Raw genomic sequence first — 69,382 nt, 5'->3', positions numbered from 1 at the left:
TCATCATAGGCCTTGTTCTTCCTCCTCCAAACATAGCGTTGATCCATGGGCCCAAACAGTTCTAATTTTGTTTCATCAGTCCACAGAACACTATCCCACAACTTTTGTGGTTTGTCCACATGGCTTTTGGCATACTGCAGTCGACTCTTCTTATTCTTTGGAGACAGCAAGGGGGTACGCCTGGGAGTTCTGGCACGGAGGCCTTCATTACGCAGTGTGCGTCTTATTGTCTGGGCTGAAACTTCTGTACCCACATCTGACAAATCTTTTCTCAGTTCCTCAGCAGTCACACGGGGACTTCTCTCCACTCTACGCTTCAGGTAGCGCACAGCAGTCGAAGTCAGCATCTTCTTTCTGCCACGACCAGGTAGCGTTTCAACAGTGCCCTTTGCCTTGAATTTGCGAATGATGCTTCCTAAGGTGTCTCTTGGTATGTTTAACATCTTTGCAATCTTCTTATAGCCATTGCCCTTCCTGTGAAGAGAAATCACCTCTTCTCTTGTCTTCCTGGACCATTCTCTTGCCTTCACCATGTTTGTAACCACACCAGTAAATGTCTAGAAGGAGCTGAGTATCACAGTCATTTTAAAGCTGCCTAATTGGTGCTTATTATGCTTGATTGCTGCTCGGTGACATCCACAGGTGTTTTCAATACCTGATGGAAAGCACCTGTATGAACCTCTGTTCTTCAGAGTGGTAGTCTTTAAGGGGTTGAATAATTGTGGCAATGAAGAAACCACATAAGAACCATTTACTACTGTATTACATAAACAATTGATGTCATTTTAGTTGCATTTGGGTAGTTACAACGTCCTTGTAGGATTTGATTCTGAATACAATTCCAAATGTACACTATAGTCCCTAAACCCCTTTACAGCATTGGGGGTTGAATAATTTTGGCCACAACTGTACATGACAGGGCTAGCTGCAGGGCTTCATTCTAAGGTAAGTGCTTCATTATGTGCTAGTATGCAATGCATTCTCACACATTATGCCATTGCCTTGCAGATTTTCTCTTCTTTCTTTGTTTTAAGACAGTGGTTTACTACCGCTTTAATGATTTATCTAATTTTTTTTGCAGTGTTTACCTCACATTTGATATTTTACTTTAATGAATTGACTCTTTTATTATCTCATGCAATATTTCTGAAAAATAGGTCATGTGACCTTCATATCGCATGCGTAACCTTTAGTGATGTTACCCCATGATGTTAGACAGAACTGAAAGAAAGTCAAAATACTTAAAGTGTCAGTACACTCTTTATTTTTACTTTTACCTACAGGTAAGCTTATAATAAATCTTACCTGTAGATATAATGAATGCAGTGCATGTTTAGGAGATATTGGCCTTTTTCAAGAACAGGCGCATGCACTCTGTGGAACGGCTCGTCCATGTTAAAACTGCTTTTCTACCCGACAGACAGAAACCAGCAGTCTCCTCTGCATGAAAGTATTTTTACATTTCCTGGAGTTACCTGCATTAAGGTAAAAATCCTTTTATGTGCAGCTCCCCCAAATACTTTCCTGAGCCCAATGCGGTGCTACTCTCTCTCTCCTGCCTGACTGGGCTCAGTGAGAACAGTGAAAAGCGAGCGGTGGGGGGGCGCTGAGCCATACTGTCTGTGTCAATAGATACAGACAGTATGGCTCGGGAGGGACCCTGCATGTGTGCTACCATAGGAGGTGGCTTTTTATGATGACACACAGAGACAAGGAGAAGCCCAGAGCACTGGCGGGGGACTGCAGAAGAAGAGGATTGAGTATGCTCTGTGCAATGATTTTGGTAAGTATAATATGTTTGTTATAAAAAAAACAAAAAAAACCCCAAAACCTTTACATTACAGTTAAACTAGGACAGTATATGTGATTTTTATCTTTGGTCACTAGATGGAGACATGCTAAGTAAAAAAGATAAGGGTGTTTATCTCTTAAATTGTTACAATTTAAAACAGTTGCATAAATATTATGAAAAATCTGAGCTAAAGCGGGGTGTCCAACCTTTCCACCTTTGTGGGCCTTATTGGAGGAAGAGGAATTATCTTTGGCAGCATTTGTTCTGGCAGGGTAGCCTATTCATTTGAATAGGGTGCTATGCCTGCGTATCAGGAAAAAGGGCCCTGCACCATTTTTGCACCGAAGGGGCTGTGTAATCGCATGGTGCTTGTCCATCCTACAATTTCCTGTTGTTTTTAGAGGTATTTTTAGATGTGTGGGGGTGCCATTAAGAATGACTGGCAGCTCTGCGTGTCTGGCATGGTTTTTGGTTGCAGGTGTGGGAACAGCTGTAATTCCTGCATCCACCCTCAGCAGTGTGAACCTAGCCTAAATTCATGGACAGTTTGTAAAATCCGTGCTTTTCACATCAGTCTGTGAATATCCACAGACTGCATGTCCCTAACAAATGTTCATGGACAGATGTAAAAATCACGGATTTTACAAACTGTCCTTGAATTTAATGGTGGTTGGCAACTGTGTGGGGAGGTAGATGGGAGGTTGTGGGCGAGGGGATTCGGGGGGAGAAACTGAAATCTGGGGGGTGCAGCCCACCTCAACACCCCCCAATACAGCCAAGTGGCATTTACTTGCCTGGCAATATAGAGAATCCCTGCTTCAGCTGTTACAAAGACGGCACCCCGGCTTCCTATCAGCTCATTCTTGCATTCTCTGCTATCCTATTTGGCTTCTATGGAATCCCTTGCAACCCTCCATACATGCTAGATGCTGTGGCTTTTCTTGCACAGGGTTCTTCCAGACATGCTCTAGGCCACATGCTGAACTCCTCCGGGCCGTATGCGACTTCGCAGACCGTGGGTTGAACACCCCTGTGCTAAAGGTTACAAATTCACAGAGGTCCAGCCAGTCAAATTTCCTTTCTGCAGAAGAATCTGTTTTTTCTGCCTTTCAGATCTTTCCCTTCATAGCCCTGCCCCCTCCCCTACTTTACATCACAGCTCCCTTTTACATCAGTGTCCACAGTTACCTTTCATAGCACAGTCCCCCCTTCACATCACATCTCCCCTTTCACATTGCAGTTCCCTTAACAACACAGTCCCCCTTACAATCACAACCCTCATTAAACCACAGTCCCCATCGCAATTACAGCTCTCTCCCTCTTCAAAGTCCAACCATAGGACAGAGCAGAGGGCAGGAGGCCTGGCAGGACTGCACAGAGGGCAGGAGCTGTCTAACTCTTCATGTGACAAGTCAGTAATTGGTTGCCAGGACTGCCTTGAGTCCTAGCATCCCATCAACCTCTTGTTAACCGCTTTCCTGCTGCCTTATAGCAGAAATACTGCTACAGGGCAGTAGGGGTGCATAAAATCATGTATATTTACATGATTTTGCATTTCCAGGTAGGCCCTACTCGGGCCGCCATTGGTGGCCTCACCTGTCGATCACCAGGTCCTGACTGGTGATTCCCCGCCGGCACCCGGCAGTCGCTGTATGTTACCAATACAGATCTCTCCCCTGTCAGCTCCTTTAAACATAGCAGAGCCATATAAAGCAATGTGCTTACAGTGTAAAGCACACACACACAGCACACAGTGAAACAGCTCACAGTTAACCCTTTGATCTCCCCAGATGTTAACCCCTTCCTGCCTAGTGTCAGAGCTTTTTATTAGCACTGATCACTGTATTGGTGTCACTAGGGATGACAGTGACAATTAGTAATTTCCCCCACAGTGTCAGAATGCCCGCCACAGTCCCACAGTCCCACTATAAGTCGCTGATCGCTGCCATTACTAGTATGAAAAAAAATCCAGTATATATACCGCCATTTGTAGATGCTATAACTTTGACGTAAACCAATTATTTTCAAGTATTGGGATTTTTTTTTTAGCAAAGACATGTAGCAGTATACATTTTTACCTAAATTTATGACGAAATTTGATTTTTAAAATTTTTTTTACTGGACATGTTTTATAGCAAAAAGTCAAAAATATTTTTTTTTCTCAAAATTGGCAGCCTTTTTTTTTATAACGCAAAAAATAAAAAACGCAGAGGCAATCAAATACCACCAAAGGGAAGCTCTATTTGTGGGGAAAAAGACATACATTTAATTTTGGCGCAGCGTTGCATGACTACGCAATTGTCAGTTAAAGTAATGCAAAAAATGGCCTTGTCAGGAAGGGGGGTAAATGTGAAAGTTGGGCAGCTCCCACCCTCTGTGCATTAATATCTATGTACAAAAGCAATGTACATCTTATACATGTAACTTACAGTACATTTCAGTATGAAAACATAATTAACAATCCTGAACCCAACAGAGTGCTGAGTGATATTAGTTATATTAGTTTTTTGCTCTCCCATGCAGCCTGGATTTCATGTTGAATGTGTGCTTGTCACTGTGAAAGATCAATTCACTGGCACATGGACATTTGCTTGAGGCACTAATCTGTTCTGAGGAAATAAAAGGCTGCCATTACTGCATTCCTTTTATAATAGTTTCATCTCTGGCTGTTGCTCTGATGCTTTAGCAGCAATGCTGTATAACTACTGACATACAGCTAATATAGAACTGACTTAAGGAGACAAACAAAAGACAGGACCCATTCTTCTCTTGAGTCACTTAGGCTTGTTTTTGTTGTCATGGTATAATTATAGGCTCAATAAAAATTAATTTTGGAAGCTATGTACTTCATCGAACTGTACATCAGCTATGATCTTCCTGCATTGCATAGTGAAGCATAACATCACGGGATCTAAAATAAGGCATGTTTAACTTAGTTACCATGTTTGACCACCTTTTTTCAGTCTTCAGTGATACTTTGACTGAACTCTGTCATGCAACACTGTGCCCAAATGAATTTTGTACAATTTTTTAGAGATAGAACTTTCTCTTGATTGTATTTAAAAATTGCTGTTTATTTTACACTATATAAAAAGGAGAAAAGAACAATATAGTTGAAAAAAACTGTTTCTCTTAGGGCCCATTCAGGCTTGCCTATGTAGCAAGTAATTGAATAAACCTCCCAGTAATGCTATTACTAGGCTGAAGCCAGATTTGTAGTGTGACTAACCACTAACAAGCTCACATTAGATTCGACATGTGCAAGTGAGCCACATGTGATTTCTGTCTCCTCTTTAAATACAGGTTAGCCACACTTGGTTTATGCTATCTTTGTTCATAGCAAGCAGCTTGCTATGGGGGCACTTGGCAGGGGGGAGGGGCAGGAGCACCCAGGGGGAACCGAGAAGAGGAGGGTCAGGGCTGCTCTACGCAAAGCCTTTGCACAGAGCAGGTAAGTATGACATATTTGTTATTTAAAAAAACAATCCTTTACAATCACTTTAAGCATAGAAGGGAGTTTTTCAAGACCCACGCATCTGAAATGTATCAATTTATGCACTCCTCAGCCACCTACTGGGCACCCTCCCCCAGGAATTTACCGAGACCACATAAATATTCAGGCTAGTGATGGGCTTGATGTTCGAGTCGAACTTAAGTTGCTGTTCGCCCGCCGCACCCCACAATGCACTGCATTCTCGCAGTGCATTGTGATTGGCCAAAGCAATTCACCTGACCACAGGTCAGGGGCAATACTTTGGTCGAACACAGCACAATGCACTGTGAGAGCCATGGCCAAAGTCACACCCCACACTAAGGCTGCTTACACAGCAGTCTTGTGTAGTGTGTTCCTGGAGTTTAGTGGAATAGTTACTGGTGTGTTAGTGTAGGGCAGTGTTGTGAAGAGCAGTGTAGTGGTGTCAGTGAAGTTGCAGTGTGTTTTACAGCACTTTTGTGTCACCGATGTTCCCATTTTTTTTTCTTTGTTATATTTTTTTTAAATATCTTTTTATTAATGCTATATATTTTTTTAATATATTTATTTTTTGTTTTTGAAGCATCAGGTTCTGTTGCTGCATTAGTGTTCCCCCTTCTGTGTTGCAGGTATTCCTCCTTCTGCACCAGCATTGGTTTCCTTTTTCTTTTTTTTGCTTTCTTAATTTTCTTTTTTTAATGTAATTTTATTTATTTATTTATTTATTTGGCTTTCTGAAGTTTTTTAAATTAATTTAAACTTTTCTTTTTTTTCCATAGCAGCAGCAAAAATATTTTGGGCATAATTGCTGTTCCCCCTTCTGCATTGCAGGTTTTCCTCCTTCTGTGTCAGTAGCGGTTTTGGCTTTCTGAATTTTTTTTTACCAGCAGCAGCATAAAAAAGTTCTCCATAATTGCTGTTTCTCCTTCTGATTCACAGGTGTTCTTCCTTCTGTATCACCAGTGTTTTTTTCGGCTATCTTAATTTTGTTTTATTTATTTTATTTTACATTTTTTTGCAGCTGTAAAAAAAATTCTCCATAATTGCTGTATCCCCTATTTTCTTTATTTAATGAAAAACAATAATAAAATGGTTTATAGTGCACCAACCACAAAAGTATTGCACCCAAAGGATCCTTGTCTACAGCTACTCCTTCTGTAGCCCTACCATCATGCATGGAGGAGTCACATGAATTATTCAAACATAGTGTCAGTCACATGCTGCTGGAGGATACGTAGCAATATCAATGCTCCAATGTTGGTTCCCAGGTTGAGGAAGGGAGTGACGTAAGCCTAGAGAGAGAGGGTGCCAATGACGAACAAGAAATTGGCAGTCATGGTCTCCCAGAAACAGAATACTGCCAGGTTGGCTCCAGTGATGAGGAGGAAGGGGTTGATGAGTTCCCTGACTGTACTTGGGTGCCTGAGAGAACAGAGGAGGAAAGTGAGGAGGAGGCACAACTCCAACGAGGAAAGATGTCCTCCAGGGGCAGGAGTAAGGGCAGCCACCCTATTGCATCACACGACAGAGCTCCACATGTGCAGGGCACTGCTGACTCCCTGTTGAGTTCCAAAAGTTCATTGGTGTTCACCAGCTGCTTGGGCACCACATGCTTGACAAGACATATGACGACCTGCCATGCAGCCCACTGACAACAGCACCTGAAAGGCCCACATCATAAAAAAGGGAAGACTTCTCCTTGCTCTCCATCTGCGATCTCTACCCCTACTATACCTCAATTCGTCCCAACAGCCTCCACTGAGAGGAATGATGGTATAGCAATGAGTGCCAGGTCCTTGTACCCAATCTGCTAGCAGTACACCACCTGTTGATTTCACCAGGCAAATTTTGCTACCCAGTTGCTGAACAGTAAAAAAAATACTGTCCCACCCATCCACATGCTCAGCGTCTAAATTCCATCTGGTGGACTCTGCCCCCTTCCATGAATTTGTAGAATGTGCTGCACCACAGTGGTAGGTCCCGAAAAGTAAGGAAATTCCAGCTCTGTACCATTATGTGGAAGGCAAAGTTTTGGCCTCATTGGACAGGGTGGTCAGCAGCAAGGTCCACATTACTGCTGACATGTGGTCCAGCAGGAATGGTCAGGGATGATACATTTCCTTCACGGTGCACTGGGTAACTCTGCTGGCAGCTGGGAAGGATGCAGGACAGGGTTCAGTGCTGTAGTTTGTTCCGCCACAATGCCTCCAAAAAGCTGGTGGTGATTCTGCCACATCTGTCTGCTCCACCCCCTCCTCTTCCTCTTCCTCTTCCTCTATGGCCTCTTCTGCTGAATTGCCTTCTGAACCAGCAGTGCTCCGTAAGTGTTCATGGGGCTACACAAGCAGTCAGGCTAAAATATGCCATGCTGTGCTTCAGCTGGTCTGTGTAGAAGACAGTAGCCACAAAAGGGCAGAGATTCTGTCAGCTCTGCAGGGGCAGGCTTACAGGTGGTTGACACCACGGCAGTTTGAGCCAGGAAGGGTTGCATGCGACAATGGCAACAACCTTCTCTCTGCCCTCCGACAGGGACACTTGACACATGTTCCATGCTTGGCACACGTCCTGCATTTGGTGGTGCAGCATTTCTTGAACAGGTACCCAGTCTTACAAGATTTTCTGAGGTAGGCCAGATAAGTTTGTGGCCATTTCTGGCAGTCATACACAGCCAGTGTTGTCATTCAATAGGAATTCAACCTGCCCACTAACCACCTCATTTGTGGCTTGCCCACCAGGTGGAACTCAACATTGGCAATGCTGCAGCAGCTGCACATGCAGCAGAGGGCCATCAATGAGTACCTGTGTGAGTATGGCACACGGAAAGGCTCAACAAAGCTTGGCTTCTTTTCGCCACTCCAGTGGCTGCTGATAAAGAATGCATGCAGTGTCATATCACCATTTGAGGAGGCCACAAGAATGGTGAGCCGCGACAATGCGTGCATCATTGATACTATCCCTCTAGTCTTCCTGCTGGAGCACACGCTGCATGGAATCATGGACACGGCAGTTGAGGCAGAACAGTGTGAGGAAAAGGAGGACTTCCTTTCCTCTTAAGGCCCCCTTTATGCAGACACCATTCCTGTAGGGTTGCAGAACACACAGAAGGAAGAGGAAGGGAAGGAGGATTGTGGCAGCATGGAAGTAGAGAATAACATACCGCAGTCTTCAAGGGATGGTTTTCAGTCCCCAGAAACCCCAGGAGTAGTACGCGGCTGGGAAGAGGTAGCTCCTGACAGTGTCATCCTTAGTGATCCAGATGACCTCCTCAAACTTACGCTACATGGGCTCTCTGATTCTGCAAAGCCTGTGAAAGGAACCAAGGATTCATGGTATCAAGGAGATGAATCATTACTGGTTGGCAACCCTTCTTGATCCACGTTAAAAGGGTGAAGTTACAGAGCTCATCCTACTTTCACAGAGGGAGCAGAGGATGAAACATCTTGAGGATGCCTTGAAGAAAAATTTTCAAGGCACTGGGAGGTTACCATTTCCTAGACAACGTGTTTCTAAGGCTTCATTCGGTCCAAAGAAGAGCAGTGTAGAAGGCAGCCGGCTGACCGATGCCTTTAAACAATTCTTCAGTCCTCAGCGCTCAAGGCTGTTAGGTTTCAGCACCCATCGGCAACATCTGCATCATATGGTGCAGGATTATCCAGGGGCAAGAGCAGACTTGGAGACGTCTCCAACTGAGGATCCACTGGGTTTTGCGGATGGATCACTGGCCAGAACTTGCTCAATATAGAATTAAGCTACTGGCCTGTCCTGCTTTCCGAACGGACATTCAGTGCTGCTGGAGGTTTTATGATGTATAAAAGAGTGCATCCGTCTACAGACTTTTTCCTGATTATGCTAGATTTGAACAATGTTTTTGGTTTAGGGCCCCACCAACACCCAAGACCCAATTTTTCTGCACCTGTTTGACAGGTGCATGTAATTCACATTTTTTACAATTTTTTACTATTTTTAAACACTTTCTAACAGCAGGGCCCTTTCTTGTGTCCACCAAGAGTAACTGTGAGGGGTTACAGTGTTCAGGCACCACCAACACCCAAGGCCCAATTTTTCTGCACCTGTTTGACAGTTGCATGTAATTTACATTTTTTTTAACATTTCTTTTCAAATGTTTCACAATTTTTAACAGCAGGGCTAATTCCTGCACCTGGCAGAAAGGGGGCGGCGAATGAGCCTGTGGCTTACCAGGCCACATGCCCTCATCATTGGGACGGTGTCCCCATGCCGATGGGGACAAGGGCCTCTTCCCCAAAACCCTGTCCCAGTGGTTGTGGGGGTCTGCGGGCAGAGAAACTCATTAGAATCAGGGTACCCCTTTAAGTAAGGGGTACCTTGATGCTGCCCCCCACTCTGTGAATGAGTAAGGGGTAACCCGACACCTGCCAACCCCTTTCCGCAGTATGACAGGTCTGACAGTTGCCAGTCACATGTAAACAATTGGGTGGAGCTAGCGGTGACATCACTGCCGATGGCAGTGATAGCTCCGCCCAATTGTTTACATCTGATTGGCAAATGTCAGATTGTGGTCAGCGCTCCACTAGTGCAAAAGGACTGGAGGGCGTAGTGTTTTTGTTTTTTAATGTCCTGACAAAGCTGGGTGCCGTGATTGACAATGGATTACAGAGATGGAACTATTTTTTTGGCTTTTTTTTTTCTTTTATAATAAAGGACTTGTCAAAAACTGTTATTTTGTTTTTTGTTCAATAAAGGAATTTTTCAAAAGTCTGGCGTCTTTACTTTTACTCAATTTAACCCTTTACTGAATAGTTTACCTCCTACTCATTCACAAGGGGGGACAGCATCAGGGTGCCCCCTTATTTAAAGGGGTACCCTGATGCTAATGAGCTCCCCTGTCTGCAGACCCCCACAACCGAGAGGCCCTTGTCCCCATTGACATGGTGTGAAGATTCTTGGGGACAAAGCAGCAGTCATGAGGTTTTCCAGAAGGAGAATGGATTTGAGAAGCCAAAATTCTCTCACCCAAAGGTGAAGTGAGACTATTGCAAATAGTGGCCAAAATGCAATCCAGAGGTATCACAGGAGAAGACACAGACTCCATTTTGGAAGAAGAGGAAAACTGCCGCGATAATGCATATTCTTCATACCGGGTAAGAATGAGACTATGTAATTGAAACTTGGAGATAAGCGTTTAGCCTCAGACAAGAATGTGAGATTCCTATGGTCAGTTAAAATGAGGACCGACATAGTAGTACCCTCGATGAGATGCCTCCATTCTTTAAGAGTTAAAATGATAGCTAATAATTCTTTGTCCCCAATTTCATAAATTGCATTCTGTGGGACAAATTCTGTGGGTTACCCTCCTTTCTAGTCATATCAGTCAGGAGTTTGACCAGAGAATAGAAATTACAAATACATTTCCGACAATAATTGGCGAAGCCAAGAAAACGTTGTGATGAAGCTGGTTTGGTGTTGAGGCTGATCAATATAGAGTATGAAGGCTCTATATGGCTGATATTTACTGAGTTGCTCTGAATATTTACCGGTGTTATCCAACTATCTGTTTATGAGGAAGTAATCGGCACTGGCAGGGGCGGACTGACAACTCATGGGGCCCCCGGGCAATAGGGGATCATGGGGCCCCTGTGTCCTTGCCCAAACTCAAAAAAGCCTATGAAAAAGGTACCAGGGGCATCTCATGGGGCCCCCTACTGACCCCGGGCCCTCCGGCAGTGCCCGAGTTTCCAAATGGTCAGTCCGCCCCTGGGCACTGGTTAGTTGTCAGGGCAGGAGCGGTGGAGTGGGCAGGTAGGCCTAATGGTAAGGTCATGCAGCGACTGACGACAGCCGCTACTCACAGACCAGAGTCCCTCAGGGCGCGGAGTCTAAGCCCCAGGCTGCCCTTCACCAGGGCCCTTGATGGTGGGGATGGACTTGACGCAGTCTGAGACCAGGTCGCGGCCCCTGAGTAACCCCAGCTGTGGTAACGCCGCCGCCAATGGCGTACAGCTAGGGAGAGCCACATGGAAAACGTATAGCATGGTCGGACAGGCCGGGTCGATAACAACGGAGCGAACAGTACAGGACGGTAGACAAGAATACTCAGGTCACGGGCCGGGTTCAGCAACGGGAGGTCAAGTAATGGGATAAAGCAGAGAATAGTCTTGTCCAAGCCGAGTCGGTTACCAGGAGAGCAACGAGAACAGAACAAGAGCTTGCTGCAAAGGAACATACAGGACACGAATGCAAAGAGCAACTGCAGACAGCAGGCTTAAATGTGATCAGCCACACCCTTCTGGAGGAGGAGCCGCAGAGGCCTGAAAGCATAAAGGCTCCCATCATGCTTTGCAGGAACTTAAGATGGATTCCAGCACATGGAGCAACACAATCTCTGAGGAAAGCTAGGACCTTGACATTAGTGCTACATCTAATTAACTACCACCTTATCTCTAAAAACCTCTGGTGCGGACTATTGTACCTTCTATCTACCCTTTAACATGGGATATGAGCCATTTTAAATCCACACATGCTTATTGGAGAACTATATAGAAGCTCTCATGTGAACATTTAGAGGGTGCTACCAATGAAACAATTATCTGGCCTCATGATATCGGTCCCCATACCTGCTTGGGTGTCCATCAATTCACCTATCCTGTTTGTAAATATATGAGAATATCATCAAAGTACACCACCACACATTGCTGCCGCATATCTTGGAGGACATTGCTAATAAATTCTTGGAAAACTGCAAGAGTGTTGCAGGGACCAAAGGGAATTACGAGCTATTCAAAGTTTCCGGTCCTAGTATTAAATGCAGTTTTCGATTCGTCGCCCTCTTTAATCCTCATGAGATTATATGCCCCTCTCAAATCGAGCTTAGTGAAGACCATTGCTCCCTCGAGCAAATAATTCCGCTATCAATGGGATCGGATAAGCATTTTTAATAGTAATCCAATTGAGACCCCTATAATCGATACAGGGTCTCAGTTCACCACTCTTCTTTTTTACAAAAAAAACAGTATCGGCAGAAGAAGAGGATTTCCGGATAAACCTCCGAGATAGTGAATCTGCAACATACTCCTCCATAGCCTTATCCTCCCAGACAGACAGAGGGTAAAACCAACCACGAGGAGTAATACCATCAGGTTGAAAATCAATTGTGCAGTCATAAGGACGATGTGATGGCCTGAACTTTGTGAAAGACATCACGATTTTCTGGTACTCCTATGGCAAAGAAGAGACTGAAGATAAGCACAAGAGAAAACAAAGAAACACAGCGCCTCTAAGTGTGTACTGTGAAGGTATTTAATAAAAAGATAAGTAGTATCTCACATCTTAGAATTTAAAAACAGGCTCATGGGTAAGAGGGTGAGATGTCTGTAGCCAGATGATGTTGTGTGTCTGATCCAGAGAGGAGATCGATTGAATCCGTCAGCAGGTGGTGCTGTGCATGTGCAGAATGGATGGTAAGCCTGGTGGAATCTCCAAGGTGTCTGCTAGCAGATGGTGCCGTGCATATGCAGCATGGATGGTGGAGCATGGCAGAGTCTCCAAGATGTCCGGGATCAGCACATGTGGCGTCTGATGTCATCAAAATGCAACGCGTTTCTGAGCATGTGCAGGACAAGATGAGTCCAGGCACACTCTTTCATCAGGCAGCTGATCCCGGACATCTTGGAGACTCTGCCAAGCTCCACCATACATGCTGCATATGCACGGCACCATCTGCGCTTCATAAACTGCTCAGCGTGAAAGCAGCATATTAGCTGAAAAGGTGTTGGAAATAAATTCATATTCATTTAAATTCATGATATTAATTAAACAGTCCAATATAATACAATGATATATATAAAAATATATTTTTTTAAAATACTGTCCCTTTTCTGTTTCCATTTTAACCCAAATGCATCCTGAATTTTCAGTTTTGGTCCAGAATTTTCATTTCAGTGCACCACAAGTGGACCCCACAGCCAGTGAAGCCCAGAACAACCTAAAGCAATCACAAACTACTCCGCTGATTACAGGGGAGCCAAAAAAAAACTAATTTACCTAGCCTCTCTAGCAGCCTATCTAGGATTGTGCCACACCACTTAGCTTTGAAAACTTTTCAGACAAATCCAAAAGGAGTTTGTTCAGCTAGGGTTAGCACAATCATCTTTGCACACAAGAACACCTTTAGGTTACATGCATTTAATGGAATTGTGCTTTTGCCATCTTCAGATAGGGTGGTCATAATTCTTATTCATAAACACTATGCTGTAAATGAATACTTTCAGAAATAGAAGTGTTAATTTTTTTTTATCAATTAACAAAACAGAAAGTAAATGAACAGAAGAGAAATTCAAAGCAAATCAATATTAGGTGTGACCACCCTTTACCTTTGTTACAAACTTGGAAAACTAACCACAGATCCTCTGTGGATGTAGGCTGCCTCAAGTCCTTCTGCCTCTTCATGTAATCCCAGACAGACTCAATGATGTTGAGATCAGGCTCTGTGGAGGCCAAACCATCACTTCCAGGACTCTTTGTTCTTCGCTGAACAGAGCTCTTAATGACATTGGCTGTTTATTTGGGGTCGTTGTCCTCCTTCAGAATAAATTTGGGGCCAATCACACATCTGTTTGGCTCCACCTAATACTGGCTGCTGGGAAGGTATTTAATCCCTCCCTTGATGAAGATTGATGCTTCAGTGTTCCCGTGTCCCTGTCTGATCTTGTGCATTGTATCCTGTGACCTGCTTCCAGTACCCTGTACCCTGCACCCAGTACCCTGTTCCTGCATCCGGTCCTTTGTATCCTGCTCCATTCTCCTTGTTTCCTGTCCCAGTCCTGATCCTGTCCTGTTTATGTAAGCTCCCTCCATTTTATACACTGCATCTGCTAGGTTGTTGTTCTGGGTTTCCTGCAATTATAACATTTATTTTTCACTTTTACATTGTTTATTGTTTGTTGGTGTTGGAAGGGTGTTATTTATGTTAATAAACATTATTTAATCATACTTGGTCTGGTTCCAGATTTCTTGAGGTGTAGCCCACTGATCTGGTCATCCCTGCTGGATACCTGCATTTGATATCCCTGCCGCCCTGATGGTATGGCATGGTGGATAAGTATTTGCCTGTATTTCTCAGCATTGAGGACACCATTGATCCTAACAAAATCTCCAACTCCATTTGAAGAAATGCAGCCCCAGACTTGCAAGGAACCTCCACCATGTTCATTGTTGCCTGCAAACACTCATTATTGTACCGCTCTCTAGCCTTTTGGTGAACAAATTGTCTCCTGCTATAGGCAAATATTTCAAATGTTGACTAATCAGCAGCACCTGTTGCCATTTTTCTGCACCCAGATAGGTGTACCTGGGTCCCACTGGTTTCCGCCAGTTCTGTGCTGACGACGCTACTGATGTTGAAGGTACGTAAGCAAGATGTGTTTTTAGTCTGCTGCATCACGTTTCCTTGGCTGACCACTGTGTCTACAGTCCTCAGCATTGTCTGTTTCTTTGTGCTTCTTCAAAAAAGAACAGCACATCTTGATACCCCAGTCTGTTTTGAAATCTTTGCCTGGGAGAGACCTTGCTGATGCAGCATATCTACCTTCTTGTTTCTTTGCTTAGTCTTGCCATTGTGCATGACCTGTGACATGAAATGGTCTTCTACAACCACACTTTAGTAGCAGAGATTGATTGTTACTCACCCAGTTTTAAGCCTCCTACGCAGCTGTTTCTGTTTCAAGTTATGACTGTGTTTCAACCTACATATGAGCTTGATGATCATTAGCACCTGCTTAGTATAATTGGTTTATCATACACCTGACTCAACAAAATCCCTGACTTTGTGCAAGTGTACAAAGTGTGCAAGTAAGAATTGATGCTAGTTTGAAGCCAAAAGGTAGTCACACCAAATATTGATTTGATTTAGATTTTTCTTCTGCTTATTCACTTTGCATTTTTTAAATTGATAAAAAATGTTCAATTACATTATATAGTTTTGAAAGTATTCCTACTCTACAGCATTTCTTCCTACCTGCCTAAAACTGATAAGTCAGTCAGTGATCAGTGTATATTGGCAGGACAGTCAGTGAACAATGTGTAGTAGCAGGGCAATCAGTGACAGAGCCGGATCAAGCCTGTCTGATTTGGGGGTGCAGTGAAAAGTGTCAGGGGGGCAGAAGATGCGAGGTCAACAGGGCAGTGTATAAGAAATCAGCAGGGCAGAGGATAGGGTCAGCTGTTTGTAGGGCAGTGTACAAAGGCCATTAGTTTGTAGGGCAGTGTGAAGTGGGTTATCTAGTCAGTGTGCAGTGGTTAGCATGGCAGAGGACAGGGGTCAACAGGACAGAGAACAGGGGTTAGCAGGGCAGGGTACAGGGGCCAGCATGGCGGAAGACAGTGGTCAGCAGAGGTGAGGTCAGGGTACTTAAGAGATTTCCTCCTCCCCACACAACACATAGCTGAGAATGATATCCCTTCACACAGTGTGTAGCTGGCTACTGCAGTTGCCAATCCAGTCAGGCAATTTCACAGGTCAGAACTGCACCATAGCAGCCAGCTACACATTGTGTTAGGGAATCTGATCTCAGCTACATGTTATGTGGGGAGGAGAAGATCTGTTAAATGCCTTGTGTGCAAGTGGGCAATGCCAGGACAAGATCATCTAGCAAACTGCACCCGCACCTTCCGCCTCTCCCTCCAAAAAAAACAGTACTAAGCGACACATTCACCCCTAAGCAAGCTCAAATTCTAATCAACCAAAAATGCAAAAGTTCCCCATCCTCAGAGTCCAAGTCCTCCTCCCAACCCCACCTTCCAGTTCAACCCCCCCCCCCCCCCCCCCAATTTTCACAAATCTTCCATGGCTAAAAAAAGCAGACTCTCCCCCCAAATTCCCCCTCCTAGTACAAACTCTCCCCCTAATCCTCCCTAGTACAAATCCCCACTCCTAGTGTAAATCCTCTCCCCAGATCTCTCCTCATAGTACAAATCCTCCCCCCTAAACCCCCCTCCTAGTACAAATCCTCCCCCCCAACCCCCCTCTTAGTACAAATCCTCCCCCTCAATCCCCCATCCCAATAAAAATTCTCTCCCCAATCCCCCCAGTACAAATCCCCCCAAATCCTCACTCCTAATGTAATTCCTCTCCCCAAATCTCCCCTTGTAGTACAAATACTTCCTCCTAAACCCCCCTATTAGCATAAATCCTCCTCCCAAATCCCACTTCTTAGTACAAATCCTCCTCCCCAATCCCCCCTCTTGGTACAAATCATCCCCCCAATCCCCCCTCTTAGTACAAATCCCCCCTTAATCCCTCCTCCTAGTACATGTCCCCCCCAAATCCCCCCTACCAGTACAAATTTCCTCTACCCCCCCTCCTAGTACAATTTCCCCCCCAAATCCCCACTCATGGCACAACCACCTGCATATTATCCTTCGCAGCACATATCCCCGCCCACACCCAAATCTCCCTCCTAGCGAAACCCCCCCCCCAATTCCCCCCGATAGCAATAATCCTCCCCAATTTTCCCCACCTAACACAAATCCTCCCCAATTCTGCCTACTAACACATCCCCCAAATTACCCTTACCAGCACAAAACGCCCCCCACCCCTCCTTCACAAGCTCCCCCTCCCCCAACCTTACATGTGGGAACTACAGGAGTAGTGAGGAGATGCAGGTTCTCTGTGATCTCCCTCCTTCTGTCATAACAGCGATCCTCCATACAGCAGGTTATACAGGATCTCTCTTAGATCTGACAGTACACGGCTTGATTACCCTCCCTTAACCACATTTACAGGAGTTGAGCAGTCTTTGGAGGAGACGGGGGTGGGGAATGGAGCCGTGTACTGTCAGATCTAAGAGAGATCCTGTGTAACATGCTGTATGGAGGATCGCTGTTATGACAGGAGGAGGGAGATCACAGAGAAGCCCGCACCTCCTCCCTGCTCTCTCTTCTCTCTGCAACTGTCACTTCTCCTGTCCGAACTGTTTACTGTAGTACACTGCGGCCGGCTCTGAGTGCGGGAATTAGGGGAAAGCTCAGCGGTCATGGGCATAATCTACATAGGGGACACCCAGCTTGGGGGGGCACAACTGAAATCTGGGTGGGCACAGCCCATCCCAACACCCCCCTAGATCCTGCCATGATCAGTGGGCAAGGCAATCAGTGAGCAGCACGTACTGATAGGGCAGTCAGTGAACAGCATGTCTCTACATGCTGCTCACTGACTGCCCTATCAGTACATGCTGCTAGTGAGCCTTGCCCACTGATTGCAGGACAGGACAGTCAGTGAGTAGCATGTAGTAGCAGGGCAGTCAGTGAGTAGTATGTAGTGGTAGGACAGTCAGTGAGCAGTATATAATGGCAGGGCAGTAAATGAACAGTGTGAAGTGGCAGGGAAGTCAGTGAACAGTGTGTCGTGGCAGGGCAGTCAATAAGCAGTATGTAGTGGTAGGGCATTCAATGAGCATTATCTAGTGGTAGGGCAGTCAGTGAAAACTGTGTAGTGGCAGGGCAGTCAGCAAGCAGTATGTAGTATCAGGGTTGTCAGTGGGCAGTATGTAGTGTTAGGGCAGTCAACGAGCTATATGTAGTGGAAGGGCAGTCAATAAGCAGTATGTAGTGGCAGGGCAGTCAACTAACCATATGGAATGGCAGTGTAATGAGCACCTTCCCAGCCATTTGAGTGCAGTATAGCAGGCAGGACAGGGGACTAAAGCAGCACAGGTGGAGGAAGTTCCTGGAGAGCAAAACCTCTTTCCCTCAGCCACTTAGGTTTCTTTGGCTGCCACCTCCCATCCCATTTTCAGTTGCTGTATCAGCCAGAGCAGCCACATGTGCATAGAGGAGAAGTTGTCCACATCTCCTGCACCACACTCTACCTTTGTCTGCCCAGGGAGAAACTGCTAAGCTGTGAGTCAGACTGCCAGCCTTAGGAGGCTCTGTGCAGGGCAATAGAGAGGAGATATACAGGAGACATACTACACCAAGGGTAGAGAGACATAGGAAGCACTTTTCACATTCCCCTGGTGACCCGATGGAGCCTAGGCCTGCTGGAATATTGGTGCTAGTGAGCTCTCATGACTCAGAACTGTACAATCACGTGACCGCTGCAAAATAAGATTTTAAAAAAGGTCTTTACAATACTATTTATTACAAATTGTGTGCAGCATTACTAACCCTAGGTTCACACCTTAGCATTTTGCGTTTTGCAGAAATGCACTACAGTCCATTTAACATGATTTCCTATGGGAGATGTTCACATCTACGTGTTTTCACCCGATGCATCTTTTGAAAAGGGTCAGGGACTTTTTCAAACGCAAAACGTTTTTGGTTCTATAGACTTCAATGGAAATGCTGCAGAAAAGCATGTAGTGTATTTTTTATGAAAAAACAAAACAAAATGTAAAACACATCAAAAACACATGTGCAAAAATGCAAAACATACCACAAAAAGCACTGCAGAAACAGATCAAACGCAAACTGCATAGGTGAGGACCTAGTCTAAAGGCAGTGGACAGGCAATATTTATGCCCTAGGTAGAGGATAGCCTTTCCCTGTTCTTTAACTCTTGTAATAAAACATCTGACTGTGCTCAATGTCTATAGAAGATTTTGGACCAGTTTTGCTTATTACAACTGTAGCACTACCCCTTAGAAGTTGCTAAAGATTTGGGTCCCTCTATTTTTCTGCACAACCATCAACACACATTTTCCACACACACTTGCACCCAGGAGACATAAACAGTCCTTGAGCTTGGTTTTTAGGTTTTATTAGGGGATTTGAACTTGGATGGGGTTGAGTGGTGTATGGGATGTCCATGGAAACTATGAACTGAGGACAAAAATTCTTAGCAACTATGTATAAGTCCATTAAAAGGGCAAAGTCTCTTTGTCAGAAAGCTCTCCAGCCCTCCTGATGTACCACCTCAGACCCCAGATGAATCCTCCTTTTCACCCAGCTGCCTAAGGGAATCCCTGGGCAAGGGGACCCAAAAGCTGCCACTTTAGATGAAAGCAGTCCCAGATGAGGAGCTAGTCAGGTTTCCCACCAGAATGCTCTCTCCCCTTATCTGGCCCAGGGGCTGTAGGATTACTCATTCAGTCCTCTCCTGTAAACTTGTGGGTTGGTGGCTACTTACACTGGGCTGGCTCCTTTCCTGCTTCTCAGGCTGTCCTCTCTCAGGGGTACGGTGAGGCTGAGAGATCCTCCTGTCCAGTAACATCTGCCTGTAGGTAGACCCTTCCCTGGGCCGCCTCCCAGGCTCCACACTACAGCCCTTTCACTCAATCTTCCACCTAACACTCTCCTGCTACTGAGCAGGCTCAGTCACTCTTAAGGGCTCTCCTGGCCCTAAACCAAGCCCCTTGTTGGGGATTGGCCAGGATCCCCTGAAAGTGCAAACCAGCCACTCCTCACTACCTCCTCTGTAATCATTGGAGAAGCTATTGTTTTCCTTGGTCTGTTCTAGATCTCACAGGTTGCAGGTCTGACTGTTTCCCCCTGCCTTCTGGAAGTTTGCAAAATATAGGGCTGGGCAGCTTGAATATTTATTGTACTTCATCCAATCCCTGGGGAGCAGGGGCATATTTAACACAAGGCAAACAAGGCATTTGCCTAGGGTGGCATTTTTTAGGGGGGCAGCACTGCCCCCTGGAAGAAGGGACATATGCGGCATGGGGACCAGGTGGGATCGAGAGAGGCTGCGGGCTGCGTGTATGCAGAGCCCAACTGTCGTTCTTGGGGATGTCCAGAACTGTGAAGGTGAGTGTCTCTCTGGAAGGCTCTCTCGGGTGGGGGGATGGGGCAGGGGTGTTGTTGGTCACTGTCCCAGTGGTGGAGGGGTCTGGTGTTGGTCGGTGTCAGGCTCTCTCTCTCTGCTGGGGAGGGGGGGGGGGCATCTGACATTTGTGTTGCCTAGGGCAGCACAAAACCTAAATACACCACTGCTGGGGAGGTGTGCTTAGTAGGTGGCTAGGGAAAACTTAAATAGTCTGGGGCAGAAAGACTGTACAGAGAAGCCAAGCCTAGTGAAGTGTACTGTCCTCTTACTACTCAGTGTTCTTGGAGTATCCCATGCTACCCTAACCCCTCTCCTGTTAAAGTTCAGAAATAACTCTTAAAAAGACAAACTCATAGACCAGGGCTTAAAATTTCAAGTCCTGAGCTACTAGCCAGGCCTTAAGAGTTACTCGCCACCAACAAACACACACAAACAGAGACGCTTGTACACACACACAGACATGTACACACACAAACACAGACACATGTACACACACATACAGACACATGTATACACACACAGCCACATACAGACCTGCATACACACAGATACATGTACATACACAGAAATACACATGCACAGACACATGTACACACAGACACATGTATGTACACACACACAAACACATGTACACACACATACATGTACATACACACAGACACATGTACATGCATACACAGACACACAAACACACACACATGTACACACACACGCTGTTAAGTGTTCTCTCCTCTCCCCTGAAGCCACCACTGGCTGACATAGAGGATCATGTGACCAGAGTGAGCTGAAATTAGGTAGAGACACACACACACACACACACACACACACACACACACACACACACAGACACACACATACACACACCTATAAAAAGTTTCAGTACTTTGTTGTTCACTCACAGATCCGGGTACTGCACTCTAGTGGGAGGCAGAGAGCACAGCACACACTCTTTCCTTTGCTTTCACTGCGCACAGCTATTGAGCAGTCTGACGGCTCCCCGTGCCAATGACAGATCCGGCCTGAGCTCCAAGCCTGCTCAGCAAGACGGCCCTGGGTGACACACTCGCCCCCACCATAATTTCCACTCACCATTGACGAGCAGGCGAGTGGAAATTTCAAGGCCTGCTCTAGACTGTTTATTGGAGCCAGCATGAATTAACTGTTGCTTGGGTGATTAGGACCTCTGTACTGTTTGGGAAAGAACCAGTTAATTTCAGCAGTGCAGGGGTGGCACTACAATTATACTTTATAAATGTTTGATGGTGATCCTCCTTTAAATAATCCTTTGGTTTCCATAAATAACCTGCAAGGTTTCCCAACACATTTTTTTTAAATCCCACTATGATGTGACCCAGTGTTAACAAGTGTGACTCACTTTTGCCAACATGGTAATGTAACACAACAGATTTGCACATAACAGAGGACTCATGTCTTTCATCTATGCTTTTTGGAATTTTTCTTGGGGTTGACCTTAAGGTTTTTTTTTAAGTTATCTTTTTTCTGAAAATAATAAACATGTCATACTTACCTGATCTGTGCAATGCTTTTGCACAAAGTAGCCCCGAACCTCCTCTTCTGGGGTCCCCTGCTGGCAATCTTGGCTCCTCCTGTTCTTTGAATGCCCCATTGCAAGCCGCTTGCTATAGCATAGAACAGAGCCTTGGAGACACGCTGCACATGCTCAGTTTGGTGTGTAGTGCTAGAGAGTTTTTTTTTCCTTGGGAGAGTGCATGTGATCAGCACAGGGCCAATCAGCACTGCACTATCAAGAGAGAGGGTCAGGGGTCCTGCAGTCTCATAGGACAGTGAGGGAAGAATGAAAACTCCTACAAGCTTTAACCAGGACACTGATAGATGTCACAAGACTGAGTTAACTGCTGATGAGAAAAGGTATTTAGCAGTTTATATTTACTAAAATAATTACATTTCCATGTTCTGTGTACTGTGGGAGACCAGATATAGTGAATGCAGGGTCCTGGGTTTAGTCACACTTTAGGAACATTTTCACAATCTGTTTGTAACTCCATGAGAGTGACCATTACTCAGCACATTTTGCTGAGCTGAGATGGAGAAAAGCCAAAGTGACTCAGCATTAACATCTGCTGTGTGAGACAATACTTGATTTATTGGCTTCCTGTGTTCCTGTTTCCTGCTCAAATGTTCATATCAGTTTAGCTCCTTGGAAACAGTAATGTGTATAGTACTCAGCCAAGACCGCAATCTGTGGGTGGTTGAAAAGGCAAACCTGAGCAGACACACACTGCAAGGCAAAAAAACATCTAAAAAAAACCATGACAATGCAGACCATTGTAGGAAAAGTCTGTACAGGCCTTTGGAATTCAAAGATCTCCATATTTCTTAGAAGATATGAGAGTTTTACTAGCAAAACCCTTTTCCCCATATCAATCTCAGAAGAATCATGTAGTCTTCAGCTTCACTCATTTACAAAACTGGGATTAAAATGGTCTAAAGCTGACCATATGCTATTCGTTTTTTCTTTTTTTCAGCCCTTAGGCTGATCAAACAAATTTCTCCATCTATGCCATAAAGCACGGATGGATAAATCCCCTGTTGCGCCTATTCTGACAACTACCCGTTGATTGGATGAAGCCACTGTTTGGCCCAAAATTTTAGGGACATCGTATTACTATAACACTAAATAGATAAAGTAGTAAACTTTTTTTTATTACTCCAAATCGTTTGCAGTTTTCTGTATCTTTGTTGTTTTACAAAAATTCATGATTATAAGCATATTATAAAGCACAGCTTTACTGTTTCGTTTTATTAGGACTTTTGATGGCAATGCAAAGATTGTCTGCAAATTTTGGTGCATTTTTAAAATCAAAATTATAGTTCTGCTCAACATGTATGACAACAAAACTGAAGCTGGATCTGTTCAGTAATTAGGTGTGGAACTTGGCCTCTGGGAGCTTCCTGTAACAAAGACCAGTCACTGCTGTGCTTTTTCATTGTATGGGGCTACTGGCCTAGTCTCTGCCCACTCCCATTGTTTTCTTCAGGCAGCCTGTAGTGGGTAGGCTGGCTGGGTCTCTCCCACATCTCTTAGCTCTTCAAATGCTATGTAGTGCTGATGTCACTGCTATGTTTACAAGGGTTTTAAAGGATATTGGGTATGCACAAAGTGGATTTATATCATTTGCACCTACTGAGAAACAGTATATTAAAATGAAACTATTTGTACCTTTAAAAGTGGAACTGTATCTGAGAAACCCTGTATCTGAGCATGTAATTCATTTTAAATTTTCAAAACAATCTCACCCACCCATCCAAGTCTTCATTCTTTATTTTGTTGAAAAATCACTTTGAAAAACACATCCCTATCATTTCTAGTTGCAGCCTTCCTGAGTTAGGTCATGTAGCAATTACCTTTTTTTTATTCCATCAGGACTTATTGTGATGATACCCTAGAAAATCATGCGCATGCGTAGTACATTATTGTTAAGCTGCCAGTATACTTTTGCAAGGTCTGACATGCAGGTAGGAGGGTGTGCTTTGGTAAGAAATCCCTTCCTCCAGATGAAAGTGACTCCTGGGATGTATGACATAATTTTGGCCTAGGCCAGGGACCAGTAAATATAACATACCTCCCTCTCTATTTAGTAAGGCTGGTAGCATAAAGGTTAAAAACAGTTAATGCTGATTGAGATTAAAGTTCTGCTTTAAAGGCTCTGCAAATACAGAAAAGTAGCAAAGACTGCATGGCACTCACAGATGATGTCCCAGAAGAAGCCAACTTCTATGTGTATATGTAAAAGAGAGATCCCCAAAAGATCCCGGTATGCATATCCCTGTCTTCTTTACAGCAGCGGATCTCAGGGCTCACTTAACTCAGTCGTAATAGACAGAATCTTCCATAGAACAACTTCCCTCCTGCCAGGTCATCAAATTTGATATCTGCTACAATCCCACCCACCAGCCATATTGTTTATGGGCATAGCTGCCCTTCCTACAATTATATGTGAGTGGAGGAGAGGCAGATGAATAACAGGAGCCCCCTCCTCCACTCACAGAAGGTTTTACATTCTTAGAAAATATTGCAAAGAATCCTGTTGGTGTATGAGAGAAGAGCAGAAGAGGTGATGTAGTAAGACTGGATCTACACTCATATGAAAAAGGACATTCATCAGTAAAGTGAGAAATTCTACAGGTACCATCAGCCTGCAGGATATGCAATTTTTTTATAAACTTCAGTTTTAAGAGTTAATATGGCAAGGGGAAGGGGGGGGGGGGTAGTGGATCAGCTAAAGACAGTTGGTCTAGGGAACCAAAAAATATATAATTCAGGCTCTTCCTGTTGCTCTGAAAGTGGGGATTGTGGTGTCCTCGGTCCTCCAGTAACCCAGCATGACATTATGGCCATGTGTTTCTGTGAAAGAGACTGACATTCAGTCATCACTAACCACTCAAGAGCTATGCCTAAATAATAATCCTGCTCACTGCCAGTAATCCAATGTCTAGCATGGATAATGTGACACACTGTTCAATTTATAGGGGTAACAAGTACATTTCTGAGGGTTTTCATGGACATGCTCATAAATATTTTGTGTTGATAAATAAGGCTGTTTGCAATTCAAATACAAGTCAGTGTTATCAATACAGTCTATTAAATAGGCCATTGTCACAAGGCCGATTATGTGCATACACTGAATTTCAGTGACAAGACTCATGCATAACAGCCATCCTGTACTGGGCCCAGGCCCCATCAGTTACACAGGTGGGTTGGTTGAAAACAAAACCCCACAAGTCCATCCAGTTCAACCAATAGAAGGGGAAAATATATATATATAATCCCATATACACAATCCTATACCCACAGTTGATCCAGAGGAAGGCAAAAACCCCAATAAATCATGACCCAATTTGCTTCAGCAGCAGAAAAAAAATATCTTCCGTATCACCTGAGAGAAAATCAGATATTCCCTGGATCAACTTACCTATAAAATGTTAGTATCCTGTTTGTTATATTTTGTGCATTTAGGAAAAAATCCAGGCCTCTTTCAAATCAATCTACTGAACTGGCCAAAACCAGTTCTTGAGGGAGTCTATTCCGCATTTTTACAGCTCTTACTGAGAAGAAGCCTTTCTGTATTTGTAGGTTACATTTCTTTTTTCCCCTCTCTTCTTTGATGACCTTAAGGTGATTAGGTCTAAACCAAGTTCATTATATGGACCCCTTATGTACTTATACATGTTGATTATATCCCGACTTAATCTCTTCTTCTCAAGAGAGAATAAATTCAGTTTAGCTAATCTTTCCTCATAGCTGAGCTCCTTAATGTCTTTTAGTTCAAAAGGGGGGTGGCCCAGGCACCTGCAGAGAAGTAGGGCCAGTTGTACTGCCTTATTGCCCCGTGCAGCGTTGCCAGCTTCTACTCTTCTTTCTACCTCCAGCTTTGCAGCACGGGGATTGGTTCTTGGCTCTGCACCCCCTGTGTGCCCCCTCCATTGCATCTTCCTTCCCTAAATGTGTGTTTACTATGCTTCAGTTTGTGAATGAACAGGAAGTCTCAGAGTGTTCAGAGAGAAAAGGAATGATGAGTCTATGTCCTCAGTCCCTTTCTGTCTCAAATGGGAGACATCATGGGTCTATTTAAATCCTTGATATTTCACCAAAGGCCTCCTAACAGAGCAGTTTAAACATAGTTTGAAAAAAAATTATAAAAAAAAAGTAAAAAAAAAAAACTCTAAAAAAAAAAAAGATAAAATTCTAAAATATAATTAAGGACTAGTTCACATGTGCTTTGCTCTCTGAAGAGAAGTCAGCATTTGGATGGCTCTAGAGAGAGCACTTGATAGGCAGTAAAGAGGCATATTGGCTCCTCACTGCCTGCTTTAACCCTGCACCAGCGCAGAAACTTGCAGAGCAGCGCTTTTCACTTGAATGGGTCTTGTTCGGTGGCTGTGGCATGCATACATCCCCAACCGCTGCCTCTGCAGCAAAAGGAAGAGCGGTTGGGGGTGGTAATGCCACACTTCAACCACAGGGTTTTATTGACCCCCAACTGAGTGAACCCTAACAGAGTCCCTGATAGCAGAAAAACCTGACAGAGGGTCTAATCCTTCTGCACTCTATCCAAAGCTATTTTCATAGCTATTTTTATAAAACTTAATAAATCTTTCTTCACACATTTGGGCCAGTATGTATTGTGCTACAGTGTATATAATTTATTCTGTGTGAAAGTTATAAAAGTGTACTAATGATGGTAAACTTAATCAATCCTGGTGTACTGCCTATCCCCAAAATACCAGGACAGTGCAAGTACCCCCAAAATGACCCCTTTTTGGAAAGTAGACAGCCCAAGGTATTTTTTGTCACACTTTTTTGGAAATGAAGACATTAAATTATTTTATTTTTCATAACTTTGTCATTTTAACAAGTTATTTCTCTCACACAGCATAAGATACTTACAATTACATCCCAAACACATTCTGCTATTCCTCCTGAATATAAAAATCCATGTAATGACATGACAAGAGAAACACCCACAAAATGACAATGACAAATTACACACATTTTAAAAACAAAGACCCCAAGGTATTTTCTGAAAGGCATAATGTTTTTTTTTTTAAATGTCAAATGTTTGAAAAATGCAGGAAAGAAATCAAAATTGTATTTCTTTACACAAAGTTGTCAATGAATAAGATATTTCTAACACAAGGCATAGGCATACTTAGAATTAGACTCTTTACTAGTCTTCCCAAGTATGAAGATACCACAGTGTGAGACTTTTTCACAGTGTAACCACACAGAGAGGCTCAAAATCCAAGGATCACATTTCAAGGGGCATAATTTACATACGCAACCTGGGCATACTTAGATTTTTACCCAAACATACTACTGCTACTTTTCGTGAGTGTGGTGATACCACATGTGAGACTTTTTCAAGGTTTAGACTGACTATGTACCGGACATTGTATCAACCAAAAACAGTGCACCCTAATGGTTGCCTCTGTATGAGCGGTCAAGGAATATAATTTCATGTAGCGTAACCTATAGCAGTCCCCGTTCCAGCAAGCCTAGCCTACTGGTACGTAGTTGCCCCCCAGGAATGCCATGTTCTTTGCCAGGAAGTACAGAAGCCTGAAGAAAGGAAGAACAAAAATGTTCCTGTGGTCTGCAGGGGCTGGCTGGGACTGTTGTCTCGCAGGAATGTAGTCAGTGGGACGTGTAGATGGGTCAGGTCAGGCGGCAGGCAGAGACATGGTTTGCAAGCAGGCAAAGTATTGGTGCAGGCAGCAGGCATAAACGTGGTCAATAAACAGACCAGGGTCAATACAGGCAGCAGGCAGAGGCAGCACTGCACTGGTGTAGCAATGATTAGGAACACGGTTGTTGGCTGCCCTTATCTGGTGGCACTGGGACTGGTGTGGTAGTGATCAGGAACTCTGCTGCTAGTTGCCCTGGTCTGGTGACATTGAGACTAGTGTGGTGGTGATCAGAAACAGTGTTGCTGGCTTACACTGGTGTGGCGACACTAGGACTGGTTTGGCAGCAATCAGGAATACAGTTGCTGTCTTATGCTGGTCTGGTAATACTGAGACTTGTGTAACGGTGATCAGGAACTGTTGCGGGCTTACACTGGTCTGTTGACACTGAAACTTGTGTGCTAGCGATCAGGAACATTGTTGCTGGCATACACTGGTCTGGTGACACTGCAAGTGGTGTGGCAGTGATAAGGAACATTGTTGTTGGCATACACCATTGTGGTGACACTGGGACTGGTGTGGTGGTGATTGAAGACACTGTGACTGGCTGAATTAGGGCTTGTTCACACATAAGTTTAGAGGGTGGTAAAACTTTGCGGTTGAGCTGCGGCTTTATGCCCCCCAACCACTACCCCCTTTAGCTGCAGAGGCTGGGAGTACACACATCCTCCTCACCACCTGTCAAGTGCTCTCTGAAGAGGAATCCATGTTTGTAGAGCCAGCACTGCATATATGATCTAGGCATTATGGTAACATTAGGACTGGTATGGTGATGATTAGGGACTGGGACACTGTGAATGGCTGCACTGGTCTGGTGACACCATACTGTGGTGGCAGTGATCAGAGACAATAGCTGCTGGCACAGAGATACAGTGATATCAGAGCAGCCAACAATTGTACACAATCACCACCACAGCAGTACAATGCCACCATAGTGACACTGCACATGCGCTGGTGACTAGAACATAAATAGAAGACGAGTAAAAAGGGATAAGTGGAAAGAGAAAGAATAAAAATGATGCCAGAAATGAAATGATATGAACATTTGGTATAGCTAAACACTGCATGATACTTCTCAGACCAATGTGAAAAAGTAGTTTTTTCAGTAGAAAACTCATTTCTGCTGAGTAACGGTAAGATCTTTGTGTTCTTAAGAAGAACTGCACAGGCACCCTCTCCAAATCTCTGCATTGTCATGCTTTCATTTTGAGAACTTGTTTTTCTTCGCAGTATATTCTTGCTCAGATTTCTCATTTCACTCTCCCACAGTTCAAACCTAGGAGAACAATAAATCAAAGTGGGGCCTCTCATAGCAGATGTTCTGCTGAGTCACGCTGGTTGTTTTCCAGAATCTCAGCTCAGGAATGCTGAGTCATGGTCATATGTCCTTAGAGCTGGAAATGGGAAGTCAAAGACACAGAATTGAAACTTCCTGCCTGAGCCGCTGTTCATTAACTCTTTACTGGTTTATGTTTAGGATTCAATTCACAAACCTCTGGCCAATGCAAGATTTGCCATCTGCAGGCCTGCTATTGTTAGTATGCTTCTTATTACATAGGATTTATAGAGTGCCAACAGTTTTCAAAGCACTTGTAACAACAGATAGAATTAAACAGATATGAGAGAGAACAGGAAATGTCTCATTCCTATCTGTTCATTAATATGCACTTGGCACTGACAAACCTAAAAAGGGAACTAGAAAAGTGTATGGGAGAAGTATAAAACTAGTACAAAGTATAACTTTGTATGAAAAAAGCCTCACATTCCTACCCCCCTCTTATGTATTATACCAACAATATTATTATACAGGATTTATATAGCGCCAACAGTTTGCTCAGCGCTTTACAGTATAACGGGAGACAATACAGCAACACTACAGTTCAATACAAGAGGGTTAGGAGGGCCCTGTTCCTGGGAGCTTACAATAGTGACTCAAATGTAGAGCGGTTCAGATCTGCGGTGTACCAGACAGTGATTACATTTGATTCTCTCACAATGTCTGTTCTTCAGTGTTCAGACATGGCTACAACTTCTGTAGAGATGAATGGGACAAAATAGAGCTTGTAATTGCTCCTTCATACTGGAACACAGACTGGCGGTATAAACACGGCCTTGGGGAGAGGTGGGCAGTGTAAAGTAGGAACATCTGAGCTCTGATGTTTGGTATAAAAGATAAGGAGGGGGACCCGTACAAGTATTACATTCAAAGGCATGACTGTCTTTTCTTATGTCAGGTACTACCAATTTAGACTTAGGAAAATATTTTTCATTAAATTTTTTTATCCAGTGAGGCAGGCCCTCGCACTACATAATTGCCGGTAGATCTAATGAAGATTGTACATTTAGATTGTAACATACTGTATATGGTAAGCCTTAAAGCGGAGTTCCACCTGAGAAAAAAAATAAATAAAAGTCAGCAGCTACAAAAACTGTAGCTAACATTTATTTACTGTCCCTCGGTCCAGCGGTGTCTTCACCACCGCTGGTTTCACCGGCCATCTTCTTTCCCTGGAGCCGACATCTTCAGTGTGGACACCCGCTTGTGTCAGCTTGCGGCTTCACAGCCGGGTGCCCACTGCGCATGTGCAAGAAGCGCTGCGCTTTGTGAATGGCTCTGTAATCTTCTGGGACTTGTCATGTGTCCCAGAAGACTACGGGGAGGGAGGGGACAACTTCCGCTTCCAATCGCCAATGCAATCACAGCGGAAGTGGGAGTGGATATCTGTCAAATTCGGGTACCTGCTCCCCCCCCACTCCCGAAAGGTTCTTAATGGGGAGCGGGGGACAAAGGCGTAAAGCGGAACTTCCCCTTTTGGGTGGAGCTCTGCTTTAAGCTGGCCATACATAATACAATTTTCTTGTTCAATTTCCTTTAGATTTACCTTTAACTGTGTAGTACAAGGGCCTGCTTGATTGCATACTAATTCAAAGCGTTTAGGCTTGACCTCATATTATATGGTTTTGGTAACTCTAAAGGAAAATTGTACAAGAAAATTGTATATAAATATGACCAGCCTTAGTTACATAGTTAATCTAGCTGAAAAAAGACAAAAGTCCATCCAGTTCAACCATTAAAAAAAAAAAAAGTTATAATCCTATACCCACAGTTGATCCAGAGGAAGAAAAAAAAACCAGCAAAGCATGATCAATTTGCTCCTGCAGGGGAAAGAATTCCTTCCTGATCCCCAAAGAGGCAATCGGATATTCCCTGGATCAACTTTACCTATAAATGTTAGTATCCAGTTATATTCTGTGTATCCAAGAAAGAATCCAGGCCTTTTTTAAAGCAATCCACTGAGCTGGCCAGAACCAACTCTTGAGGGAGTCTATTCCACATTTTCACAGCTCTTACTGTGAAGAAACCTTTCCATGTTTGGAGATTAAATTTCTTTTCCTCCAGACGTAAAGAGTGCCCCCTGGTCCTCTGTATTGACCTCAGGGTGAATAGCTCTACACCGAGTTCACTATATGAACCACTAATGTATCTGTACATGTTGATCATATCCCCCCTTTTTCTCCTCTTCTTAAGAGAGAATAAATTCAGTTCCTATAATCTTTCCTCATAGCTGCTATGGTTATTTGTGTGTTCCTAGGTGGTTTTTGTGTTTGGGTTCTTTCTGGCTCTCCCTTTTTGTCTGATTCAGGTCCACTCTACCTGTCACAAGGCAGGATGACACTCATCATCTGTTACCAGTGAGATCTTTCAAATAATTGTCAAAAAAGATTGGTCCTGAGCTTCTTGCAGGAAGCCTGTCAATCAATCACTGTCCAGGCCTAGCTTTAAATATCTCTTTAAAGAGCGCCGGCAGGCGACCCGAGAAGAGGAGGATCCAGGCTGCTCTGTGCTAATCCATGTTTTTTATTTAAAAAAAGCCTTTAGAATCACTTTAAGGTAAAAATGTTCTTCCCTTACTATCACTTTAAAGTGTTTTGGTAAAAATGATATTTGTTTGATTATTTTAATTTAAACCTCACTAAAGGGAAGTGGCCTATTTTTTCCATTATTTATGTCTGTTCTTTTTTTAATTTAATATTATTTTTCCCTTTACAGGTCAGTGGGTAGGTGTTGTGGGGTCCGAAAAAAAATCTGATTTAAACTTACTGTAGTGAGTTCAGTTAAAAGATCATACCCAAGTTAACACCCAATACCTAGTTAGCCGTATCTGTATTTCTGCAGTGTAATGAGTATGCACTTCCCTCTGGGCAGATGTTACAATGTGGCACAAATCAATGTACTTCTCATGACTCCTGTTTTTCTCCTTTCTCTCCACCTCAATCTGTAACATGTATTTGGAAAGATCCTTGTCAGCACTCCTAGCCTGTCACGTGACTGGAATAGCAGAAGCAGTTCTCCTATAAAAGAGAAGAGTGAGCTCACTATTGTACGACAGAAGCAGCCTGCACAACTCAGTGGAGACAACACATCAGAGAGACTCAGGGACCGAACATGGAGTCATCGGACAGAAAGGAATCCAAAGGGTAAACATGTTGTTCTGATTTTTTTAATTTTTCACACCAAACTGTGTGACTCAGCCCTACTTCTGTTGCTGCCTACAGAGCTGAGTAAATTTATGTAGATTTATTTGGTTTATAGTTCATGGGATGAATACGCCTTTCTTCCAATAAGCTGGAAATTCATTTCCCATTAGGGTCCTTTTACAATGATCAGTTTTTGATGTGCTTTTGTCTAGCTTTCACACTCATGTGCTTTTGATTTTGCATTCCCATTGAATTTCAGAGGAAGGTGCTTTTGAAAAACAGTACACCTGCAGTGTGAAGAGGTCCATAGGAATTAACAGAATACATTTTCAAGCATTTTGTTCCATTTTTAAACACCAAAAGTGCATCAAAACCAATAAGTGTGAAATGGCCCTTATATCTATCTTCATTGTTTGGTTAGTCTGATAGACCGCCAACACACACATTCTATGTATAGAATCCACGCACGGGTGGATTCTTGGGGCATCAGCATAAGCTGTCCAATTCCGAATTTGAATTCAATTATTTATTTAATTATGAAATACATTGAGTGAGGAGCTTCTGTAATATTACTTACTGCCTTGTTTATAGATTCATATGTATACAGAAATTTCTCTAAGGGGGAGGATTTACTAAAAGTGGAGCACACAGAATTTGGTGCAGTTGTAAACAGTAACAAATCATTTTCTAACTTCAGCTTGTTCAATTAAGCTTTGACAGCAAAATCTGGAAGCTGATTGGTTTCTATGTGCAGCTACATCAGATTTTGGGTGCACAAATTTTAGTAAATTCCCTCCTCTGTCAGCTGTGATTACAGTTTAAAGCAAAGTTCCACCTAAAAGGGGAAGTTCCACTTTAATGCTTTGCAGGCCCTTGTACTACATAGTTAAAGGTAAATCTAAAGGAAATTGAACAAGAAAATTGTATAATGTATGGTCAGCTTAAAGCGGAGCTCCACCCAAAAGTGGAAGCTCTGCTTTAGGCCTTTGTCCCCTGCTCCCCATTAAGGATTGGCACCTTTGGGGAGTGGGGGGGAGAGCGGGTACCCGAATTTGACAGGTACCCGGTCCCACTTCCGCTGCGATTGCCTAAGTGATTGGAAGCAGAGGTTGACCTCCCCCCTCCCTCCCTGTCGTCTTTTGGGACACGTGACAGGTCCCAGAAGACTACGGGGCATTCACAAAGCACAGCACTTCTCACGCATGCACAGTGGGCACCCGACTGTGAAGCCACAAGCTGTCACAGCCAGGTGCCCACACTAAAGATGAGGGAGAGAAGACGGTCGGTGAAATAGCGGTGGTGAGGACACCACTGGACTGAGGGACAGGTAAGTGGCTGTATTTTAAAAGTCAGCTTTTATTTTTTTTTTTTCAGCTGGAACTCCGCTTTAAAGAAGAAGTGAAGCAAAAGTCTTTTTAGACAAAATACAGGAGGGTTATAACCCCCGTCTATTTTTGTTTGCTATCTCTGTCCCATTTGGGAGATTTCCCTTCTCTATCTGTCCCATTGCCACAAAAAAGAGAAGTTAGAGGAAATCCCTCCAAAATAAGGGAAATCCCTGGTTGTCACCATAACTACTGTCAAAATGTGGGATTTTCTTTCACCTTCACTCTCAGTAATAATGGTCCCTAGGACAAATAGAGAGGGTGAAGCTCCCTAAAGCCAGCCATACACTCTGCAATAAGATTCTACAATCTCCTTTAGATCTACTAACAATTGTGTAATATGAGGATCTGTGTGATTTTTGGTAAATGTAAATGAGACTGGACTGGGATTGTACAATCAGATTATTGTGTGTATGGCAACGCTAACGAGGACACAGAAAGCAATAAAAACCTGACAGGTGTTCTAATCCCTCTCCATCCTATCCAAAACAAAAATAAACTTTTTGGCTGCAGTTGCACTTTAAGCACACGTGAGAATGTCTAGAATGTGTCACAAAAGAATGTGAAACATGCAAACAAGTATTATTGTGCAGTAAATGAATATATTATAAAAGTATGTCAGTGTAATCACCGTGTTAATGTATAACATTCTCTGTTTCTTTTAACTTTCCTATGCATAATTAGCTGTATTGTAAGTTCATTTTTATACTGTGCAGCTATGCAAATAAGTCTTCGTTGTACAAGCAGCCTGTCATAAGCAATAATTTTCTATGTTGTGTCCAGGGCTGGGACAAGGCAGGGGTGGAAGGGGCACCTGCACTGGGCACTGTCATAATCTGTGGAGAGGTTGTGTCCTCCTATCCTGCCCTCTATATCTTACCTGCTGCTTAAGCGTCATGTCAGATAGGTGATTCTGGCCATAGTGAGAAATTGCCAGCATCAGGATTGCTAAAGGGCTGTTTGTCTCTTCCTATGGAATTGTTTCCTCTGTTGTCACTGTCTCAAATGCTACTAAATCTCGGTCACTAGGGATGGTTGCAACATCTTGCTGCCTCAGCTAGTGATTGAGCAATTGAAAAGGGACAGACAAGAAGCCATTCGGTAATACTTCCGCTAGCTTTAGTGATCCTGCAGCTGGCATTTTTTTCACCACTGGCAGTAATGTCCACCTGAAATCAGCCTTACAAATCTTGACCAGAGAAACGAGGTCTTCCAATGGCATTTGCTCAGATCCTAACATATTCAACAGGTTATTGGGAAGACTCATGGCACTTTCTGTGAATTCTCTGTATAAGCACCGCATTCTGAAATCGCAGCCCCCTGATAATTATATGCATACCTTTTCTTCAGTTTTGGATAGAATAGGGAAGGGCTAAAGGTCCTGTCAGTTTATTCTTTGCTGTCTTTGTCATGTTGAGGACATTTTGTTCACTTTTCCATCATAAAGATGGAACAGGAATTGAGCAGAACCTCTTAACTTAGATAGTTGTACCTAGAACAGGTGTCACCATTGAAAGATTATTCCTTAATTCCTGCTCTGAGGACAACTATAACATTTTGAATTTTCCATCAATTTCTGTCTGGATGACTAAGCCAACAAGAGAAATGGGTTCAACCTCCCCAGTGGGAAACAGACAGAGGTTCTAAAAAGTTTTAGCTATATACTTTTCAAGCAATACATAGCAGTTGGTAAGCGCCATCCACTTTAGACCAAATCCATTTTGTGGGATCATTTATTGAAAAACGCGAAAACTTTTGAAGTGAAGCAACCAGGCAGGTTTCTGTGGGTAAGAACTTCAGTATTCATGAATCAGTATTAGCACATACAGTATTGCAACTGTAGCTACTATAGCAACTCACTAATTTAATATTAGTATATAATATGTCTCCACAATGATTTAGTAAGTATAGATGTAGCATTGCTCAACATACTTCTTACATTCTGTTCTATTTCTTAGCTCACAAGAGGGCGCTAAAGGTTTTTAATCTTTATGCATTCTATAGATAAAGGTAAAAAAAAAACTTTCTGTGTGCAGCAGCCCCCCCCCCAAAAAAAAACTTACCTGAACCCCATCTTGATTCAGCAATGTGCACGAGAGCCTAGGTTCTCCCAGGTCTCTCCCTCATTGTCTGAGACTGCAGCCGTAGCCATTGGCTCCCGCTAATGTCAGTCACAGCCAGTGAGCCAGTGGGGAGAGAGCAGGGGTGGGGCTGAGCAATGCTCCATGTGTGAATGGACACACAGAGCAGTGGCTGTGAGTGAGCCTGCTCTGGTGCTCAGAGAGCAAGCAGCTTGCTATGAGGGCACTAGGCAGGAGGGAGGGGCCTGAAGTGCCATCAAGGGATCCAAGAAGAGGAGGATTGGGGCTGCTTTGCAAAACATTTGCACAGAGCAGGTAAGTATAACATGTTTTTTATTAAGAAAAACCCTTTACTATCACTTTAAAATGGGAAACCAGCAGTATTTGGCATGCTGGATTCTAGCTTTGATTCCAGCAAAGAACTGTATTCTCATTGTATGTTTGGAAATATTTATATGAAGACTACAAGTGTATATACAAATTTGAAAGCAGGAACTTCATCAACCTATCAAACCTTGGTAGAAATTGTATGTAAGCATGTAATGGTCCTGGCTCATGGGTTGATTCTGGTACCTGTAATCTACCTCTTGAACTTAAGCTACCCAGATATATCAAATAGTGGAAGCTATGTGATGAAAGATCTTTTCCTGGTTTGATTTCCTGCTACCTCTGACACCAGCTTATCTTTATTTCTGTCTGGGGACACTTTGGGGAGATTTCCCCTCACATTCTGTCCTTTTCACACCTGTAAACAATTGACAGGTGTCAAAAGTTCTACAATTTCCTTACCTGACAGGAAGTGAGGGTAAGAACCAGACAGAGGCTGTAACCCTTCCCTGCTCAAACTGATTCATTCTACCTCCGGATAGAGCAAGCCAAGAGAAATTACAATGAGCCCATAGACATACTATTGGTTTCTAAATTAACTGTAACCAGCCGGACTGAGAGGGGATCAATTCTATATCAAATGGTATTTTATCTATGGTAGGATAATGTAAAAATGTGATGCCACAGTAAGAACTGGTTTTGGACTATTACAAAGTACCACTGTCAACCTAAACTTTTTACATGTTTGCTTTACGCATTTTTACTATATGTATATCAAATATAATTTAAATAATATTTTTTTTTAATTTAGTGTTATGGGCGACTTGTCTGAGGCCTTGAAAGAAGCAACAAAGGAGGTCCACCAGGAAGCAGAAAACACAGAGTTCATGAGGAATTTTCAGAAAGGACAGGTCACATTAAACGAGTTCAAGGTAACATTTTTATTTAGGTGATCATGGCAGATCATGATAACATTGTGGAGATTTTACATGAACTTAGTCAGTATAAAGTGTTACATTTTCACTCTTAGGCTTCATGCACACTAATGGTTTTTTTTAAGTTAAAAAAATAGTGTTTTTTTTGGCAGCATTCAGAAGAGTTTAGGCACAATAGCATTTTATTAGCATTTTTACAATACATGTTGAGAAAAAAAAAAGCTTGAAAAGTTAGTAGCGTTTAGTAGCATTTTGTAGTGGTTAGGAGCATTTAGCATTTTTTTCTGTTGTAAAACTGCTCCAAAAAATGCAAACAGTTTTTTTTATGCTCCTAGATGCTGAAGCGCAAACAAATTTAATAGCATAAAGTGTATGAATGTAAGTTAGAGACTTTAGATTGTACGCCCCTTGAGGGTTAGAGACTGATGTGATTGTACAATATATACAGTGTGTAAAGCTCTGTGGAAATTGAAGGCGCTATAAAGTACCTGTAATAATAATAATAATAATAATAATAATAAAAAGTAGTGTGCATGGACACATAGGATAACACTATTTAGCTTCTAAGAGCAGAAAGAAAAATGCTAATAACAGCTTTTAAAGAGCTTAAAAACACGCTAGTTTGCATGGAGCCTTAAGATGTATCATAAATGGGAAGATATGCCAGGTCTTTCATCTGATAATCTGACTCTCTCTTTTATAGCTTGTCATGTCATCCTTATACTATGTGTATGAAGCCCTTGAAGAAGAGATTGAACGCAACAAAGAAAATCCAGTGTTTTCCCCACTGTATTTTCCTCTGGAACTACATCGCAAAAGTGCTTTGGAAGAAGATCTTGAATATTTCTATGGACCACAGTGGCAAAAAAAGCTAAATTTCCCACAGTCCACTAGAAATTATGTAGAGAGGCTTCATCATATCGGTCGTAAGGAACCAGAGTTGCTGTTAGCCCATGCATATACAAGATATTTAGGAGACCTTTCAGGTGGTCAAGTTCTCAAAAAGATTGCTCAGAAAGCACTTCAGCTGCCAGCCACTGGGGAAGGACTGGCCTTTTTCACATTTCCCCATGTTACAAATGCAACAAAGTTCAAACAACTATATCGCTCCAGAATGAACTCTATAGATTTTGACAGTGCTACAAAAACAAGGGTCTTAGAAGAAGCAAAGACAGCATTTGTGCTTAATGTAAAGGTAAATATTCTATATATATTTGCTGGACAAGAAAAATTCCCTTCAAAGTGATAGATTAATATTTTGTCTAAATTAATTATTAATTTGTGAGCACTACTGTACATCTTTTTTTTTTTTTTCCAAGAAATTTTTATTGAGATATGAAAGGCATAACAAGTCATAAACAAATACGGATCGCAGTCCGCGCAAGTCTTTAAGCATGTTCTCCCGTAACGCAGACGGGTTCAGGACATATAAGTAAATCGTAGCACAACCTGAAATACAGTCCTAAGAGGAAGGCATAGTATATACCCATAGCAATGATGTTAGCAGTATGTAATATATAGAAAGACGGGGTACAATAGTCCTTGTGTAGGGAGATCTAAAGAAACAGGACAGTGAGGTATATAACAATAGTCGTGTCAACTCAAGGCATATATGTCTTAGGATTCCGTACCTGAACATTATACTGTACATCTTAACCTGATAATCATAATGGAGACAGATTAGCACATTAATTAAATGTCACAATGTTTAGCTGCTATTTTATTAATTGTTGCCATTACCATTAGCACTAAGACCCCTCTCCTTCCAGCTATGCCTTGCCCCCCCCCCCCCCTTTCATAGCTGTACTATGGCTGGTGCAGAACATTTCGCTACCACTCCAATAGTAAAAATAAAGTGTATGAATTATTACTCTTCAAAGGAGCCAGTTTGTTTACCATCATTTGGCTTAAAAAGTTGGACCCCTACTACCTTGATACTTGGCATTGCTTGTGCATCAAGCATTGCTTGTGTTACAAGATTCAGAAACACTATAACAATTTTGTGTAAAATACTATTTATGATGTCCACACAACCCTAGCTCCACATTAGTATATGGGCCTGATTAACAGATGAATTCAGAACAGTGTCGCAACTCTCATGTAGGCTACGCCTGCTTGCACTACAGTAGAGTAAAAAGATTGTGGCAGAGGGCATGACCATCAGCATTGTTGCTGTCGATTCGCAATCCTGTAGCTTGTCAATCAGCACCTGGCCACACCTAGCACTGCCCATTACTTTTTGGCTCTGCTCTTCCCACTGTGATCTGCAGTGTCTGGAAGGGGGTGCATATGAGACGCAAATGAAAGAGGAATTGGCTCAGTCAGGGCAGGTATTGAAAGTCTATTGTTTACTGTATGAGGCTTGTGCAATACATAGTAATTGGATTTGTTAGTTGTTTAGACAGTCATGCAGGAGCCTTTAGTTGTATGTTAAGTTTATGTGTAACAATGTGGTTCACAGTTATTAAGGTCTACCCAGGGCTAAAGATGTGGAGCTGGACCTGAACCATGGAAAAAGAGAGTACCCATTTACTGTATATCCTGATATGCTCTTTATCTATGGCCTTTTAATTAAAAAGAAGCAAGCTGTGCACAGGATTTTGCTATTGTTGCCATGCCTGTCCTATTTCATTTTTATAAAAATAAAATATATAATTATTATATATATAATTTAGTGTAAACTATTATTTCTAATTTAGTGTATTTTTTTTAGGTGTTTGAAGAATTACAAATCTTATCGACAAGACAGAATGGCAATTTAACAGATGAGGATCCAACATTAAGAAACAGAGTACCCAAATCAATGAAAGGTTAGATAATATGATCCACTTTGAATTGATTTTTTAAGATGCAAAGCAATACCAATGAAATAGTAATAATTAATGTGCTTTTGAATGTTCGGTTGTAGCTTTATTCGTTGCAGGGCATGTATTCTTAGTTGTAGACTGGTGCTCAACATAGAGGAGAGGAAATAATATTTAAGCAACGTTTGCATTATTAATTCACTGGATTTGATCCTAAAATCTTATCCATTGGGTTTTCTTTGTGCAGATTTGGGTTTTTAAATTTCATTTTTGAAAACCTGGCTTCTAATAAAGGATATTGGCTGACATAGTAACAGATTTAGCACTCCACCATGCTGTAAGCAGTTCATGTGGGCATTGAGAAAGGGGTCCTAAAAAGTGGGCATAAGGACAGGGGAGAAGTTACCCCCTCCCAAGCGACCTATATAGGGGTCAGTTGGATAGGTTTTTCTAATTACTTTATAAGAAATAAAGACACTTCTCCCTCTTCCACAATGCCTTACAAATTTTTTTTTCATTTGCGTGCTTTTCAAAAAAAAAATGAAGCAAAGAATTTTAATCCAATATTAATGAATACAGTTACCTTATAATTGTGTTAAGGTTTACAGTAAAGAGGAGTGAATAGCTAGAAATATATATATATATATATATATATATATATATATATATATATAGTAGCCTATCACAGCTCTTCCCATATCCTCTTCCCATGCTTTGAAGTCTACAGGAGGGTTTCTAAGGAACTTATCTTCAGACACATCATTTATCCAATAAGTCTTTTAAAATGCAGAAGTGATCTCTTAAGGGGTCAAAAGGGTCCCTTTTACTGGTTCTTATAAGTGGGAATTGAAATCATATGTACTTGCAATGTGGATCAGTCATTTTTACAAATATTCATGTATTTGAAAATCCTTGTCAAATGTACTTTAGTAATTTCCCATTGTTCTCTAACTTTATCATTAATAGAATACATCAAAATACCCTACTCAGAAAAAATGTATATTTGTCATTTAAGTAGAAATAGTATGGACAGGCAGAATACTAACATATGACTAACTATTTACATTTATTTATTCCTTCCCTTTTTTAGCAGGAGACACCAACTACAGGATCCATACCTCTGAGAAGACAGCTTTCTTCAATCAGTTTCCTAGATGGGTTGCCATTGGTGGATGTGTTCTCCTGGCCATTATGGGACTTTACATTTTATAAAAAATGTTTTTAACAATGGTCATATTGAAAAAAATCTAGGCATCCCTAATATGTAGCAACTGTTGTCTGGAAAGAAGACAATTTTTTAGATGATTCATAACTGTTACACCAAAATGCAAATAATCATGTTTGATTGTTTTTTCTAAATATAAATCTATCATGCCTGTTTATATCATTCCTAAAAAGCAGTGCTACATTCTGCCTTTATCATGCCATTATTTATTCAATACAATAATTGAAAAATAATTGAAACTTTCCTGCAGGTCTTCTTTCATTCTATAACATGATTCACTAGGCCTTCATGTACTTCCATTATGAAGACATGAAACATGAATGAGCATGACATCTAAATCAATGGAGCTATCTAACATATCCAGTAGTGGTATTTGGGAAATTGTTGCCTCATCTTTCAAAAATTATATGCAGTATATACATATGAAATATTCCTACTCACAGTTATCTGCAAAACCTATTACAACATTTGCAATACAATTATTATTTGAGAAGATGAATGACAGTTTTATAAAAAATCTTAACACTGTGTAATACTTTTACATGTAAATTGGATATATTGATGTATACCTTATAACAACTGAGACACAGATAAAAATAAGCCATAATTACATGAGCAACTTCACAATTTTACATGAGCAAGAAGAAATTAAGGACAAAGTGTTACAAAGTACCATAGGTATTATTTTTGAAAAACATAGCCTGTAATAAAAGTGTTTTTTTTTCTAAATTTATGGTTCTTAAAGTAATAATTTGCCATGAAACTTCTTATATGTATATGTTCTTAAGAATATTGTAAATAAATGTTGTAAGAATATTTTTATATCTTATGTAACAGACATATGTAATAATCAGTCCAGGTGATTGAACTAAATGTTTTTTTTACAAACTAAAAATAAATGTTTTACTAATCTGTAATAAGAAATGGCTCTATCATTTATATTTCAAAGAAATATATTTTGCTCAATTCAGTTTATTGAATGTTAGTTTAAAATAAAAAAGGGGTAGAGAATAAAGAAGGGGGAGGGGGTACAAAAGTTACACCATGAGCGCACCATATTTCAGCATGAAGAACATGCACATTTAGCTATAGGTAACATTTAAAAGAAATATATTTTTATTACACTGCAGGGGCAGCTTACAATGTCTTGAGATATATATATGTAAACTCAAGACATTGTGAGATTATACGGCCCTGGGATAAAAGGAAGATCCATGTCCAAAGCATAAATACATAAAAAAAAGTTATTTCATCTATAGTTCAGCTTTGAAACAGCAAGCAGAAAACAGCACATGAAATTTATGCTACCTATAAAATAACTGCTTTGATTTCTATAAGTATTTGGGTGTAACTACATGGAATTTCCAGAACAACATGGTAGGTTATTTGCTGGGGGATAAAGGAGGGGGAGTAGGGGAGAAAAGAAGAGAGATTGGGGATGGGTGGTTGGAGGCTGGTCAGAGGGAAGAGAAATTAAAGGTCAGAAAAGGAAAGATGGTGGTGTCTGTGTCTATGTGAGAAGTGATCTCAGAGTGAGTGTGAAAGTGGACCTAGTTGATGGAGAGTGTGATGAGGCTGAAGCATTATGGGTGGAACTGCATATGGGGGTGCATACTACAAAGGTAATCATTGGATTTTTCTTGAGGCCTCCCAGTGTTAACGAGGAGGTGGAGACTCAGCTCCTTGCAAAGATCATAAGGGCTGGGACAGTGATAATAATGGGGGATTTTAACTACCTGGAAATTGACTGGAGTGATGGTACTGCAGGAACAGTTAAAGGGCAAAAATGTATACGCCTACTACAGGACAATTTTATGGTACAGTTCATAGAGGTCCCAACTAGGAATGATGCTCTGCCTGACCTGGTAATCTCAAACCATGCAGAGCTTATTACGAACGTCCATATAAAAGAACATCTGGGTAGCAGTGACCATAACATGATTTAATTTATTGTTAGCTGTAAACATCAAGCACATACGAGAACAATAAAAACGCTCAACTTTAAGAGAGCTAATTTTCCAAGCCTAAGAGCTGCTCTCCAAGACTTAGACTGAGAGGGAATATTGGCATCAATGAACACAACACAGAAATGGGAGTTCTTCAAAAAGACTGTATGTGAACACATTACAAAATATATTCCCATGGGCAACAAGTTTAAAAGGCGAAAAATCAAACCTATGTGGCTTACGACCAAAGTTAAAAAAGCTATAGATAATAAGAAAATATAAAAATGAAGGAACGCTATCATCGTTTAAACATTACAAAGAATATAACAGAATATGCAAAAAGAAAATAAAGGCCGCAAAAATTGAAACTGAATGACAGATTACAACAGATAGCAGGACAAACCCCCAAAAATTCTTCAAATATATTAATAGTAAAAAGGTCTGGTCCAAGCATGTAGGCCCTTTACTAAATAATCTAGAGTGGGTGACTGGGGACAAAGAGAAGGCAAATTTATTAAATACCTTCTTCAGCTCTGTATATACAAAGGAGCATGGGGGAGCTTTTGTCCATAATGGGCATGGTATAGACCAGCAATGGGCAAACTACGGCCCGGCGGACCTTTTAATCCGGCCCGCGGAGCTAGGCTCCCGCTACGCTCCTCTCACAGTCCGCCCTGTTTCCTATGAGGATCTGTCCCCCCTCGACGTATCTGCGCATGTGCCGGAGATCGCCGATCGGCTGCTAATGCCTGAAACTGGCACATGCGCAGATACGTCGAGGGGGACAGATCCTCATAGGAGACAGATTTTCATGCTACACCGAACGGCGCGGGAACAAGAGGAACAAGATGAACGCGCGGAGCAAAGGTAAGTGAATTGACACAGGGGGGACTTGGGGACTTAATATGGGGGATGAATTAATATGGGGAATGAATTACTATAGGGGGGATGAATTACTATATGGGGGATGAATTACTATATGGGGGATGAATTACTATATGGGGGATTAATTACTATATGGGGGATGAATTACTATATGGGGGATGAATTACTATGGGGGATGAATTACTATGGGGGATGAATTACTATGGGGGATGAATTACTATATGGGGGATGAATTACTATGGGGGATGAATTACTATATGGGGGATGAATTAATATGGGGGATGAATTACTATATGGGGGATGAATTACTATGGGGGATGAATTACTATATGGGGGATTAATTACTATGTGGGGGATGAATTACTATGGGGGATGAATTACTATGGGGGATGAATTACTATATGGGGGATGAATTACTATATGGGGGATGAATTACTATGGGGGATGAATTACTATATGGGGGATGAATTACTATGGGGGATGAATTACTATGGGGGACGAATTACTATATGGGGGACGAATTACTATGGGGGATGAATTACTATGGGGGATGAATTACTATGGGGAATGAATTACTATATGGGGGATGAATTACTATGGGGGATGAATTACTATATGGGGGATTAATTACTATGCTTACTATGGGGGAATATTACTATACTTACTATGGATGACACATACACATCATTCATCTACTCTTGGTCCGGCCCCCGGGTCCAATATATGAACCCATTGCGGCCCTCAAGTCAAAAAGTTTGCTCACCCCTGGTATAGACACAGCTCCAGATGATCCACATTGGCTGAAAATTGATATGATCCAGAAATATTTAGACAGAATAAAGGTGAATAAAGCACCTGGACCGGATGGCATACACCCTTAAAGAATTGAGCTATATTATTTCAAAGCCATTGTTTCTAATTTTTAGGGAATCTTTAATGACTGGCATAGTACCACTGGATTGGAGTAAGGTCAATGTGGTGCCTATATTTAAAAAGGGGTCAAAATCTTTACCAAGTAATTATAGACCTGTTGATTTAACATCTATAGTTGGGAAGATACTGGAGAGTTTAATAAAAGACCACATAGATGAGTTCTTGCTGGAAAAAAATATTTTAAGCAACAGACAACATGGATTCATGAAAGACAAAAGTTGTCAAATAAATCTGATTTCTTTATATGAGGAGGTGAGCAAAACCTTGGACAGAGGGGTGGCGGTGGATGTGGTATACTTGGACAGAGGGGTGGCAGTGGACATGGTATACTTGGACAGAGGGGTGGTGGTGGACGTGGTATACTTGGATTTTGCAAAAGCGTTTGACACAGTTCCCCACACATGGCTAATGTGTAAGGTAAAGTCTACAGGCTTGGAAAAATCTGTATGTAAATGGATAGAAAACTGGCTAAAAGATCATATTCAGAGAGTAGTGGTTAATGATTCATACACGGAATGGTCTGGGGTTGTTAGTGGTGTACCCCAAGGTTCAGTGTTGAGACCCTTACTCTTCACTATATTTATAAACGATATAGGGTCTGGAATTAAAAATCCAATTTCAGTCTTTGCAGATGACACCAAGCTGTGCAGTGGAATAACGCCCTTACAGGATGTCTCCAAATTACAAGCCGACCTCAATGCACTGTTTAATTGGGGAACTATTATTATTATTATTATTATACAGTATTTATAAAGCGCCAATAGTTCGCTCAGCGCTGTACATTACAAAGACTATGTGGCAAATGTGGTTTAATGTTGATAAATGTAAGGTTATGCACTTGGGGGGTTAAGAATATGCATGCATCATACATACTGGGGGGGTACAACTGGGGGAATCAATGGTGAAGAAGGATCTGGGGGTTCCGGTAGATCACAAGCTTAATAATGGCATGCAATGCCAAGCTTTCACGTAAACTGATTAATTTACATGTATTGGGATTTTTTTTTTAGCAAAACATGTAGCAGAATACATTTTGGCCTAAATTTATGAAGAAAGTTGATTTTATAAATTTTTTTACTGGATCTGTTTTATAGTAAAAAGTCAAAAATATTGTTTTTCAAAATTGTCTGTATTTTTTTGTTTATAGCGCAAAAATTAACGCAGAGGCGATCAAATGCCACTGAAAGAAAGCTCTATTTGTGGGATCAAAAGGACATTTTTTTGGGTGCAGCATTACATGGCTGCACAATTGTCAGTTAAAGTAACGAATAGCAGTATCGCAAAAAATGGCCTGGTCAGGAAGGGGGGTAAATCCTCTGGAGGGCAAGTGGTTAAAGCGGTAGTAAAGGCCGCTTTGTGATTTTTACCTACAGGTACGCTTATGATAAAGCTTACCTGTAGATGAAATGAATATCTCCTAAACGTGCACTGTTTAAGAGATATTTTCTGTTTATGGCTACCGACGCATGCACTCTGAAGAACACATACCTGTGCCAATTTCTTCAGAGCACTGTGCCGTGGCCCCTGACTCCCGTGCGCATGCACGGGAGTGACATAATTGTGGCTTGGCCAGTAAACCAGAAGGGAGACCCAGAACGGCTAAGAATATGCATGCATCATACATACTAGGGGGAGTACAACTGGGGGAATCAATGGTGGAGAAGGATCTGGGGGTTCTGGTAGATCACAAGCTTAATAATGGCATGCAATGCCAAGCTGTGGTTTATAAAGTAAGCAAAATCCTCTCTTGTATTAAAAGAGGTATAGACTCCAGAGAGAGAGATATCATATTATCGGTACAAATCATTAGTAACACCTCATCTGGAATATGCAGTTCAGTTTTGTTCACCAATTCACAAAAAGAACATTGGGGAATTGGAGAAAGTACAGAGAAGGGCAACCAAACTGATAAGAGGCATGGAGGAGATCAGCTATGAGGAAAGATTAGAGGAACTGAATGTATTCTCTCTTGAGAAGAGGAGAATAAGGGGGGATATGATCAACATATATAAATACATCAGTGGTTCATATTGTGAACTCAGTGTTCACAGAGGACAAGGGGGCACTCTTTATGTCTGGAGAAAAATAAATTTAATGTCCAAGTACAGAAAGGTTTCTTCATAGTAAGAGCTGTGAAAATGTAAAATAGCCTCCCTCAAGAGTTGGTTCAGGCCAGCTCAATGGATTGCTTTAAAAAATGCCTAGATACTTTCTTGGATACACAGAATATAACTGGTTACAACATTTATAGGTAAAGTTGATCCATGGAATATCCCCTTTTTTCCCCCTGAAGAAGCAAATTGGATAATGCTTTGCTGAGTTTTTTCCTCTGGATCAACTGTGGGTGTAAGATTATAACTTTTTTTTTAATGGTTGAACTGGATGGACTTTTGTCTTTTTTCAGCCAGACAATATAAAGGGAAACAATACAGCAATGATACAGTTCAATACAAGAGGGTTAGGAGGGCCCTGCTCCTTGGAGCTTACAATCTAAGAGGGAGGGGATTGTGGTACAAAAGGTAATAACTGTGGGGGGTGAACTGATAGGAAGAATAGAAGATTCTGTTATTAGCCGAAGGCAGGATAGGCTTCCCTGAAGAGATAGGTTTTCAGAGATTGCCTAAAAGTGGGCAGAGTAGGCGATAGTCAGATAGATTGGGGTAGAGAGTTTCAGAGGATGGGGGAGGCTCTGGAGAAGTCCTGGAGACGAGCATGGGAGGAGGAGGCAAGGGAGCTAGAGAGCAGGAGGTCATGGGAGGAGCAGAGAGGATGGTTTGGGTGATATTTGGAGACAAGATTGGTGATGTAATTTAGGGCAGAGTTATAAATGGTTTTATACAGTGAAAGAAATAAGTATTTGGTCCCCTGCTGATTTTGAATGTTTGCCCACTCACAAAGAAATGATCAGTCTAAAAAATGAAGTGTATTGTAACACTGAGAGACAGAATAGCAACAAAAAATTCAAAAGAAATGCATGTCTAACAAATTATGCACTGATTTGCATGTTCATGAGGGAAATAAGTATTTGATCCCCTTCACAAAACATGACTTAGTACTTGTTGGCAATCACAGAGGTCAGACGTTTCCTGTAGTTGGCCAACAGGTTTGCATACATCTCAGGAGGGATTTTGTCCCACTCCTCTTGGCAGATCCTCTCCAAGTCATTAAGGTTTGGTGACTGATGTTTGGCAACTCGAATTTTCAGCTCCCTCCACAGATTTTCAATTGGATTAAGATCTGGAGACTGGCTAGGCCACTCCAGGACCTTAATGTTCTTCTTAAGCCACTCCTTTGTTGCCTTGGCCGTGTGTTTTGGGTCATTGTCATGCTGGAACACCCATCCATGACCCATTTTCAAAGCCTTGGCTGAGGGAAGAAGGTTCTCACTCAAGATTTGACGGTACATTGCCCCATCCATCATCCCTTTGATGCGGTGCAGTTGTCCTGTCCCCTTAGCAGAAAAACACCCCCAAAGCAGAATGTTTCCACCACCATGTTTGACAGTTGGGATGGTGTTCTTGGGGTCATAGGCAGCATTCCTCCTCCTCCAAATAAAGTGAGTTGAGTTGATGACAAAGAGCTCGATTTTGTTCTCATCTGACCACAACACTTTCAACCAGTCCTCCTCTGCATCATTCAGATGTTCAGTGGCAAACTTCAGACGGGCCTGGACATGTGCTTTCTTAAGCAGAGGGACCTTGCGGGCACTGCAGGATTTCAATCCTTGTCGGCGTAGTGTGTTACCAATTGTTTTCTTGGTGACTGTGGTCCCAGCTGCCTGGAGATCATTGACAAGATCCTCACGTGTAGTTCTGGGATGATTCCTCACTGTTCTCATGATCATTGACACTCTACGAGGTGAGATCTTGCATGGTACACCAGACCTAGGGAGACTGACAGTTGTTTTGTGTTTCTTCCATTTGCGAATGATAGAGCCAACTGTTGTCACCTTCTCCCAAAGCTGCTTGGTCTACAATCTTGTCCCTGACATCCTTGGACAGCTCTTTGGTCTTTGCCATGGTGGAGAGTTTGGAATCTGATTGTTTGATTGCTCCTGTGGACAGGTGTCTTTTTTACAGATAACAAAATGAGATTAGCAGCACTCCCTTTAAGAGACTGCTTCTAATCTCAGCTTGTTACCTGCATGAAAGACACCTGTTAGCCAGAAATCCTGCTGAATGATAGGGGATCAAATACTTATTCCCCTCATGAACATGCAAATCAGTGCATCATTTGTTAGACATGCATTTCTTTTGAATGTTTTGTTGCCATTCTGTCTCTCTGTGTTACAATACACCTACCATTGGATTTTTAGACTGATCATTTCTTTGTGAGTGGGCAAACATTCAAAATCAGCAGGGGATCAAATAGTTATTTCCTTCACTGTATATACAATATAAAGGGAGACAGTACAGCTACAATACAATCGAAACAAGAGGATTAAGAGGACCCTATGCATAAGAGCTTACAATCTAATAGCTCACCTGTAATCATTACTCTCCATTACTATATCCAAAAACTTTTCTCTTTCTACTTTAAAAGTTGTCAGTAAGTTCATATTGGTGAAGACACACTGCTAATTGTTCTTAGTTCACATTTCCACAGACCAGTCTGTCAACATCAATTACTCCTAAGACATGGCAAGCCAGCCAGTCAAAATTCCCGCCCCTCAGCTTCCGGCCGCTGTCAGGCAGCGCGGACAGCCTGGCCCGGGTCCTATGAATGGGGGTGTGACGTGGCAGAGCAGAGAGACTAGTGGAAGAAGTACGGAGGGATCTGTGAGAGGCCGGGGGGTGACCCGGAGCGGGCAGACATGGCGGGCTGGGGTGGATTTTCAGAGTCCGAACTGAGGAGACTCAAACAGCAGCGAGGTACACTAATATTCCGCCGGGTATAATGGCTGACACTCGTAGACTGTGTGGAAAGTTTCCTGCTCTGTACATGGATGCATGAATGACCCGAGCAGTGTGAGGACCTGTGGAGGGGATGGCTCCATGTACAGGCATTCTATATACTGACTCCTGTCTGTCTTCAGGTGGTTTTACATTAATGGTGACTTGCAGGTGTGAGTTTTCTTGTACATGGTTCCATCGATCCAGCCTGGTCCAACACCTCCTCCATACCTGGCCGATCCCTGTGGAAGCTGACAATTACTATGGTAGCTGTCCTCACTGTCTTCTGGGACCTGTGGTGAACGTCTGCCTGGAGGACCCACAGGAGGTCACCTGGGCGTTACTGTACGTCTTGTATTATTGTCCACAGATGCAGTATTCTATGTCCTAGGTGGAGGCAGGATGGTGACATCGTCCAATCAGAGAATGCGTTGCATCTATTGAGAATAATGCAGGGGGTTCTGTAAGTGAGCGACCTGCTGTGTTCACTATACAACCTGGGCAGCTGCTCAGCACTGAACCTGGAAGCTAGCAGTGATCACGGTTGCAGCAGTCCCTACTGCTTATTCTCTGCCTCCACAGGGATCTCACTGGAATGGCATGTGCATAGTTACAGTACATTAGTCCAAGCTGGACCAGTGTAACTGCAAAAATAGCCGTACCTGGAGTGCAGCTCTAACCTCTTGCTGCGAGGTCTGCATGTCGGGATTGTGCATAAATCTGACAAGCAGACTCCTGCCTGTCACGTGGCTGCTTCCACACACCCTGGTAATGGCACCCTGCTGTGTTTCCTGTGCTCCACTTGCCCATCTTTGGGCCCAGGGCCAACAAGGTGGGTGGAGGGAGAAGAGAGGACGCCTGTGACCTGGAAAGCGACGTATTTGACATCACTTTGTGGTCACCCTATCACTTTAGTCCAAGCTGGACCAGTGTAACTATGCATAAATAGCTGTGTGCATTGTCTATTAGACCCTGCATGTCACATTAAAGAGAACCTGTCCCCTAAAAATCACCACATAGGCAACTTTGTCCCTTTATGTGATGGAAATATACTATATATATATATATATATATATATATATATATATATGAGGCACCCTCGCATATACTCGTACAAACGTAGATGCACGTGTTGGGGGGGGGGGGGGCGCCCTCCTACGTGTGTAAACATCGATTGCAATACACATGTTACATATCGCCACGCACGCTGGAGTGAGAGCAATAATTCTAGCACAAGACCTCCTCCATAATGGTAAACTGATTACCTGTAGGGGCTTTTGGAATGTGATCTATAGAAAATATAGGGCACTGAAGTTTGTCGCCATTTCTCAGGCGTACATTTAAGGTCTGACATGTTGGGTATCTATTTACTTGGTGGAACCTCGTCCTTTGTATGTTACCAAAAATGTATGTAATTTTTTTGCATTTGTGTTTCTTATCACCTTTGCGGTGATATCAGGTGACCTAGTAAATTGGAACTAGCACTATTTTATTTTCTAGGGTGTCTGTTTTCAGAAAATGTATGTTTGTGGGTTTTGTGTAATCTTCAGGCCGAAAATGATTTTTTTAAAGGTGTGCAAAAAATGGCTCTGACATTCTCTCCCTGGTGTGACCAGTGTACATTCAGGGGATTTTGACAAACTGTTGCAGATTCCTACTTTTTGTTGTTCTGCAGAAATAGCTGTGTCTATGTGCAGAATGAATCTGTATGGGAATGGTTTTAGAATTAACAATCAGCTGCTACACCTTCAGGGCTCTAATGAAGAAAATTGCAGGGTCTGTATTTCGTGATTTTTCTTTGGGAGTGTCTTGCCAAAACTGCCATTTTTATTGCAGAGGATGCCCACAATTTGACAGTGCAGACTGCTTGGAAAATCAGTAAGACAATCACATATCCATCTGTGTACAGACTGCCTCAATGCTGTCATATTGTGTTCTATGGAAAATTACAGCGCCTCAGATTGTAATTGGATGTTTAAAAAAAAACAAAAAAAAAACTTCCTTTTTCAATGTGACTTGTGTCGCAATTATATACGCTATATTATTGTTTCTTTGCTTATTGTGTTTTTTTTTTGCTATTTCCCCCCACCCCCCCCACCCCACCCCCTTGGAAAGTGGAATTACCCTTTTACAGTTGAATTCCAGGCTACACCTTACTAGTTTTAAAATGTGACCCTCCCGCAACACTTATACTAATTAACGTGTGTAGGAAAGATATATCTCTATCTATTTTCAGGCCGCTTCGGTCATGTTGTTCAGCTCTCCTGTGTCAGCCAGCAGCAGTTGCAGGGGAGAAGAGGAACCTTCGACAACTGATGGGCCATGGGTACCTATGAGTTACTTTGCTGCACCCAGGCATTGCCAGCTGTTGTGCAACTCTCTCCTCTCCCTTCAAGCCACTGATGACTAACAAGGGATTGTGACCAGAGCGAGCTGAAAATAGGTCAATATGCAGATCTTTCTTACACAGGTTAGTCAGTATAGGTGTTAGGAGAGGGCAGGGAGCATTTTTAGGACTAGTTAGGTCTAACCATGGAATTCAGATTTGGTCACCGGTCATACCACTGTGTTTTAAAATTGCGCGATTTGTGTGAAATTTCAGGTGCGGTTTGCTTCTTGCAAGTTGCAATGCGATTTCCATTCTATTCTATGCATGTGAAATCACAACAAAACTGCAGAAAAGGTAATGCAAGAACTACTTTAGAAATCATGCTGCAGCAAATCTCACATGTTAAGACAGTGACATTCATTAGATGTGATTTCGGGTGCGATTTCAATTCCCAAATCACACCGGTATGGCTGGGCCCTAAAGCAGTAACTAATGTTAGGTTGATTTACTGAGCTACAATTGTTTTATCTCAGTTTCTCATCAAAGTATTTAATTCACTCCAACCAGAACTTTGTTTAACCACTTTCTGACTTGAGTTATACCCAAAAGACTGGTTCTGTGAGGGTGTCTTTTGAAGTCCTTCCAGAACTCTGCCCCCCTGTTCTTTGTGATTCCTGTGTCCTTCGGACATAGCTGATCACAGAGAGAGGTAAAGGGCCAATCACAGCGACCCTTTACCACATGATCAGCTGTGTCCAGTCACAGCTGATCACAGTGTAAATAGACTTGCCACTTATCTTCTCGATGCGCGCTGTGACAGCGTGAGGAGAAGAGGCGGTAACCGATGATACTCATGGTAATATCTACACTGATGATAATCAGGGCACTGATCATCAGTGCCCTGATTATTCGTGCAGTCCCATAAGTGCCCATCTGTGCTGCCTCATCAGCGCACATCATTGAAGGAGAAAAATTAGTTCTTAGCAAAGTTTTATAACAAACTAAGAAAAATGTTTGTTTTTTTTAAGAATGTTTTCATTTGTTTAGCAAAAAATTAACCCAGTGGTGATCAAATGCCACCAAAAGAAAGCTCTGTCTCAAAAAAAAAAGATAAAAATGTAATATGGCTACAGTGTTGCCTGACTGCAATTGTCATTCAATATGCGACAGTGCCGACAGCTGCAAATTGGCCGGAGCAGAAAGGGGGTGAAAATACCTGGTAGGCAAGTGGTTAATGTGTTGGAGGGAAGAGAATCCGAGGGATGGGAGGTGATAGGAAATCTCCCAATGGTGAGGCAAAGATACATCTGCACCGTTTTGTACATTGGGGAATGGTTACACTAAATGAGCTACTAATACTTGCATGATCTTGAAGTTTGTATAATGTTTCTCCTTTTGGGCTTCTTCCTTATACTGTCCCCTGGCTGTTCTGTCTGACTCCAGATATGTGGGCGCCCCCGTGCCTGTCAGGACCTGAAATTCACTGTGTGCTTTTCTCATTTAGAACTGGAATCCTGTAATCTCTCCTGTTTTAGAGCCAAAATTTCATTTAGTAAAAAATCCCAAAAAACAAAATGACTTTACTATCACTTTGACCACTTGACCTCCGCAATGTTTTACACCCTTCATGACAAGGGCATTTTTTTTTCTATTCACTATTCAGCACTGTGATACTTTATCTTGCAAATACTCAGTCTTGCAGCACTGTACCTAAATTAAATGTATCTATTTTTTTCACACAAATAGAGCTTTCTTTTGGTGGTATTTAATCACCACTGTTTTTTTATGTTTTGCAAGATAAACAAAAAATTGTGAAGAAAATGAAAAAAATACATTTTTCTTAGTTTTTGTAATAAAATTTTGCATACATTTATACCAAAATGTATTCTGCTACATTTCTTTGGTAACAATAACACAGATTAGTGTATATTAGTCTGTGAGAAAGTTAGTCAACAAACTATGGCGTGTGTGTATGTATGTGGTGCACCTGTGTTTTTGGAATAAAATCTTTACCTACTACACTGAGTGCTTCCCTATGTCTCCTGTGAGGAGCTTCTTCAATCCTTACAGCCCTAAGTGATCCCTGTGTCAGCTCCTGTGAAGGGGGAGGCTTATCCAGATTGATACTTCTCTGACCTGCTGGACCATTCTCACACCACATGAGGGCGTAGGATTTCCATCTTTCCCAGCTATTTCTTTGACCAGACCTGAGAGGAGAGGGGAGTCTTCAGGATATATATTCATATGCGTATTACTTATACGCTTTCTGGTTAGTGTGTATTTCTACCATTTGCACTGGGAATCAAGGAGCACTTTTTCATCGGACTGTGTTTCACTATTACTTCTCATCATCTTCTAATAGCGCTGCATTTTGTGTGTGTGTGTGTGTATGTATATGTGTGTGTGTGTATGTATATATGTGTATATATATATATATATATATATATATATATATATATATATATATGAATTTTGGGACTTTTTATGTGTTTTCCTTTAATGTTCAGCTGCTTTAACTGTTGAGAGCGCTTACTATATATTTTATTGTCCTCTTACATGTAAATTAATTGGTTTACGTGAAAGTTATAGTTTCTACAAATGGCAGTATATATACTGGAATTTTTTTTTCATACTAATAATGGTGACAATCAGCAACTTATATCGGGGCTTTGTGACTGCGCGTTGGCATTCTGACACTGAGTGGGAACTGACTAACTGCCACTGACATACCAGTGACTTTAGTAGTGATCAGTGCTAATAAAAATCACTGACACTGTACTAATGAAACTGGGCAGAAAGGGGTTAACATCTGGAGCGATCAAAGGGTAACAGTGTGCTGTGTGTGTTTTTACTGTGTGTGTTTTAGTAGGGAGACATGCCGTTTTGTATCTCTGCTGTGCAGAGAGATACAAAACAGCGACCTGTGTTTACATACAGGTCTCTCCCTTGTCCGCTTTCCCCAATGATTGCCGAGTGCTGACCGGGACCCGGTGACTGACACCTCTAGCCGCCAATAGTGTGCGTGCGTGCATGCCCCCTACCCGGAAATGCGAATCGCGTATAAATGCATGATTTTGCGCAGCCCTGTAGCAGTACTTCTGCTATAGGGCGGAGGGCAAGCAGTTAACATGAAAATAAACAAGTGAGATGGGAAAATTCTTCATTTAGTTGCATAATAATTCTGCACACTAATAGTTGCTCAGTAATTGTCCACGCATATATATTGTCCTAAGAAAGCCAAAACCTCACTTTTATTTTCTTAAATCTTCATGTTTGAGGTTTATTAATCCTTTGGATTGACCAAGAGCACTCTAGTTGTTCAATAATGAAAATAATCTTCAAAAACCAACTTTCCTAATTGTGCACACAGTGTACTGCCCTAATGACCCCTTTTTGGAAAGCAGGTAGTCCAAGGTATTTAGTAAGGGGCTTGGTGAGTTAGTGAGGTTCTGGTGTGTTTGTTTTTGTTTTTTTAAGCTGCATACTGTCACTAGTGTAGTACAGCATCATAATATGACTGGTATAGCCGTGATCAGGAATACTGACTAGTGGCAATATGTAAAAACAAAATTAGAATAATTTTTATTAAGTTTTTTTTAACATGGCTCAAAATGCTCGGGTACCCAGCACAGTGATCTGCAATCTGCTGTGCGTCCCAGTGGGCATGCCAGTGCTCATGTGCAGGGCGATGTACCAGTACATTGCCTAGCCTGTAGTTCCCACCCGTAGTAAATTTACTGTGGGCTGGCGGAAAGTTGATAACTGGTCATTCCCTATGTGAATTTCTGTTGGTTCCTGAATAACCACTTGCCCTCCTGAGGATTTAACACCCCCCTTCCTGACCAGGCCATTTTTTGCGTTATGGCACTGCATTACTTTAACTGACAATTGCGCGGTCATGCAATGCTGCACCCAAATGAAATTTACGTTTTTGGGGGTTTTCTTTCCCACTAATTTGAGCTTTATTTTTTGGTGGTATTTGATCACCTGTGCAATTTTTTGTTTGTTTTTTTTTTTTCTTTTACATTTTTGTGCTATTAAAAAAAAAGGCCGACAATTTTGAGAAAAAAAACAATATTTTTGACTTTTTGCTATTAAACATGTCCAGTAAAAAAAAAATCAAATTTATCATAAATTTAGGCCAAAATGTATTCTGCTACATCTGTTTGCTAGAAAAAAAAAATCCCAATACGTGTAAATTAATTGGTTTACATGAAAGATATAGCGTTTACAAATGTTGGTATAGATACTGGGATTTTTTTTTTTTTTTAACTAGTAATGGCGTTGATCAGTGACTTATAGAGGGACTGTGGCTGACATTCTGACACTGGGAGGAACTGACTTGATGTCCCTGATATCCCCAGAGACACCAATACAGTGATCAGTGCTGAGCGAATACTGTATAATAATCAGTGCTAAAAAAGTCACTGTACTAATGGAACTGGGCAGGAAGGGGTTAACATGAGGGTGATCAAAGGGTTAACTGTGCAGGAGTGTTTTACTAGGGGGCGGTGTCAGTGTGCTTCACTATAATCACACTGTGCACAGCCATCCAGAGCAGTGTGCCCAAGCTGACAGGGAGGAGGACTGTTAGTAAACAAAACAGTCCTCCTCCCCGTCGGAGATGCTCGGTTATCACCGGCCGGGACCCAGTGATTGACAGCCGCGGCCACGAATGGCAGCGCTGGTAGGGCTTACGTGCGCATCCTATCTAGAAATGCAATATCGTGTGTGTATATATACACATACGTGATTTTATGTACCCCTTCCACCCTGTAGCAGTATAGATGCTATAGGGTAGTGGGAATGCTGTTAAGAAAAACTCATGTATTGTTAGCATCACCCTGTCCTGGCTAGTTGTGTCCTAGCAATTGGCGAGTATGAAGAAATGCTAACAATGTTAGTATTTTGTGAAAAAAAGGCACATTAACACAATACATTTAATGCATGTGTGTGGTAAATATAGTGAATTTGGTGTGACTCTAGCCTCAGGGCTGGATTATTACCATTTCTGTTGTATTTAGCCTGCATTGACATGCACTATTGATTGTGGGGCGCTGTTTGTGGTCTTGACATGTCACATCTAGTCCAAAGCAAACTTATTTTAATCATTTCCAACCTGTCCTATAGCAGAAATAATGCTACAGAGCGGCACAGGTATACCAAATCGTGTGTGTGTGATTTTGCAGTTCTGGGTGCGGGATGCGGCCTCGGTTGTCAATCACTGGGTCCTGGCAGGTGATTACTTGCTGGCACCCGGTAATTGCCGAGTATTACCTACAGGGGAGAGAACTGTATATGTAAACAATAAATTTCTCTCCCCTGTCAGCTCCTGCACACTGATTTGTATGGCTCTGCATCAGTGAAACACACATACTGTAAAACAGCACACAGTTAACCCTTTGATAGCCCCATATGTTAACCCCTTTCTGCTCAGTGTCATTAGTACAATGTCAGGGCTTTTTATTAGCACTGATCACTGTATTGGTGTCATTGGGGATGTCAGTGACACCAAGTCAGTTCCCCCCAGTGTCGGAATGCCCGCTGCAGTCCCGCTATAAGTCGCTGATCGCCGCCATTACTAGTGTAAAATATTAAAGAAAAAAAATCTCCAGTGTGTGTGGTGTATATATACCACTATTTGTAAATGCTTTAACTTTCACGTAAACCAATTAATTTACACATATTGAGATTTTTTTTTTTTAGTAAAGACGTAGCAGAATACATTTTGCCCTAAATTTATGGCAAAACTGGATTTTGAAAAAATTTTTTATTGGACATGTTTAATAGCAAAAAGTCAATTATTGTGTGCTTTTTTTTTTCTCTCAAAATTGTCAGTCTTTTTTTTGTTTATATCGAAAAAAATAAACTCACAGGCCATCAAATACCACCGAAAGAAAGCTCTATATGTGGGGGATCAAAAGGACTTAAATTTCATTTGGGTGCAGGATCGCACAATTGTCAAAGTAACGCAGCGATGTAAATCCTCTGGAGGGCAAGTGGTTAATAACACAGTAAAATGCTAAACAGGATTCCACTGGCCATGCACTAGGCCCCGCCCCCTGCTCTCTACTCATTAACTTTGACTGACAATAGCAGGAGCCAGTGGATGGAACTTGGGTAAGTATTTGGGGGGAAGGGAGGTTAATGCTGCACATGAGAGGTTTATTTCTTTTTTAATTACGAAGCGCAGTCCCATAAGTGTGCAAAATACCTCAAAATTTACATATTACATTCATGGAATGTGCTTTCTCTAAAAATACACCAACATAATATAAATTATTTGCTTATATAATTATAAAGTATAGTCTCTTAATGTGCAAACGGGCAGTGATTCTGCATAACGTGCCACGAATCCTTCGTGCTTTCCTCCCACTTACTCACCAGGTCCCTCCCATGGACTCTTAAAAGAATAAGAGTCTATCGCGCTTGTGTATTATATAGGCTCATCTGTGTTTTGTAGTCCTCCTGTGAGTCTGATCCTCATTCTAATCCTCCATTGTCAGTTTCCCGTTCATGAGAATAAGCTCCTCATAAATTAGTATATAAAGAACAAAAGGGGGGGGGCCATATAGTGAAATATCGTTTCTATTAAAATTTAAATTAAAATAGTGTTCCACTCACATATGGCAGATAGAAAAGCATACTACTGGAAGTAGCGCCCCTCGGTGCAATAGTTCCAAGCTGATAATTTCATTGGGATTTATTCTCAGAAGTACCTCATTTCATATTTGTTCCTCTCCAATGATTTTCAACTTTATCTATATCACAAAATTTTAATTTTTTTGGATCTTTATTGTGATAAATCTTAAAATGATTTGACAAACTATGTTGTTGGAACCCCTTTTCTCTAGTAGTTCTTCCTACAAACTGCAGTACTGCATGTTATGAATTTTTTTTTATTTCATATCTTTTCCCAGTGATGTTAGACTGGAATTGTGTAGTTTTCTTTGAATCCTTCCTACAATTTCTACATGTTAAACATTTTTCCACCCACTTGGTCCAAAGAGGTTATCCTCTTCAAAGGAGGGCCAGAAATATTATTGACTAATTTATTTTTCAAATTTGGAGGTCGCCTATAGACAAATTTGGGTTGTTTGGGCAATATCCTAGCTAAAGTTTGATCTTCTTTAAGAATTGGACAGTGTGTTTTTTTGTTTGTTTTTTTTTTTTTTTTTTTTTTTGTTTTAACAGATCTTCTCTATTCATATTTTTTTATTTCCCCTTTAATCTTTTCCAACATGTTTCTTTTGTACCCTTTTTCCAAGAATATTTCTACTAATGTATTTGCTTGTTCTTCAAAATCCTGATCAGTTTCTTCTGATGCGCATGATTTTGACCTTTTTTTTTATGGCCCCCAACCATTTCGGGCGGTGTCCACTATTGATGGGAATGTAACCATTCCTGTCTGTCTCCTTAAAATATGTGCGCATATTGATGCATTCTCCCTAGGTAATTATCTCAAAATCCAAATTATTGAACTTTTTCCTATCATTTTTCAGCCTCCCACTTACTCCTAAATATATTCACTACGGTGGGGGCATACTTAGCCCTCATAGCTACCCCTCTTTTTTTGGGCATAGAAGCAATGATTATGCCAGAAATGGTTCTTTTTCATAGCCAGTTCTAATATGTTTATCTTGAATGCTATATGCTTATGTCTTAACGTGGATCTCTCTCTAACCGATTCCCTACCACGCTGTAGCCGAAGGATGGCTACCATGCGGTTGTCTGGTTCTAGGACGATGTCCACGGATGTCATTCCAGAGCGCGCACCCGGCGCCACCAGTGATCATTGTGTCCTACGGACACAGCTGATCACGTGATGCAGTAAACGGCCAATCACAGCTGTCTCTTACCACATGATCAGCTGTGTCCAATGATACAGCAGATCACCGGGTAAACTACAGTTGCCAGTTATCGGCTGCACTGTCCTCACGCTGTCACAGCGTGAGGAAGGTACTGCTGAGAACCGGCAATTGTCAGCAAAGGGATCGACACTGATCAGTACCGCCTGTCAGTGCAGCCTCATCAACGCACATCAGTGAAAGAGAAAAAACACCTCTTTGCAAAATTTTATAATAGAAATCAAGAAAAACTTTTTTTTTTTTTTTTCACCTTTTTTTTGGTCTATTTTGTTTTTTTTTTGTTTATAGTGCAAAAAAAATAAAACACCCAGCGGCGATTAAATACCGCCAAAAGAAAGCTCTGTGTGTGGAAAAAAATGATAAAAATTTCATATAGGTACAATGTTGCATGACTGCGCAATTGTCATTCAAAGTGCGACAGCTCTGAAAGCTGAAAATTGGCCTGGGCAGGAAGGGGGTATAAGTGCCTGGTATGCAAGTGGTTAAGGGCCTATTCTACAACCTGTATTGCATTATTTTGCTTAATATTGGTGTATAATGACTATGCATCAATATTGGCTAATAGACAATTGTTCTTTATATTTTTCTGTCTTAGTAGATTGATGAGTTCTTGACCATCCTTTTTATATAAGATGGAAATTCCTGGGCTACAGGTTGCAGGAAATGGTCCAATTACTCTCCTGTTCTGGAGAAAATTGAATCCAATCCATTGACAATTGGGGGGGGGGATTTTCTGAATTTTATATATTTTAGGGACCTGGTATATTATTGGTGTTTTTGTGTACCTCCTGGTATAAATTCTTTGGGTCCTTTTTTTTTACCCACGATTTTCTCAACGTACTAATTTTGTTAAGTTGGCCTTTAATTTATTTCCAGGGTCCCCTTTTGAGTTTCTCCTATGTGTCCTCATCCATTATCAATCGATCAACTTCCCTTACATAGTCATCTTTATTCAAGATGACTATTACCCCCCCCCCCCTTCCTTTGTCTGGTGGTCTAGTAAATGTTTTTCCTTTTTGTTCTTGCTCCTCCAGTCCCTGTCTTATCTTTTTGTTACCTCTGATGAGTTCTATATTGATTATCTTAATTTCTTGCTCCATCATTAACCTGAATGAAATGAAGACATTGATTATTACTGGACTTGGAGTTGAATAAAGATTGATTTCTCAATCCGCTATGTTGATATTGAGTTTCCAAACTTTGTCTATTCTGTTAGCAAAATGTTTTTTTTAATTTCCTGATACATTTGTCTAGGTCCATGAATACCTTAAGCCCCTGGTCACATAGGGTGCGATTTGGCAAGCAATTTGCATGCCAGGCAACTTGCAAATCGTATGCCAAGTCGTACCCTATTGTCTGCTCTTAGAGTGGTCATATCGGTGCTGTTCCAACTTGGTCAGATCTGCACCAATTTCCACAGTAGTGCATGCACTACTTTTGTTGCGATTTAAATAGACATCTGTATCAGATGTCTTACAAACCACAAGGAAATTGGCAGGTCACCCGATTTTGAAATCGTGCGACTTCACTGTAAGTCGCACGATTTCAAAATCGGCTTTGATGTGACTGCAGTAAACATCATCCCATTTAGATTAAATATACCTGAACCTAATTCTTTCTTTTTCCTCTGACCCCCTCTGCATCCTCTATTTGTTCTTCCATCTCCTTGTGTGTATTCCTGTTGTATTGGATATCTGTTCTGTATAGGTCTCCAATATTGTGGGGGGCCCATAGGAGCCTTCCTTGCCCCTTGGTCTCGAATTGCCTCTCCATGGGGGGCCCCTGTATCCTCCTGTCTGAAAACACTCTCTATACTGGTTATAATCCCTAGGTAGGGGCCATTAAACCACCTTCCTGATGTTGGGTTGTTTCTATGGTTTGGTGGAGTGTAAGGTGTGTGAGATGCCTCCTCCTGTTTGAGGTTCATACCTGTTCTGTACTGGTATGTTTTTCTTAAGGGTTTCATAATTGTTGGTTGGAGTACAATTCTATCTGGTCTCTCCCCATTATCCTTCTCTCTTTGTATGGGGGTTTTTGGGTTAAGAGTATAATTCTGTAATGTAATCTGTCTCCTGTGGATTCTCTGGAATTCACCTCCCCACCCTTTTTTTTTTTTTTTCTCCTCTTGCCATCTGTATATTAGTCCTTGTTTATAATCCTTGATACATCTGTATAATGCTTTATTCTTTTTCTTTTGTGTATCTTTATCCACCTTGGTGGTCTACTCCTGTATATGTAGCATTATTTCCTTATATTCTGTATTTTCAACTGCTGGACCCAGTTTCTCTTTTTATCTCTTGCGTTTTTTCTAATATTCTTTTATTTTCTTTCTGGAAATTATAAGTTGTAGTAATCTTTCCTCACTTTTATTGAAGATCAACCACGCATCCATATCCATCCATCCATCTCCATCATTTCTCATCGAATCCATCATTGGGAGCAACGTCCCACCTGAGCCTCCTGGGTGTGATACCATCCTTAATATATTGCTTTAATGTGACAATGTTTTTTTAACTTAATGCAGAGAATGTATTAAAAGCCTTTTAACAAAAAAACTTGATTTTCTGTTAACAGATTTATCTCACAATCCGAAACAAGCATGTCCCCCTGAAGCATTTTTTAGCCCCCCTCAAACTACTGTCAAGAAAAGTGCCCAAGAGCAGACTCACGGAAAGAAAATCCTTCAGGCACAAACTCAGAAAACGGCTCTGAAGGAACCGGGCAAAGCAACATGTGCAGAGTCCAAACCAAAGATGACTCATGTGGCTCCAATATCCAGTATACCCAAATTGCAGAAACTCCCGGAAGCATCAATAATGGAGGACAAAGACAAATCGGAGCCACAACCTGAGAATGTAGAAGAACCAGATGAACAGCTATTAAAAGTGGAGATGGAATTGTTAGTAAGTCTTTTATTTAAAAAAAAAAAAATCATACTTCATATAAATTAGGACATACAGTATGTCCACTTTTCCAATTTCATGTTATTATTTTGAGTAAAGTTCCTATTTTGTTACTGAAGACCATTGCAGTTTGAATGATTGTAGCAACATTATTTTTACTTTAAGTATATATTTCCTTTGTTTTGTTCATATGCAGGTTCCCAATCTCTTATTAACCATTGTTAAAGACCCACTCTAGGCAGCAGTAAAACATTATTCTTGCAGTGCCCCTCACCCCTGCAACTGCCAGGGTTAAATGCTACTTTAGTCTAGGGTAAAGCAATAAGAACCCATTGCTCCCTTTCACGCCCCAGCTTTCACATGATTCATTCTCCACCTCACTCACACACAGGAAGAAAGGTAGCTGCATTCCAGATCATCAACCTGCTTTGTTTGACCTGGTGTAGTGCCAGTCTGCTGAACTCTTCTGATTTCATTCTGTAAGAGCTTATACTCCTGAGCAATATTGTCAAAAGAAAACTTTTTTTGCTATGAAAACTGTTAAAGCTTGGCTCCAGTATTATAAAAAAAAACAAAAACATACCCTTGCGGCATAGCCCTCCTACTCTGCAATAAAATACACAATGGCTGACAGTACTCTTGGTTTATTCATTCACAGGACGTTGCCGTGTGGGTGGAGCCCCGCATGGCTGTGTTGTTTTCAAATTGAACCCCTACCTGGTGTCACAGAGGAGTGCTGGCGACAGGAGATCAGTGCATAGCATATTACATGTTACACCCCAAATATGGGTGCAAAATGTTCCTAAAGGCGAACGTATTCTTTAAGTCTGTGGTAGAGGAATAAGCTGTACAACTTACCCTTTATTACTCACTCTGTCAGGCTTTAGACGTAATAACTCTTCTTTCTGATGCTATGGGTGAGCCCATGTCTTCCCCCTCCTTGTGTAATAATGCAGAACTATTGGTCAGAACCTCTGGCTGGAGCACCAAGGATAAGCGGCTTCAGGGATCACATAAAGTAAGCCTGTCTGGAGCGAGGAATGAGATATTACAGTGTGTTCCTCTACCCCTAAATGTAACAAGCGATTAACCCTTGCAGTGTAGGGAGGACCCACTGTAATGTGTGTGGATTTTTTGTTTTTTCTGGTGCCCAGAATGTGTAATGACACAATTATTGCCAGATAGGCCCATACAGGTTAATATAGTGATATACTTTGAAAATATTGTTTCCATGAAGTTGATCTTTACACATGTATCCTTCTTTCTTCTTCTTTTTTTTTTTTTTTTTTTTTCCCCAAGAACCCCCCCCCCCCCCCACCCACAATAATAGTTTAAAATAACAAATTTCCTTTAAGTCTTATGCTACCTGTCTACCTATCCTTATAATTTGTGTGTATTTTAATGGCTAAGGCATTGAAGATCAATTAAGGTCAAAGTGAAGTCAGTTTGTTCTTTTGCTTTATTTCCTCCTTACCTCTAGCTGTGGATGCAGAGTAAGCACATCTTGAACACCTGTGTATACCATACCTTTTACATTTTATGTGCAGTTACCTCTTGAAATTAGGTCTTTTTAGATTTTTCACTTTTATGGTATAAAAGGACAAACAAAACTACAGCGCTACATTACATATATGGAAAACAATTGTACAAATATTTAATATTCTTAAGTAGTAAATTTAGCTTTAAAACAAGTCTTTACTATCCAATAAACCCCACCACTGCCTCTTGCAAACAGAGGTGCAGAAGGATTCGATATTAAAGGTGCTGGCGAATATGACTATTTCAGGGTACAGAGTATTCCAGGGGTAATTGGTTCTTCATAGGCCCAAATGCTAAAGCTGTCTACTTGTTCCCCTGTAGGGAGGCTTCTCTGGGAAGTCTGCACCACATTGGGTGGTTCTCAATCACCATAGCTTGCTGTTTGTATCTCCTCCTTTGCATCTAAAGGCTAGCTATACATTCAAATAACATTTATACTAATGACCGCACACAGTAGTAAAACACAAAGCACTCTGTACAGTGCATTGCGGTACCTTTCATTTAGAATGTCACCCAAATTCAGAAGTACAGTAGGTGCCAACAGACTCGCACTACAGGGTGACAGAACTCTGCCCGCTCTCCCTGTTGTACTCTCGTGTTGACATCCCATCACACAGGCTTCTGCTTGAGACTACAAATGGCTCTTTCCACAGTATGGAGGCATGATCCTCCATTGTCCTTTTTCCTGACTCCAGCATGGCAACATACCAGTAATAGTCATATCCATCCTCCCGTTTTTTTTTTCCCTTGGCAATTCACTGGTATGCAGCCATGGATTGGCATCAGGAAAGGAATATTGCAGTAAGTGTTTGATACAATTTTCCATTTTTTCCTGATGCCAACATGGCAGCATACCAGTGAATTGCTAAGGGAAACCAGGGCCTCAGTGGCTAAAACAGGAGGGTGGCTATGACCATTACTGGTATGCTGCAATGTATTGGCTTGAGGAAAGGAAAATTTACAGTAAATATTTGATACAAATCTCCGTTTTATCAGGGAGCTTGACTGAGATGTCAACCAGCCATCACTGGAGTGCATGCATGTGGACAAGTGGCTTGCAAAAGGCTGCATTAGCTTAGCAGCATGGAGGTCAAACAAAAGATGAAAAAAGGATAAACTGTTTCTTTTTAATGTATAAATTAAGTGTGATTAGTTTATATCTACCTTACCAAACATTTAATGAATTATACCACTTTTGCTTGATATCTGAATTAAAATGTTACTTTGGAAATTAAACAGAAAAGAGAAATCGCGTTTGGATCACCTTCAGCTGGAGCAGCGTTTAATGGAAGAGAAGAATAAGCGCAAGAAAGCTCTGCTTGCAAAAGCCATATCTGAGAAGTGAGTGAAACTTTGTGCTACAATATCATGTATATAAATATACACTTATACATAGTACTGATAAGCATAAGATTAAAGTGGAATTATACAACTAAAGCAGCTGTGGAAGGTGTTTTGTGACAGTCGCAGACCAGTTTGGAGTAAGACGGCAAGGAACACTTGCATTGTGGGTGTAGGAACTTGTCTTGAACTACAATGTATAGATGAGGTCAACATTTGTGTTAGCGGATGAAACAATAGCCCCCAAACTTGGTGCAATAATGACTTCCAGCATTGGTGTCAGCGACTGCAATATTAAACCCCCAACATTGGTGTCAGTGGACGCAATAGTAACTCCAATTTCCTTAGTCATCTTCCAGGACGGCACACATGAGAGATGACTAGCTCCACCCGACAGGAAACACAATCAACAACTGACAGTTTAAATTCCCTGCCCTTCCCTCCACGCCTCTATTTTGTGATTGTTTCCCTGTCAGCGAAATGTTTGTTTTGTGGACCTAAGGCTTGGGGCTGGAGGTCCCCCCCCCCCCCCCCCGGGGGGTAAACAAGCTGAGTTAGGGAGTGAAGGCTATAACTCTCCTTCTCCAGGTGTCCCATTTTGTGCCAAGCTTCCTGGGCACAGGGAAGTTGTGCCTGGCGTTCCAGGGATGGTCGCTCTTCCAGGGCAGTGGTGAGGCTTGTCAGGAGAGGACCAGGCTGCGAGACGCTTATCGCAAGTATGAGGTCTGCCGGCTGGCACATGGAGTTGTGTTGCGCGCCCCTGTAGGGTGAGTGGGGCGGCCACGGTGGAGTCTACTGGTTCCTCCAGTAAAGGGCCCAGAGTGTAGTACTGAAAGTGGGAGTGAGGCTGTGGACCAAGCCTCTCTCCCATTAGGATTTTTGGCAAGGGTGGGACTGTATAAAGATGGTGGTGCCGGTCGGCATGTTTTCCCTAATGAGGCCGGTGAGGAGCCTCCAGGAGTTGCCCCTGGGAGTGGGAATCCAGGAACCCAGCGAAAGTGACTCAGTCCTGAAGGGCCCTGCTAAGATGGAAGGCGGGGCAGTGGCTGCAGCCAGTGAGAAAACCGTGAGTGATGAGCCTGACTTCGCTCATGGGGGAGAGTAGGGAAGGGGGGGTAGAGACCTTAACCACTCCCTTACAGGTGTAAGAAAGGAATACATGTTATCCTGGCCCCCTGTTTATCTCCTTTAAAGCCTAAACCCCCCCCTCCCCCTCCAAACCGTGTTTATTGCAACGATAAACTCCAGCAAGACCATGCCAGGCCCTTTTGCTACAACTGTATCCACAAGTTGTCAGGGAAAGAATCCTTGGCGGTTATGAAGGATCTTTTGTCGGTGCAAACAGAAATGTTAGACACCTTACAATTCTTCAAGACCGCTCGACATCCAGAGTGGTAGATGCCAGATTCTCTAGGGAAGGGCCATCTTCCCAGAAAGGAGCTTGCACGGGGAAGCAGTGGGGGGTTTAGGTCTCTCATCCTCTCAGATCACAGAGGAAGAAGACTTTAGAGGAGGCAGAGGTTTCTGGCCAAAGCTCCCTAAAAGAGGAGGAAGTTGTGGAAGGCGCTAGTCTGGCTAGCGAGGAATCTAGACCGGGTAGACACCTTTTTGCTGTTTGAAGATATGTAAGGGCTTTCTGTGCCTCCAGACATTCTAGAATCACCAATGCAGGATTTAGCCCAAGACCAGATGTATAGGGGGTTGGTGAGGTTGCAAGCTAGGGTGGTTAAACATGCGCCAAACTCTCAAAGATATTGTCTTAAGAGAGTGGAAGGATCCTGAGAGGTCCTAAAATTGAAGACCTGGAAGAGGCGGTCCTCTTTGGGGAAGATGAGGAAGAGACATTCCTCAAAACTCCCAAATTAGACACAGTGTTATTGCAAGTATCTAAAGTCTGACCTGTCCTTTGATGGCTCGGGTAACATCAGAAATCAGATGGACCGTAGACCCAAGATGCTTTTGTGTAGAGCCTGGGATGCCAATGCTGCTACTATGGCATCCGCCTACATTGCTAGAAATGCTGACGCTTGGATCCATAGAGTAATTGACCACATCTATCGGTGTACCAAGAAAATAGGGGAAGCCCAGTCAGAAGAGGTGTTGGGTTCCCTTAAGGTAATTGGAAAGGCAGTAGCCTACCTAGCGGGCACTGTGGTGGAGGTGATCAGAACATCGGCTAAGACCGCAGCTCTTAACTCAGCCCGGAGGGAAGTATGGGTTAAAACCTGGGAGAGCAATCGGATGTCAAGAGTAGGTCTCTGTGGTTTACTCTTTGGGGGTCCCTTTATGTTTTGGTCCAGGGCTGGACAAGGTGTTATCTAGGTCTGCCGAAAAGGGGAAGCTGTTCCCTATCAAGGATAAGGTGAGAGGGTTGTTTTTTTTGTTTTTATGTGCCCCCCCCCCTTTTAATCAGGGCCAACAAAGGTTTAGGAAGGACCCCCCCCCCCCTGAGAAATGGCCAACAAAGGGAGACAGAAAGCGTCCTCAAAATTTGTTTTTGTGTTTTTTGTTTTTTTGTTTTTTTTCTGGCTCCAAACCCACCAGTAAGGACCTGAATGGCCTAGATCTAAGGGTTGGTGGAAGGCTGTTCAGATTCCTTCAGAAATGGTGGAAGATTACAGAGAGCCTGTACACCCTACAGTTGATAGGGGAGGGGTACCAGTTAGAATTCTCCTCACTCCCACTTCATACATTTTGTGGTGACTTGTCCCCCAGAGACAGGACAAAGGCAGAGGGTCTCTTGGGAGGGATGAAGGATTTGGCGGATCAGGAGGTAATTGTTCCCGTGCCAACAGACCGGTTTTTTTCCGGGATTTCATTCCCACGTTTTTTGCTGACCCGAAGCCTTCAGGGAAATTCCACTTGATCATAAACCAAAGAAAGATGAACGGACCCAGTTCGGGTAACCACGGATGCAGGCAAATGGGGCTGGGGGGCTCATCTAGAGGACCAACAAGCCCAAGGCCCATGGGAGCCACGCCAAAAGGAGACCTCCAACTGCAGAGAGCTGTTGGCGGTAGGTCAGGCATTGAAGGCTTTTGCAGACAGCATTGAAGGAAAAGAGTTCCAAATTCTGTGAGACAATTTTTCCGCAGTAGCATACCTGAATCGTCAGGGGGGCACCAGATCCTGGAATCTCCTGGACCTGGCTCAGGAGATTCTAGGATGGGCAGAGAGCAGAGTTCTTTCAGTGACGGTGGTCCACATAAAGGGGTCGGTCAACACAAAAGCAGATTTTCTCCGTCGACAGTTCACCAGGAAGAATGGGAACTCAACCTGGAGTTTTTTTTTTTTTGTTTTTTTTTTTTAATTTTAGCTGTCAGGTTTTTGGCAGCCCAGAGATAGACCCTTTTGACTCCCAGGAGACCCTCTGCCTTTGTCCGGTCTCTGTGGGGACAAGCTGGTGCAGAGGCAAGCACAAGTAGCGTCCTGCAGCCACCAAGAATTTGCACAGAGGCCCGTAGAGCCCCTAGTATCCTTCCAGATGTGCTTGCAAATCCCGATTGGCAGCCCACAAATTCTGCAGCACCTGTACTTTCCCCATTCACTGCCCAACCCAGAATTCAGGTGGAAACAGCAAATTTAAATACTCCCCTTGATGATTTTTTTTTTGGGGAGCTTTTTTTCTTGGAAGATCTGTATACATTGATTGTGGATGTATGTGCTCAACAGTTTATCACCACCAACTGAAATTCAAACCTTGCCAGACCATTCACATGGAAACCCATTCCAATTTTCGAATTTAAAGTTTTTTTTTTTTGTTTTTTTGTTTTTTTTTTTTCTGGGCCTAACCCTCAACATGGGCATTACTAAAAAAAATGTTTTGCAGTTGTATTGGTCCGCAGACCCCATTCATCATATGCCCGTGTTCTCTGCTGTCATGGCCAGGCATAGATATGAGAGTATAATGTGTTTTATGCATTTCAACGACAATACACTGTCATCCTCGAGGTGACCCTGAATTTGGCCAGCTCCACAAATTTCAGCCCCTCGCAAATCGCCTTAACCAAAAATTTGCAGATGTCTATACTCTCCAGCAAAACATCTGCATTGTTGAGTGCCTGATTAATTTTTCTGCCCACCTTGCATTCAGACTATTTTTCTCCCCAGCAAGCGTGCCAGATATGGTATCAAGATGTATAAGAACTGTGAGAGGGCAACAGACTATACATATAAGTTTTGGATTTACGAGGGAAAGCCCCCTGGATGCTCAGACTACATGGGGAGCAGTGGCAAGATAGTTTGGGACTTGGTGTCATCCTTTTTCCATATGGGG

General features: G+C 42.1%; 2 protein-coding genes across 4 annotated transcripts; both read left to right on the top strand.

The window, feature by feature from the left end:
- The first annotated feature begins 31,295 nt into the window (after positions 1 to 31,295).
- Positions 31,296 to 41,394, top strand: HMOX1 (heme oxygenase 1). Of its 2 annotated transcripts, none has more exons than XM_089681825.1 (5): positions 31,296 to 31,713; positions 36,318 to 36,438; positions 37,145 to 37,636; positions 39,155 to 39,251; positions 40,339 to 41,394. In XM_089681825.1, exons 1-5 carry the CDS (start codon positions 31,682 to 31,684, stop codon positions 40,455 to 40,457), a joined length of 861 nt encoding a protein of 286 aa, XP_089537951.1. In that variant the 5' UTR covers positions 31,296 to 31,681; the 3' UTR covers positions 40,458 to 41,394. The 2 variants fall into 2 exon arrangements, with proteins under 2 accessions (XP_089537951.1, XP_089537949.1); XM_089681823.1 differs by having other exon boundaries at positions 31,303 to 31,713; positions 40,336 to 41,394.
- A 7,531-nt stretch (positions 41,395 to 48,925) lies between these two features.
- Positions 48,926 to 65,178, top strand: LOC149458704 (RAB6-interacting golgin-like). 2 transcript variants are annotated; one of them, XM_089681821.1, is made up of 3 exons: positions 48,926 to 49,105; positions 61,898 to 62,222; positions 65,005 to 65,178. In XM_089681821.1, the coding sequence occupies exons 1-3, from the start codon at positions 49,048 to 49,050 to the stop codon at positions 65,108 to 65,110; spliced, it is 489 nt and encodes a 162-aa protein (XP_089537947.1). In that variant the 5' UTR covers positions 48,926 to 49,047; the 3' UTR covers positions 65,111 to 65,178. The 2 variants fall into 2 exon arrangements, with proteins under 2 accessions (XP_089537947.1, XP_089537948.1); XM_089681822.1 differs by having other exon boundaries at positions 48,927 to 49,105; positions 61,898 to 62,226; positions 65,005 to 65,106.
- The last annotated feature ends 4,204 nt before the right edge of the window (positions 65,179 to 69,382 follow it).

Source organism: Staurois parvus, unplaced genomic scaffold (genome assembly GCF_062004578.1).
Source record: "Staurois parvus isolate SC_StPar_1 unplaced genomic scaffold, SC_StPar_1.0 ptg000280l, whole genome shotgun sequence".
Taxonomy (NCBI): Eukaryota; Metazoa; Chordata; class Amphibia; order Anura; family Ranidae; genus Staurois; species Staurois parvus.
The sequence above is the reverse complement of the archived record's forward strand: the minus strand, read 5'-3'. Positions and strand labels throughout refer to the sequence as shown.

Coding starts and splice junctions, on each gene's coding strand:
- HMOX1 (XM_089681823.1), top strand. CDS start 31,682: ATGGAGTCATCGGACAGAAAGGAATCCAAAGG. Junction 36,439..37,144: donor TCACATTAAACGAGTTCAAG/GTAACATTTTTA, acceptor TCTCTTTTATAG/CTTGTCATGTCATCCTTATA. Junction 39,252..40,335: donor AGTACCCAAATCAATGAAAG/GTTAGATAATAT, acceptor TCCCTTTTTTAG/CAGGAGACACCAACTACAGG.
- LOC149458704 (XM_089681821.1), top strand. CDS start 49,048: ATGGCGGGCTGGGGTGGATTTTCAGAGTCCGAACTGAGGAGACTCAAA. Junction 49,106..61,897: donor GAGACTCAAACAGCAGCGAG/GTACACTAATAT, acceptor TTCTGTTAACAG/ATTTATCTCACAATCCGAAA. Junction 62,223..65,004: donor TTAAAAGTGGAGATGGAATT/GTTAGTAAGTCT, acceptor GAAATTAAACAG/AAAAGAGAAATCGCGTTTGG.